Raw genomic sequence first — 69,094 nt, 5'->3', positions numbered from 1 at the left:
AAAAAGCGAAAGAAGAGACTAGTTGCGTCACGTATTTGTTTTATTTATTTATTTATACTTATTAAAAGACTTTTTTGTAAAACAAGTTTCCAAAATTTACAATTTTTGCCATTGCCTAACATCTGAATTCGTCATTCAACCAATTTAAAATCTACCCCTACTGATGATTTCATTTACAGAATTGCCACTACTTTATATCAATTATTCCATTGTCTTATTTATGATTATGCCATTTTGAATTTAATTTATTGTTTCTTTGTGATTTTAATCAAATTTGGGATGCGATTTAAAACTATTTGTCACCATTCTCGAGCTCAAATTTTCACAATTAATTCTTCTATTTATTTGTATCAATTGTGTCCTTTCTAATTTCGTAAAGTCCATATTTGATGTTAGAGCATCTGCATCAGTTTCTCTTAACAGATTCCCTAAAATACAGACAAAATGTCACTTTCCCCTATTTTACAGATTCCCTATCCAATCAACACTGCATCAGATTACCTATCATATTCTCTATTGCATTAAAATAATATTTATTTCTCTTTCCTTTATTTATTCTATTCATATAAACTACTTCTATTTAAAATAATAAATTAATTACATTTAAAACAATATATTAATTAAAATAATAAATTAATGTTATTAAAAATTAGAAAAAAAAATTGAGGAGAGAGAAAGAAGAGAGAGAAAACGTGAGAAGAGAGAAAGAAAGGAGTGAGGAGAGAGAGAGGAGAGAGTGAGGAGAGAGAAAGAAGAGAGAGAGAAAAAGTGAGGAGAGAGAAAGGAGTCAAAATGTGAGGAGAGGAGAGAGAAAGAGATGAGAGAGAAAGAAGAGAGAAAGAAAGGAGTGAGGAGAGAGAGGAGGGAAAAAATGAGGAGAGAGGAGAAAATAAAGTAGTAAAAAATATTATTTTATGTTTAGGGAAGTGAATAGTTGTTCTCTAGATGTAGGGAACTACTGTTCATATTCTGTAAAATAGGGAACCTCTAGGTAATCTGATGCAGAGCTCTATTTTGACAAAATCTCTAAATTTTACAGACAGACTCATGTTTAGGTAATCTGATGTGGATGCTCTTATCAATTCATGTCTTATGGACCCTACAAAATCACGAATTTTACAATGAGAACTCTAACAAACCATCTATTGTAAGATTCATGTTAGACGGAATAACCTCCTAATTTGATGATCGAGAGACAGCTTTCCTTGTTTGGATATCGTGGGTTTGATTACTACTGAGTTTTAATATGGAATTTAAAGTACTTGTCTGACCCACATGATGTGCATGCCCCATTGATGCAGATAATTTGCTCTCTTATGCAGAGGCGAACTTGCCCTCAGTGACTTGCAAAAAATTCCATTAAGTATACATGTAAAATCTTAACTTCTAGAAGGACATAACTGAAAGAACAATTAAGTCAAGTGGTGGAAACTAATAAGCTAAAGAACTAGAGGGTTAAAACAAAATTTCTTAGAAATACCCAAAATATCCTAATACAAGTATTTATACCCCTTCCTCCTAAATCATCTCACAACCATTTTTGCAACCCTAACAGTCATTCATCCTTGTTGAAGGATCGACAAATCCTAGACGCGGTAAAAACCAGAAGAGGTCACGCAACGCCGGCCACACCGCCAACCATAGAGGAGAAGGATAGGTAACCCTTCTCACCTCTTTTCTCTTTTTGCACCCTACGATTTGGGGCGGACTTATCATGGTACACTACTGTTCTGGTAGCGACTGAGAGAACGGGATGTCTAGCTAACAGATCCGCATCGCTGGAAAGAAAAGCATGTAGGTTATTTCTCTACTCTCTCTAGAACTAACGGCCAAGAATGGCAGTTAAATACTTAAATGTATTTTCAGGGTTGCCAAAAACCCAACCTTGCTTGCCATTGCTGGAAATGGGGCAAACGACGGCTGGAAAGGCGTCAGAGTCGCACGGTTACAATGTGTTAGTTACTTACTTAATTTTTGTTGAACTCGAAAATATTTTTATGTGTTGGACCCGTGTAGTGGTCTGCATGTCCAATTAGCCATTAATAATGGGAGGTGGCTGACACCAAAATATGCATGTGTACTTACCCTATTGTAGGGTAGTCGACAAGTAATAAAATCCTAGAATCCGGAGTTAAATCAAGAAGAAAGCAAAATGCAATTTCGAGGTGGATAAATACAAACAACTAACTCAAGAGCTATACGCAAAGAACAATAAATAAAATGCAAGAAAAGTAAAAGGAGTACGAATGACTCGACTAGTGATATGGATTTAATTGCAAGCGCACAAATCGCACAAGTAATAAAGAGATGAGTAAATTATCGTTTCCACTAGGGATGTGTTGGCAATAGAAATCAACGTCAAACTAGTAATAACTATGCAAATTGGGGAAAGGTTTTGCGGTTTGTTTTGATTTTTAACTAAACTAATTAAAAAGAACAAAGACAAATCAAACACAAGTGTGAAATCAAGGATGGAAAGCACTAGGGTACTTAAAGTCACCTCATCTATCCAATTCAATTCCCTTAGTCCCTTAATCCCTAATTCATCTCTCCATAATGACAATCGATTTCCCAACCTATTCAATGTTCTATTCCTAGATACATCAAAAGTATTTTCAACATAAATCCCCGTTATTCCTAACAATCGGATTAATATATCAAAAACCCATTAAGAACTATGGAAATCATTTAGCGATTGCATAAGCCACAAACCTATATTCCTATGGTTCATGCACCCTATGTCATCTATGGCTTGAGGCAAACCCTAGATATCTCCTTCCGGTCTCAATCTAGGCAGCAAATCAATTGAATGATGGCCAAACATTCAAAAACATTAATCACACCCATAGACAATCAATAGAGAGAGATAAATCAAGAAATAAGGAAACCAAGTTTATTGAATCTTCAAGATTTGGTTACATTAAGACCCTAGTAAGAAATCTAGCCACTCATGGAAGCAAAATACATCATTAAACAAAGGAAATCAACCATAGAAACTAGGATAGAAAAGGAGAGAGAAAACCCCCTTGTAGACCCTCTTCTTCTCCAAGCTTCAATGGTGGCTCCAAGCTCTCCAATGGTGGTAGAATGAAAAACCCTCCAAGAACCCCCCAAAACCCTATTTTTTTGCCTTTTTATACTTCCCCAAACTCTTATGTCGTTTTCAAAACAAGTTGGGGTCGTTTTGGCTTAAAAACAAGTGAATTCGGAACTTTTTCGCGAAACTGCGCGTGCTGTGAATAGTACCTCCGATCGATCGGACACTGTTCCGATCGATCTGAAATACAATCTGTCTCCATGAATTCAAGGCTGTTTTGGCAGGTCCGATCGATCGGGAATGTCTCCAATCGATCGGAAATCGGTTCTGGAGTAAAAATCTTCATTTTGCACTCTTTTCCTTCCTTTCTTGCCTTGACACCTACAATATGCAAATATAACTTTCTTAGGCAATATCAACTCTTAATCAACTCAAAATGGGATGAACTTATGTGTAAAGGATGTGCAAATGTATGTATATATTTGGCACATCAACTAGCATGTGAACATCTGCATCAAAACTAAGAACTAATTTGAGAAAACAATTAATTAAAAGCTCTAGCCTCTAATCCTTCCTGGTGGATGCACATTTCTCATGCTCAAGGTATAATTACAAACACGCACAACCATACACAATGCATTGTTCGATACTATTAACTATGCATATGCAAAGGAAATTGGGCATGAAAATTTCGATTCCTACATGGAGGCCATTGGGTCTCTTGGTTTACGATGAACGCAAAGCAATAGGCGCCTACTCTTATGGATTAATGTTTCCCCTTGGGACTTGGCTTTGCTAGCACCCTAGTTTCACACTCAGAGACCAATTAACCATAACTCTCCCATGCTTATTCCATAAATTCCACAAAATCCCATCATCAATACACACAATCATTAGCTATGTAATGAAAACTCAAATAATTGGGGAAATCATGCATTGGGCATTAACAATTTCTAATCAAGCATATTAAATTGAATCCCTAGATTATACAATCCCAAAACAGAATAAACATGCTATTCTCATGTACCCAAATAAACAATGATAACAAAATCGACAAAGAGAGATCGAAACTATGACTTTTTAGACATACATTGAGTGATCAAAGCTTGCATCCACCCTTCGCGATTAGAAACTATAAAAGTGAACTTTCCAATCATGATTTTGGTGATAAACAATAAATTTATTGTCATCTAAATAAGTGTTTATACAGAATCAAGAGAAAACATCAAAAGACCAAGAGAAATCTAGAGTGAGAAGACAAATCTACACTACACCTACTCCTAAGAGAATCAAGAATGGAAGGAGAGGCAACCTTAAATTAGGGGTTTTAATCCCTTTCTTGTATCTAAAAATACCTATCTTCCCTTATAAAATCGTCCCCCATTGGTTACAATTTATATTTGCCCCAAAAAGACCTCAAAAAATCTGTCTTGAAAGTGCAAGTTGCGACAAGGTGTCTGGACAACTGATCTTTATCAAGTTCTCATTGAAGGCTCTGTTTCAATTTCTAAAGGCAGTATCCGGACACTTTGGGAGGTGTCCTGACACCTCACTGCAAAAATGCTCAAAAAGTGCTCCAACTTGTCCGAATTAGGTTCGATTCCTATAAAATCAAAAGGAAACACTTGTAAGTGTAAAAGTAAGCTAAAACACAATAAAATATATTAGCTAAGTGATAGAACAATCTAATTATAGGACATTGGAACCTCGAGGGTTATATTTGTGTTATAAAATTCGTTGAGTTTCATTTGTTCTTACGACTTAGCTTTTTTTTCCCTCCCAATTCGTGATCAATTTATATTTGTATTTAACAACTATTACTCAACTTTCAAACATTGCACTGAGAATAGGTCGATCGCGCTATGTTTTTCGGATTGGTATAATAGGGATGGCTGAAGCCTGTATAAACTAATTGATTTTCTTTTTCTCCTCATTTTTTCTTCATTAGTTTTATCAATATCAATAAGTTATTATTTTTGCTTTGCTTGTAAGTTTTTGAATAAGGGTTTATCAAATTTTAACTTGGCATTATACTTGGGTTCTTAACAAAACGTTAGGAAATACACATTCTATAAATCCGAATTCATTTTATATACTGCATATTTATCCGAATGTACTGCATATGATAAAGCCAAGAAATTGATATGTTGATTGATTTAGATTCTTTTGTTCTATCCCTAAAAAAGTTAAATTATACGATATTTTGCATAAAATAAAGTAAGAGTAACTGCATGGAGTATTATGTTGATTTAAGCATGTTTGACTTCTTATACAGATTTTTTGTTTTACTTCTAAGTCTTTGTTAAAATTATTTATTTTTAGCTATAGGGAATATTCTTTTACTATAAACTTCAATGTGGCATTTCAAAAATATATTATTTGAACTTGATTTACCCAATTTATGTCTCTTCCTTTCCAGCACCTACCCCTAAAAGTTTATATGTTTATTAATATTTATTAACAACTCTATATGTATATGTTTTTGTTTCTTTTCCATGAAATGTTATGATATGTGTTTAAGAAAACTATATACTCATAACTCAATCTGTATTTAGCAATATCTTTCTAAATTAATATTTTATAGTAAACATAATTATGCATATAATTTTCTAAAACCTACTTTGTGTTGGTTTTTCTGTGATCAATTGTGAAAAAAAAAAATTATTATTCATGCATCGCATGGTTCGAAACACTAATTTAGTTTTTTATAATCGTTGAGCTCTAGCCTCGTTTAACACATAAATATATCATTTTAACTTGAAAAACATAAAAAATCTAAAATAGACCAAATTCAAACTTTAATTGGAATCATTTTTAAGTTTCAATTCGATTCGTAAAAGTCGTGAAAAAATCGAACTTGAACCGAGTCTAATCATGCACAAGCTCAAATTAGTGGGAAAATGGTTGACTCCATAAGCAGCCCGTTAGGCAACGGATTACGCGTTTAACAAGATTTGTTAAGATGCCATCCGCACTTTGGTAGCCAAATAGGTTGGACTTGGTCGGAACTCGCAACTTAAATGCAACATTTAAATCCAGTATAGTACTTCGCAGGGAAGCCCAGCCTGCTCCACGAACAGCTTCTTGCCACGTCAAACACAAACCCAAGAAATTTTGTGCGTCACGCGTCTTGCACGTGACACGTCAAGGCAATATTGGCGTCCGTTTCACTCGCTACTTTTTCAAAGGCAAAGCGTGTCTCTGAGTAGACACCAAGTCCGAGTGCAAGAGAGCGAAGTGAATTTTGGTTTGGGATTCCAAATCGCTTAATTATATAAATGAAGCAGTACTGTAGGCCTCCATACGCCTGTCACGCGTTTACGCGGCATTCACGATGTAAATATAAACCCCACACGTCGGCACTACTCCAAATCACGTACCTGTTTCTCCTTCTACTTTCTTCTGACTGGGCTTCTAAGTTGTCGCGACCTGGAAGCCATAGCTGGACAAATGGCTTTACAAACGAAATTACCTCGACAGAACACCACAAATTCTAGAAGGACTCGATCAATTGCAACTGGCACCTCCCCGCGTTGGGTTCCAAAACGAGGTCGTGTGCTCAAGAGAATTCTGAAAATGGTGTTCTGCTGCTCCGCAAAACAGAGCACCAATTCAAGAAGCTCTTCTGTGGTTTCCCCTTCTCACGTTTTGTCTGGGAAGGAAGGTAGTTAACTGATCATAGACCCGGTTCGTTTGTCATAGTTACAGAGTTTCTAAGTTTTTACTGAGGGTCTCATTTCTCGCTAGTTCAAGGTTTTGGGCAGTTTCATACGTTTTAATCTCAAATTGGCATCTCTGCTTTGGTTACTCTGTTACTCTCTGTTTGATCAAAATTGACACAGACACAGTATAGGGGAGCTTTCATTCGAAAATGTCTTTATAGTACAAATTTTAGCTTCTAGGCTATTTCAGATTTATCATTGTCGCAAATTCTCAGTACGCGTGGTATTCGTACGGAAAATTGAAGACAATGTCGTGACTGATGAGGAATGAGGATATATTATTTATGGTTATGGAACCCCACAGGCGGATATGAGATAACAACAAAATTAAAATAAAATAAAAAAGTAAGTATGGTGGGTGCCACATCATGTGACTATGATTGGTAATTTGGGATTGGACAATGCTAGAGACCCTAAAATATGATTTCAAAAATTCTTCAAATCTATGTGATATTAAAACAACCATTAATTAAAAAGAGACATATAAGACTCACTTCACATCAAACATTTCATATTAAATGAGGATATTTTGGAATCACTTTTTGAGTAATAAAACATTATTCTTTGGGATTATTCCGTGATTTGTTGATAAAAAAATACTACACAAAATCAAATCGTTGACTCAAGACCAAGTATTATATACTATACAACATATATAGAAGCTTTCTTTAAACGGTCAACAAAAGCTGGCTCGATTAATTTGACTGAGCAACCAACCATTAGGGCAAATGCAATGGTGAAGTGGTATTGGGCCAACAAAGATGTTGTCTTTTGCTGATGTGGCTGTATTGTAAAATGTGTTTTGCTTATGTGGCTGTATTGGGATAAGTGTTTTGCTGATGTGGATGTATTGATATTTAATGTTTTGGTGTAGTTTTGTTGTGGATAATATGGAGGAATGGAATGTTGTTGGGTTGGGTGGAAAGAGAAAGTGTGTGGGAAGAAAAAGTGTATAGAAATTTGTGTTTTGCTGATGTGGCTGTATTAGAATACGTGTTTGACTTGACTTTTTGTGTAATAGAGGTGGGACCGGGCCAACAAAAATGTTGGTCCAGTAAATTGTTTCTTATTGCATTTGCCCTTACCATGGTGCACATTTCAATTTTTAGAAGTGTTTTGATCAAAATCTGAACTTTTTACGACTTCTACATTTAAAAAAAAAAAAAAAAAAACCTTTTTGTGTTTGCCAAATTAAGGGCAAATGCAATGGTAAAATGTCATTGGGCCAACAAAGATGTTGTCTTTTGTTGATGTAACTGTATTGTAAAATGTGTTTTGCTTATGTGGCTGTATTGGGATAAGTGTTTTGCTGCTGATGTTGATGTATTGATATTTGATGTTTTGGTGTAGTTTTGCATGTTGGGTGGGAAGAGAAATTGTATAGAAATTTGTGTTTTGTCGATGTGGTTGTATTGGAAGATATGTATTGCTGATGTGACTGTATTAAAATACGTGTTTGACTTGATTTTTTGTGTAATAGAGGTGGGACTGCGTCAACATTTTTATTGGCCCAGCAAATAACAAACCATTGCATTTGCCCTAATCACTAGTCAGTTTAATATTCCATATTCATCTGGTGCTTTTACCATTACAGACCTCGTCGTCTAGCTAGTCCCAACTCGCTTAAGCGAGTGAAACGCGAATGGGCATGAAAATAGAAAGTCAAGTGGAAAATGTGTTTACATGGAGCTGCACTCGTTACACCAAAATATTTGTGTTCTTTTGTTTTACTTTGATGTATGTCTCTGTTATATACTCGCTACCAAAACACACACAAGGTGACTGGGAATCTGGATATCAAGAAAAGACTATCAGAAGACCACCTTGTATTTAAATTAATTACTTATTGCCACGTTGCACTCCCCCAATTTTTTTACGTTGACCTTTTCTTTTTAAATGGACTTAGTAAGCAACCCAGTTCGAGATAAAAAAGAACGTGGGCTTAACTCAAGAATGGGCTACTGAAGCGGTGCTAAGGCCCAAAGCTCCCTACGTGGTGTCATACTGTCATTAGATCATCCACATCAAATTACCTAAATATATATCTGTCTGTAAAATATGGAACAAATATAGAGAACTAGACAAAAAAACACCTCTACATCACATTACCTAAACTTCCCCTATTTTAAAAACTTATTGTAGCATTACTTAAGAATATAATAATAATATTTATCACATATTCTCTCTCCGGTGGCCCACAAAATAGCTTTCGTCTCTCTCCTTTTATCCTCTCTATTCTCTCTCATCCACTGCGAAGACAGGTGCCACTGAGCAAGGAAGCTTGGAAGCAACTCGGCGAGAGTAGAAAGAAGACAGGCGATTCCACTTCACTTTCTCGTACCCACTAACTGTGCGACTGAGAGATCTCGGAATGGAGCTTAGCCGTTGTCAATTTTTTTGGGGAAGAGGAAGAGGATGAGGGATCTGGTGTTGTAGGTACATCCTCTGACTGTGAGACTGAGATTTTGTCAAACAGAGATGTCGATTCCGTGAAAATTTTATCCAACTTGAATTTGGATTGGAGTGAAATGGAATCAAATAGAATTAAGGATTTAGAGGATAATGATAGAAGAGGTAAACGACGCAACTGTTGTGGGTAGGAGAAACTTGCAGTGGCATCCATGCCTACCGAGAGAGAGAAAGTTGAGAGTGAGAGTTTTATTTTATATGAATAAAATAATCAAAGAGAGAGAATTAATTATTATTTTAATAAAATAGAGAATATGATAGGTAATCTGATGTCATGTTGTTTTGATAGAGAATCTGTAAAATAGGGAATAAGGGCATTTTATCTGTATTTTAGGGAATCTGTTAAGGGAAACTGCTGCTGATGCTCTTAGGGGTCACCATTTGACCCGTGTGCCTGGACAATCAGGCTCGATATCATGGGCGGACATGAGCTCCATTTCTGGGGTCGGGTCTGACCCGAAACCTCAGGCCAATTTTGGCCCGACCCTAGCCCGACTAAGCAACAAACATTATATATATATATATATATATATATAATATTTATATATCTACATATATTATATATATACATATACAAACTGTGTGACCATGACTTATAAAAATGCGCAGATTTTGTAGGTCTCCCGTGAATGAAGTGAAAGAGAAGTCGCCTCTCCCGCAGTAGTTAGCTCTTTTCCCTGAGCGGAGGGTATGAGAGAGAACTTGGAGTTGCCGCTCTTGGTGCTTTGGCATTTGCAATAGGAAGTTGAGTAGGGGCATGCCTTAAGGAAAGGACTCAGTCTCTCGGGTATCTATCAACATATAGAGATCTTGCCTCTGTCGCTGAATAGAGTTATCTTCCTATTCAATCACCTTTCAATCTCCAAGTTTTAAGGGTAGAAGGAAGGTCAAGGCTTTCCTCTCACTACTCTTTCCACGGCAAAGTCAGCATCTTAGCCCGAAAACCAAGGATTTCTTCCTCTGTCTGCACATATAAATGTATGTATATGATATATATATATATACATATATATACACACACATATACATATACATATACATATACATATACATATATATTATATTTGCAATGTTTGTGTATTTTAATACATATACATATATATAATACATATATATTACACATGTATATCACATATATATAATACATATATATTACACATGTATATTGCATATATATAATATATTTCCCTAAAAAAGATACATATATAAATATTATATAGTCAAAAGTCAGACCAGACCCTACCCAAAGGCCCGAGCCTTAGGGGCCCGGGCTGGGCCTAGGCCTCATTTTGAGTGCCAAGCCCAGCCCGAAGCCCGATTCTCAAGATCGGCCGGGCCCAAAAAAAGAGGGTCGGGCCCAAAAAAAGAGGGTCGGGCCAGGTGCTGACCCCTAACTGTCATGTGTCGATTTATACATGTGGTTTTTTTTGTCGTATTTACTGACTTGCTAGCATACATCTTTTCAATTGCAAAATTATCTTTGGGAAAATTGGAGCAAAAGACAGACATTAGTGCTACACACTCATAGAACAAACATCCATAAGCCTTCATAACCTATATGGCAGTCCACATAAACAATTGACATGGCAATTTCAAAACCATTTGAAATAAAAAATTACTTTTGGTATTTTTTCTTTATTATCTATCCAATATCTCTCTCCTCTCCACCCATCCCCTCATACTGTCTCTATCCTCTCCACCTCTCCCGCTTGTACTCTCTCTCTATCGTCTTAGTAACGTTGGATCTAGGGGTCACCATTTGGCCCGCGGGCCTAGGCCCGACCGCAGCCCAAACCGGACCCATGGGCCAAAGTCGGACCCAAAATTAGATCGGGCCTAGGCAGCTCGGCTCGACACCTTGGGCAGGCCTGGGCTCTATTTATGGGGTCAGGTCTGGCCCGAAGCTGACACCTCGGGCCAATTTTGAGCGAGCTTGAGCCCAACTAGGCAACATACAGTATTTATATATATATATATATAATATGTATCTATTTACATATAATATATATATACATATTTATATACATGTATATATAAATATATAAATAAATATATATATATATATATATATATTATTGCAATGTATGTGTAGATATATATACATAATACATATACATATATATAATACATATACATTACACATATGCATATATATAATACATTTTACCCAAAAAAAAAAAAAAAAAAAAAAATATATATATATATATATATATATATATATTATATAGTCAAAAAGTCGGGTCCGGTCTGGCCTAACTCAAAGGCCCGAAGCTCGAGGTCCGGCCCAAAGGCCGGTCTGGGCCTCATTTTGAGAGTCAAGCCTGGCTCGACCCGAACCTCGATTCTCAAAATCAAGCCTGAGCCCGAAGAAACTAGGCCGGCTAACCTTGTCCGGCCTGAAGCCGACCCCTAGCTGTCATGTGTCGATTTATAAATGTGGTTTTTTTTTGTCGTATTGACTGACCTGCTTGCTTACTTCTTTTCAATTGTAAAATTATCTTTGGTAAAATTGGAGCAAAAGACAGACGTTAGTGCTACATACTCATAGTACAAACATCCATAAGCCTTCATAACCTATGTGATAGTCCACATATACAATTGACATGGCAATTTCAAAATGATTTGAAAATCAAAAATTACTTTTGGTATCTCTTTCTTTATTATCTATCCAGTATATCTCTCCTCTCCACCCATCCCCTCATATTGTCTCTATCCTCTCCACCACTCCTGCTTGTACTCTCTCTCTATCGTCTTAGTAGCGTTGGACCTAGGAGTTACCATTTGGCCTGCGAGCTTGGGCTCCATTTCTAGAGCCGAGCCCGAGCCCGAGCCAAGCTCGACTAGGCAACATACATTATATATATATAATATGTATATATTTATATATATTTTATATATACATACACAGACATTGCAGTGTGCACTGTCTGTCTGTGTATATATATATATACACATATACTGTGTGCATATATATATATATATATATATATATATATATATATGTAAATGTAGTCATGGTCATCAAACCCAATGACAAGTGACGCATGTGTGTGGACTTACGGGATCTTAATAAATCTTGTCTAAAAGATAGTTACCCTCTACCAAAAATTGATCAACTCATAAACGCTACCTCGGGTAAAGGTCTCTTTAGCTTCTTAGATGCATATTTTGGATATCACTAGATTAGAATGTATCCCATTTGTTGAAGATTTTATTTACCATCCACATGTTGAAGAACATACCTCATTTATAACATCACAAGGCACTGACTGTTATCAAGTAATGCCTTTCGGATTAAAAAATACTGGAGCAACTTATCAGAGGATGATAAATAAAATATTTTCTCATTTTCTTGGAAAAATGGTGGAGGCATATGTTGATGACATAGCCGTAAAGAGTAAGAATGCTGAAGAACATTCATTTGACGTACAAGCACTATATATTCAAAGTCCTTAACAAATACAATATGAAACTGAAACCCAACAAGTGCGCTTTCACAGTTTCCTTGGGAAAATTCCTCGGTTTTCTTATTTCAAAAAGGGGAATCGAAGTCAACCCCAAAAAGTGGAAGCTATTGTAAGCAGCAAGCTCCATGAAACAAAAAAGAAGCACAACAGCTCACTGGCCCAGCAGCACCTTTGAGCAAATTTTAGCCAGGTCAGGTGACAGATGCAAACTATTATTCAATGCACTAAAAAATATGGAAGGATTTTAGTGGATGAAGAATGTCAAAACAAAAACTATAAGAATACCTCGAAAAGCCACCACTCCTCACTGTACTCAAGGAAGGAGAAACTCTGTAAATATATCTGGCAATTTCCAAACATGCGATCAGTGTAATCCTCATTCAAGAGGAAGACACGATTCAAAAACCATTCTATCATGTAAGTATAGTCTTGGTAGGAGCTGAAACACGATATAGCCGGGCTGAGAAATTAGCATTTACACTTTCTTACCTCAAATGTCTTGCTTACCAGGAAGTAGACTCAGACTTGGGCTTACTTAGCCCAATAATTTCTTATATTTTTGCACTTTGTTTACAAGCCCATAAAGAGAGGCCCAAATGCATTGAATATGGATTGTTCAAGCCCGAATTGCAGCCCATGACTGGTTACATTTTTACCTGGTCAACAGAGCAGTTGCAACAGCCCAAGATATGGGCTGGTGGTTACAACTTTGCTTGGTCAAAGTGCCAACCCAAAAATCAGTGATTACTCACTGATTTTTCTGGGTTTTTGTTGTTGAGCCTCCTATATAAGGAGAGCCTTGGCAGCAGCTTCAGAAGAGAAAGATACTTCTTCTTCTTCTGTCATTCTGCTGCCATTCTGAGTCTCTGCTTCTTTGTCATCATCTGTCCGAGAGTGCAATTCTAAATTGGTTTGTCTAAGTCCATTAGTATTGAGGTGCTACTTACTAGTGGTTTCCGGAGCGTTGTATCTTGGGAAGAGTCTGTCCGGAGAGCTTGGCACCAGTGGCTGGGACATTTCTCTTTAAGGAGATTCGCGAAAGGCGTACCTCGCTCCCACAATTCCTATAAGCTGTTTACGGTTTTTGGTATTTTAATTTAAGCATCAATTATTGAATTCATATATGCTAATGTTACTGTTTCTGATTAATGTTACTGTTTTATTTCTGTAGCTTGTTCACTGTTCGTGCAATATAAATATTATCTGGTTTATTGCATGTTATATTCCAACAATCTTGAAGAGAAATTTTGTTCTGTTGAAACTATCATTGTATTCATTTGATAAAAATTTCATTTTTGTGCTTAATCAGTGATCTGTACATGCATATTGTTACTTGCATATTGAGTGAACTGCTACAAATCTTGTTGACCTGTACGTGCATATTGACTGCATTCTCATTACTTGGACGTGCATATCTGCCTGTTATATCAATTGCTAACTGCTATATCATTTATCTGTATAAATCACTATTGTTCTTCTGGTGCATTAATTGGAACAAAGCATGATGTATGCTTAAATGCTTTTGATTCTCTGTCTACTGTTTATTTAGTTGTTTTGGCACAAATTTGGTCCAATAAAGGTACTTGCATGTGAATTGAGTGAGCCAATTAAAAATCAATTGATAATTAAAATTTTGCCGTGTATGTCTTGTGCATGAAAATATATGTGATACGCTATTGAAACTAATTTTTGTTTTGCTTTAATAATTAAGTGAGATATTGAATAGTTATTTGTTATATATTCAAATATTTTGATAATCTTTTTTAGTGATTAACAATAAAGTGGCAATATCTAGAAAGTTCTGTCTAGGAAAGGGGTTATTTAATTGAGCGTCGTATTATACGGAAGACCCCCTCTTACCTGGGAATGATCTGGTTGCTATAATTGTTAGTTCCTAACAAAGAAAGCCGACAAAAGTTTGTGTATTTTTAAAACAAAAATTTTGTGCTTAATTGACCTGAATATTGTTGAGTTTTATATCATTAAATTATTTGATATTTTTGTGTTACTAATTCTACACTTTGACTTGTGTAGAAAAATAATGGCTCAAAATACTGAGGGATCCACCATCCATCCTAGAGGTGATGACTTGACCCCTGGTGGTTTGAATAACCCAGGTGGTGAAACGGTGACTGCTCCTATTGGAGGTATGGCTTCTCCAAACGGAGGCGAGCCTAAGACTGCTCCTGTTGAGTCTGCTGCTCCAGCTTATGCTGATGGGAGGACTGCGGCTCCTCTGGCTGGCCGTGTAATGGTTCCAGCTGATCTTGCAAGTTTCTTGACTTCATGATGCTGGATGGCAAGTCTGTTGTCAATCAACTTGAAGAGTTCCAGCTCATCTTGCATGAAGTACATGCTGAGGGATTGGTAATAAATGAACCATTCCAAGTGGCGATAGTCATCGAGAAGCTACCTCCTAGCTGGACTGATTTCAAGAATTACTTGAAACACAAACGCAAGGCGATGAACATGGAAGAATTGATGGTCCGTCTAAGGATTGAGGAGGACAATCGGAAGAAGTTTGCACTTCCAAAAGCCTCTAAGGCCCACCTGGTGGAAACTTCCAAGCCTAAACACGGGAACAGAAAGAGGGAGCCCCAAACCAAAGGGAAGCCGAAAGAGAAAACCAACAAGTTCCAGGGTACTTGCGGTCTACGACAAACCTGGACACCGGGCCAAAGATTGCAGGAAGCGTCTTAACAAGGACAAGACCAATAACAAGGGAAAGAAGCAAGCCCACCTAGTTGAGGAGGAGGAAGATCAAGAGATGTTTTGTGGTGTCATCTCTCAGGTGAACATAGTCACAAACACCAAAGATTGGTGGATGGACACAGGTGCAACAAAACACATCTGCGTCGATAAGGAGCTCTTCTCAACATATGAGAAGAAAGATGATGGTGAGAAGGTTTATATGGCTAACTCTGCTCCAACCACCATTGAAGGAATCGGAAAGGTGATCCTGAAGTTCACTTCCGGCAAGAAGCTTGAGCTGCTAAATGTGATGCATGTCCCAGATATCAAGAAGAATCTGGTATCAGTGCCCACTCTGATCGAGAAAGGATTCAAATTAGTGTTTGAATCAAACAAATTTGTATTTTCCAAGGGTGAGATTTATTTGGGAAATGGGTATATCAATGATGGGCTTTTTAAAGCCAATTGTGCTGTAATAGACGAAAAGTCTAAATTCTTGTACCCAAAGACTGTTATTAATAAAGAAAAGTCTTCAGCTTACATGGTTGTGTCTCCTTTTCTATGGCATGGTAGATTAGGACATGTAAACTATGGTACAATGAAAAAATTGGCAAACTTAGGTTTAATTCCCAAATTCAATTTGGATGTCAACCACAAATGTGAAACATGTGTTGAAGCAAAGTTTTCCAAGAAACCCTTTCCCAATATTGAAAGAAGTACCGAGCCTCTGGCATTAATCCATACAGATTTATGCGATTTGAAGTTTGTTCAAAGTAGAGGTGGAAAGAAGTACGTTATTACTTTCATTGATGATTGTACCCGTTATTGCTATGTTTATTTATTAACTAGCAAAAACGAAGCAATGGACATGTTTGTAAAGTACAAGAATGAGGTTGAAACTCAACTTGGTACGAAAATTAAAGCACTAAGGTCCGCTAGAGGAGGAGAATATGATTCTGCTCTCTTTGATGAGTTATGTGCTGAGTTTGGAATAATCCACCAAACTACAACACCATATACACCTCAACAAAATGGAATTGCTGAGAGAAAAAACCGAACTTTAAAAGAGATGGTTAATTCCATGCTCATAAGTTCAGGTCTACCACAGAACTTGTGGGGGGAAGCAGTTTTGACTGCTAATTACATTCTTAATCGAATGCCCCATAAGAAAACAGGTAGCATTCCATATGAGATGTGGAATAAGAGACCTCCATCTTTCAAATATTTGAAAGTGTGGGGGTGTCTTGCTAAGATGGCTGTACCTCCACCAAAGCAAGTAAAACTCAGACCTAAAACGGTGGATTGCATATTCATCGGATATGCTCAAAATAGCAGCGCATTCAGATTTCTGGTACATAAATCTGAAATTGATGACATCAATATCAATACGATAATGGAAACAAGAGACGCAGAATTCTTTGAGAATATTTTCCCTTGTAAACAAGGCGAAACCTCTCAGAAACGGAATAGAGATTCAAATTCTGAGAATGAAGAAATAGGTGAACGAGAGACCGATGAAATAGAACCAAGAAGGAGTAAGAGATCGAAAATCTCTAAGTCTTTTGGTTCAGATTATCTAACATACATGTTAGAAAGTGATCCTCAGACTTATAATGAAGGAATGTCATCTCCAGAATCTTCATTCTGGAAAGAAGCTATTGACAGCGAACTGGAATCCATCCTAAGTAACCATACTTGGGAATTGGTTAATCTCCCACCCGGGAATAAACCAATTGGATGTAAATGGATCTTTAGGAAGAAGCTAAAAGCTGACGGATCCATTGATAAGTACAAAGCAAGGCTTGTAGCCAAAGGATATAGACAAAAGGAGGGTCTAGACTACTTTGATACTTATGCACCAGTTACGAGGATTACATCTATTCGGTTGTTAATCTCGATAGCTTCATTATATGGATTGGCGATACATCAAATGGATGTAAAAACCGCTTTCTTAAACGGTGAACTCAATGAGGAGAATTATATGGAACAACCTGAGGGTTTCAAGGTCAAAGGACAAGAACACAAAGTGTGTAGACTTGTCAAGTCATTGTATGGGCTTAAATAAGCTCCAAAGCAATGGCATGAAAAATTTGACCAAGTAATGATTCAATACGGATTTCGAATCAACGAGTGTGACAAATGTGTTTACACAAAAATTATGAACAATGAATGTGTAATCGTTTGTCTATATGTCGATGATATGCTAATTCTTGGTCGTAATGTTGAGATTATCAACAAAACCAAGAAAATGCTATCAAAGAACTTTGACATGAAAGACATGGGTGAAGCGGATGTGATACTAGGCATTAAGATCCTCAAATCTTCGGAAGGCCTAGCTTTATCTCAATCACACTATCTTGAGAAAGTGATTGAACGGTTCAAAGGACATGAATTGGATCAGTGCTATGTGAGATCTATTGACTAAGCTTACACAAACAACTGCAGTTCAAGGCGTTAGTCCACTGACTAGTTAAGTAAGTTAGATGGATTTTCACTAGAGAAGGTTCAAAGCCAAAAACTACCTATCTCGATGCAGTATTGATTCTATTGCACTCTCAAACGTTTTCCCGTGTCAGTATAGTCGTCTGTTCACATTCAATGTGGGATTGTTGAAAAATGAGGGTCAACTATAGTTTGACCATTATTAATGGAAAACTCAATAATAATTATTGAATGAAAGTTATGGGCAATTGATCCTTGTTATAAGGACAATAAATTGGAGCAATTAGTGGGACCAAATCATTTCTTGGTTGAATGTAAAAAGACTCCAAGGTGACCATGATGAGCATGGTGGACATAGTGCAATAAGTGTGTGTATGGGAATCCCACATTGGAAAAATACAATGTGGATGTGTTGTTTATAAGCCCAAGTGTTGTAGTAAGACTTTGGGCCCAAGGGCACCCAAGCTTTTGTAGGAGTGAGAGGCTCCACATTATGAACTTGGACTAAAACACACACACGCACGCGCGCCCACTGGTCGAGCGTGGCGAGGCTAGGCGAGGCGAGCGTGTGGGTCAGGCCCTTCACAGACTTAGACTTGGGCTTACTTAGCCCAATAATTTCTTATATTTTTACACTTTGTTTACAAGCCCATAAAGAGAGACCCAAATGCATTGAATATGGACTGTTCAAGCCCGAATTGCAACCCATGACTGGTTGCATTTTTACCTGGTCAACAGAGCAGTTGCAACAGCCCAAGATATGGGCTGGTGGTTACAACTTTGCTTGGTCAAATTGCCAACCCAAAAATCAGTGATTACTCACCGATTTTTCTGGGTTTTTATTGCTGAGCCTCCTATATAAGGAGAGCCTTGACAGTAGCTTCAAAAGAGAAAGATACTTCTTCTTCTGTCATTCTGCTGCCATTCTGAGTCTCTGCTTCTTTGTCATCATCTGTCCGAGAGTGCAATTCTAAATTGGTTCGTCTAAGTCCATTAGTATTGAGGTGCTGCTTACTAGTGATTTCCGGAGCATTGTATCTTGGGAAGAGTCTGTCCGGAGAGCTTGGAACCAGTGGCTGGGACATTTCTCTTTAAGGAGATTCGTGAAAGGCGTACCTCGCTCCCACAATTCCTATCAGTTGTTTACGATTTTTGGTATTTTAATTTAAGCATCAATTATTGAGTTCATATATGCTAATGTTACTGTTTCTGGTTAATGTTACTGTTTTATTTCTGTAGCTTGTTCACTGTTCGTGCACTATAAATATTATCTGGTTTATTGCATGTTATATTCCAACAGACAGATGTCGAGCGACTAGTACGAAATTCAACAAATGTCAAAGACACTTCAATATCCCACATCTTTCTCTAACGGAGATGGCCATCAACCATAATCCATGCTCTTTCACACAATGGGACTCGATCTACACAAAAATTTTGCCCAGGAAATAACTCAACAAATATTCCTCATCATTGTTGTTGACTAGTTTACTAAATGAGTGGAAGTTGAGCCCTTGCTGCCATCACAAATCATAAAGTCAAAGAATTCGTTTGAAAAACTCTTATTTGTAGGTAAGGGATTTTTTGGATCTTCATCATTGATAACGGAAGACAATTCGGAAGTAACACCATCAAAAAATTCTGTGAAAAACTAGGCATCAACCTCCGAGTTACCTCCGTAACTCATCGTCAAGTAAATGGACAGGTCGAAGTAACAAATAGAATTATCCTACAAGGATTAAAAGCTAGACTTGAAAAAGTTAAAGGACTTTGGGTTGGACAACTACCAAGTGTCCTATGGTCTTACAAAACAACTCCTCAGACTTAAACAGGAGAGAAACCGTTCTCTCTCATATTCAAATCTGAAGTCATAGTTTCAATCGAGATTGGGGATCGTACACCGAGCAAGAGAATAATGAGTTGCTACTCAACAATTTAGATTAGTTAGAAGAAGCATGAGAAGGGGCCAGAATCCGAGCCGCTGCTTACAAACAAAAACTGATTGATTCTATAACAAAAAAGTTTAGGAAAGAAGATTCACTCTTGGTGATTGGGTATTTCAAAAAACTGATGCAATTGAAAAACACTCAGATAAACTTGAAAAACTTGTGAAAGTCTCTTCCGAGAAGTACAAGTTTTGCTTGATGGGACTTCCGAGATAGAAGATCCCGAGAAACTGGAAGAGATGAGACCATGAAACGTAGGAAACATCCATAGATACTCCATTTAGATTTTTTTTTTATAGAAACTACGTTTAGATTTCTTCTTTCTACAAAGTAAATAGTTCATGTTCAACTTTCAAACATCAATAATGAGTTTAGTTTCTTCTCCAAACACATTGATGACGAGCATAATCAGATGACTGGTCGATAGTCTCTAGGGTCTGCGTGCATCTCAATTAGTCAAACAAGGAATTTGGCAAGCTTTTCTTCTCTACACAGGAAAATAACAGGAGCTAGGGGGTTCCTAAGGTGTTCTTGAGGGGGGACACTCCGTCACTCAAGTCAGCTCGATAATGAGATAATGCTAGGAAGACGGCTTGGTATTGAGAGCTTTCTCTTTAGCTAGAAGTAGCAAGTAAAAAAGTAAAAAAGTTTTACCCGAGTGGAGGTCACCTTTTTATATGCCTCTTGTGTAATCGTTGTTTTATGATTGTAACCGCTCTTTTACGGTTGCAACCACTATCTAACTATCGTGGGAGAAAAGGATGCATATAACATTTATGATTAGACGATTTACTCATCTATTTATGAAGGTCTCCTCATTGACTGAAGAGATGTTGGCCGAGGTGACACCAAGTTTTGACCTTGGTGATCCTCAATGTTGCAGTTTGTTGACCAGACACATATTCGTATTTCATTGGAAAGGTGTTTTGGTATTGTCACATGCCCCCACTTTTTTTCCATAGGAAGTTGAATTCACTAAGGTGAAAGAGTATTATTCGTTATCATTATTATTGACGGCTCTTTATCAAAAATTAGATCTAGGGCCTAGATTGATTGATTTGAAAGGTCTCACTTCTTTGGCCATGGATTTAATCTCCTCTTTTGTATAAATAGTGAAGTAAAATTTTCATTTCCTACTTCTTACTGTCAGAGTAAATTTTCATAGCAATTTATCTTTTCTTAACCTATCAAGATTTTTCTCCAATTCTCGAGTAAGTTTTAAAATGTCTTCCTCATCAATTGACTCCATTGCTTCCTCATTGGGTGTTGACGATTTTGTTGCTACGTCTTTAGATATCGAGATTACTCACCCTCCACGGCATGATGGATTCTTTGTTAACACGAAACCGGTACAGGTAGAGTTCCCAATGGAACTCACTCCTCGGGATCTCCCTCCCCCCGATGCTCGTGCTGGGGATATTCATCCCGAGGTGTCGAAATCGAGCAATCTTTCGTGCACCCATTCTCAAGAGCAAGTTGTTCGTTGCTAAAACTAATATAGACACGCAACGGAAGCTATCTAGGATCATCTTAGCATAGGTACAATCAAAAATTTAACAAACAATGCCCTGCAACGCCTACGTATCCGACGACCCAAATATGTTTGTTGAGCATGCTTCTAAGAATTTATTTGGTTACAAATAATATTATAACATGGCATACAAACGTAGTAGATCTATTTTTAATCTTAGTAAATAATCCTAGCATGCTTCTAGGTTTATATCCATACAAAATTAATTCTAGAACTAATCACATAATAATCATGGCATCAAGGGGGCTTTAGAAAATAACCAACCTCTTCAATATCGGGGTCATTAACTTTCTTCTTTTCTTTAACGCACGAACCACCATCTTGATCTCTACCAACTTACGCCTACGTTGTTTCCTTGATCTTCCCCTTAATCTCCTTGCGAATGAGCAAAGCAAAGAATCACCAATTAATGGTGAACCAAAAATCACACGGATTATCTTGAGACAATAACACCCCGTGTCTTTTGTCCAAACACCACACTTGCTTCAAAAGGGCACCTTTTATGATGTTTTAATTTTTGCGGACTTTGCTCTCTTATGTTCTATTGTGTTTGACAGCATGTCTTGTATTTATATATAAACAAATAATAGTCTCTTTTTAGGTTTAATTCTCCTAATCCAATAGGAAATAGAAACCAAAATTAGGCGCCTCCTTCATTGTTTCATTTAGTGGGCCGCAGGCGCTTTGCAATGCAAAGCATGTATTGGGCCTAGCTTGACCCAATGCTTCAAGAATGCAAGGCTCAGTTATTACATTGGTCTTTGATGTTGGTCTATTCTTGACTTTACGATTATGTAAAAATATTTATTTTACAATCTAAAGCGAAATTGCGAGACTTAGTTTTTAATCATAAATACACTGACAAGAATTTTGTATATCTTAACAAAAATAATTTTATCTTAGGGTTATCTTAGGAAAATCTAAAATCAAATAAAATTATATCTATTTGTTATACAAATTATATTCTTGTAATATGCTAATAACCGTTGTGATAGATCAAGGTTATTGAGGAGTAGTTCATTGTTCCCTCCATGGTGAAGTTAAGCACAAGATGTGTTGGAGATCCTATCTCCACGGGGGCTAGGGCTTCTATCCCAAAAGATAATGAGAATGGTGACTCTCCTATTGAAGTTCGAGGAGTTGTTCGGTATGACTAGAGAACATGATGAAGCTACTTGACCCAAAGTCCCTAAGCTTTATCCAACTTGGAGTTGAAACCTTATAGAATAGTGCGATTTGTCATCTCGGCTTGCCCATTTACTTGTGGATGAGCGACTGAGGTGATTCTAAGGTCAATATCCAGCTCTTAGCAAAATTGCCTTATTAGCCCTCGCATACGAACTGTCTTCCATTATCCACTACCAAAACCCATGGGAGTTCAAACCGACAAATGATGTTTTTCAAATGAAATATTTTATCTTGCATTTAGTAATGTGGACCAAAGGTTCTGCTTCTACCCATTTGGTGAAATCAATAGCAACAACTATAATTTTCACAATCCGGTTACTTGAGGGAAAGGGTCGAGCATATCCAAATCCCATAGTGCAAAGGGACACGAGTTCTGGATTGGTGTCATCCCAGTAGGTGGAAAGGTGAGAAGCATTAGAATGCCTTTGACACTTATCACATTTCTGTACAATCTCTCAAGCTTTAATCGTCATCGTGGGCCAGTAGTAACCGTACCCATGTACCTTGTGAGCCAACATCCTTCCTCCCACGTGACTATCGCATATCCCTTCATGAACTTCTTTTAGTACATAGTTAGCTTCTCGGGGTGGCAAACATTCAGTGTGAATGACCTTCTGTATAATATTCATCAATCACAGAACATCTGGCCACTTGTATCTTTATGCTTTTAGCCACATTGCGATCTTTTGAAAGTGCACCAACTGCCAAGTAACTCATGATTGGGTCAATCCATGATGCTTACAAATTAATATCCATAATAGGTTGTGCATCGCTAATGCTCGATTGAGTCAATATCTCAATATGGATCAAAGCTGCTTCCTTAGCCAAGCAGGCAAAAGAACGTCTGGCAAGCACATCTGCCTTTGAATTCTCCTCCCATGATATCCTATTTATCACTACCTTCGAGATGTAATGCATCAAGTTTTTGACCTTCACTAAGTATTTCACCATACTCGGGCCTCGAGCTTCATACTCTCCTTTTATTTGCTCGGTAATAAGCTGAGAGTCACTATAAATTTGGAGATCTTTTCCTCCCAATTCCCTTGTCAACTGTAATCTTGCCAGCGTGGCCTCATACTCTACCTTATTGTTGGATGCATTAAAATAAAATCGAAGAGTATGTTATATCAATATGTCCTTCGGGCAGAGAAGGAGTATGCTTGCTCCACTGCCATCATGATTAGATGACCCATCCACATATCTTGGTTAACCTTATAACTTAGAAAATATTCTATGTTACATGGGTCGAGCTAAATCACATTCATCGGTTTAGCCTTACAACTTATAAATTATTTGAAGTTGCAAGACCAAGTTGGCAATATCAGGAGAAAAACATCAGAGGTAAGAAGTCATCTGATCAAAAAGAGAGAAAAATTAGTAAGACAATCTCTTATAAAAAGACAAATCCTTAAAAAAAATCGAAGAAAAAGTCCATACCTCCATAAACCTCACCCTGATGTGAGAAATCTTTACCTCAACAAGGAACTAGGCAGCTCGGCGGGAATCAGTAGGAGTAGAAATGTTTTTGAGTATCTCAACTGCCACCCAAGGATTTGAGGAGCTATCCGAGACTAGAACTGTCCCACTTGGGAATGTGTACATCGAAGATACAAAGTGGGGAAGTCCGCTGAGGAAGAGGAGCACGAGGGATGACTACAATCTACACCTTGCAAGTATTTGGCAAAGAAGATTCAGGGACGAAAGAAATCGTCTTGGCTCGCGTTGGAGCACTGTTCTTTTTACCACCACAAAGCCTCTTTGCTCATCTCTGCACCATCCATATATTCATCTGCATTGGCCATATCTATAAAAGCCAATTAAAAACCAAAATCAGAAACTCCCGAGAAAAAAGATAAAAAAGATCACATACTGAAAATAAATTCATTCCACTCCTCGAGTGGCCTTCTTAGACTGAGAAGCCCTAGTGAAAGCTTCTGGTGAACAGATTGGAGGAATAGCAGAGGAAGTGAAAGTCTATTAGAATCAGAATAGACATCCATATCATAAACAGTCATCTTGGGTAACTGAGAAAACTTGTAGAATTTGGGAAAACTCTAGTTAGTATGAAAAGGAAGGTGATCATCCTCAACAATAGGGACCTAATAAAAATTGTAACTCATCTTCCAATCATGAATACTTTGGGACACATGCCTCTTTCTAAACTTTGAATAAGACAAACTAGAAAATCCTGGAAGGAGACAGAGTAAGAAGATGTGTAAGAACAGTAGAAGCGAAATTGATGTTGTTGGAAAAAATATACACTTGTATCATTATGCAATGGAATACCTGTTGTAGCGCAGATTCACGGATTGAGCTGCTTAGTTCCACGTCGCTTACTGTTGGCACCTCGGTGACTAACACGGATCTACGAACAAGTCTGGACTCGGAGATCGCTACTAGAGTCCTCCCACTATTCACACCCTAACTAGCCTTGATCACGTAGGCGGAAGATCGGAGTTTGAGAGAGAGAGCGTTTACGTGTATTATTTAGTGTGTCAAATACAAAGGACTGACCCTCTATTTATAGGCTCATAAGGGATAAGAATAGATGTCTTCTAATTTGATTAGAAGTCTATAAAATCTTTCAAGATAATACCATTCAAAATCAAATACTTAATTTGATTAATATCCAACTAGATATTATCCTTAATTATTAATTAAACAAATTAATTGATAATGTGGACGTTTATCCACATCTCCCACTCGTCCACGTAGGACTCTTTCTCAAACGTTGTACAGGCAGTAGGGCGTGTGACCAGACGAAGAAGATTCAACACTCGGTTGAACAGTTACACTAAGTTACCACCTAACTAGTGTAACATATCATATAGATATAGTTCGTCTATGCTCTAGACAGTTTGACCACACCAAACCAAACACTCTCAACACCTTTTGAGAATAATCTCTGAACAGTGCTTGATTTCCACACAGGAACAAATACTCATCCATGATCACTTTGTTGCTAAAACAATTTGTGATCGCCCGGGCTATGGATTTGTACTATTAAGGCATGTTATCAAACAATCTTCCTTAATGACTCATATCAATTCGTCTTTGTTTTAATATTTTCTAGTTGTGCCTCATTCGACTGTAACAATATTCATGGCCGTGTATGACACAACTAAGAAAACACTTCAAACTCTAACTACATGATATAGTCTTAAGTCATAAGAGTATAAATAATTTTCAAGGCTCATACAGTGACAGATAAGGTGTTTTTCATGTCACTCCTGAAGTGGTCGACTTAGCACATATAAAAACATATTACATGCTATGATGAAGCTCCCACTTGATGGGATGTCGCTAGCTTAAACATCATACGGATTTTTCATAGATGCTACACAATCATCCAACTTAAAATGTCAACTCATACATTTTGTCCGGCTTTCGTAAGGCTTATATGTGATGATTAATCACACATTCGACTATAGAAATAGTCTCATCTCAGACTTACTGAGGCGACGTATAAATTAAGCAACTTATGCAAAAATAAACCACTCATGTCACTACTTAAGTGACAACTAGGTTTCTTGTCTCTTTCTGCGAACCACGCAGGTGATAGAATTATTCCCCGTGTGAGTAAGGAGATCGTAGCCTTGTGACATTAAATTGCGCCTAAATTTATGGTGTAATAAACATAAACATATTATGAATAATACTTCATTTTATTTCATAAAAAAAAAAAGAGAATCCAATAAATACACTTTACATAACTAGAGTCTACGTAGACCCATTGTCCTAACATGAAATGAAAACAAATCTCTAGGTATTGCTTTTGTTAATGGGTCAGCTACCATCTCTTTGGTGGGAATGTGTTTAAGGGTAACTTCTTTCTGGTTGACCATAAGTTGGATATTATGATAACGAATATCAATATGCTTTGTCTTCCCATGATACTTGGGATTCTTTGCATACTCCAAGGCGGCCATGCTATCGGAGAAAATCTCGACAGGCTTTTCAATCTGAGCGGTAGCCTCTAGAGGTGTGAATAGTGGGAGGACTCTTGTAGCGATCTCAGAGTCCAGACATGTTCGTAGATCCGTGTTAGTCACCGACGTGCCAACAGTAAGCGACGTGGAACTAAGCAGCTCGATCCGTGAATCTGCGCTACAACAGGTATTCCGCTGCGTAATGATACAAGTGTATATTTTTTCCAACATTGGTATCGGAGCTTGAGAGAGAGAGCTATTACGTATATTATTTGGTGTGTCAAATACAAAGGACTGACCCTCTATTTATAGGCTTATAAGGGATAAGAATTAATGTCTTCTAATTTGATTAGAAGACTATCAAATCTTTCAGGATAATACCATTCAAAATCAAATACTTAATTTGATTAATATCCAACTAGATATTATCCTTAATTATTAATTAAACAAATTAATTGATAATGTGGACGTTTATCCACAGATGTCATCTAGGTCACAAATATACAAGATTGTACAGAGAAAAATCAAAAAATTGGGAGCCAAGCAAGCAGAATTAATGTCATATTGGCAAAAAAGCTACTTATAGCACCTATAAAAAGAATCTGGGCACCGTATTGAAAGGTTAGGACCAAAAAAGAAAACTCCCAATGACAAGAATAAAAATCAGACTCCCTAGCAGGAACATACCTATAGAGAGAAGGGATCCTATATTGCCTCCTAATCCCTTCTACTTCCTCAGCGAAAAACCTATATCCTAGACTTTTGAGGTTCTGAGATACCCTTCTTTCTATTCCCGCTTTGAACATTAGGAGGAGGAAAAAGAGGATCAACCACTTCAGCGTACATATACCTATTCTCTTTTGAGGAAGAGGTTTCCCCATTAGACGAGGAAGCCCCCAGATATTCATCCTAGGCAAAATCCTCCTGTCATCTAAAATACTATAGTAGATATCGAATGAAGAAGATTTTTTTTAGATGTACCTTAAGGTAGAAGGGTTTGCTCCAAAATAAGGAAGTTGCTCGGAAACAAAAGTATTTGCTCGAGAATTTAGGATTGCATGGTCTCTTGGAATCATAGCAAGTAAAAAATTGAAAATGAGAGCCTTCATTATTTATAGTCAAGACACAGATCGCTCAATGGGCGAGATTTAAAAACCCTTCTCATCCTCTGATTTGGACCAATCATCTTAGAATTTGAAAAGCTTCTCATAAAATGTAAGAGTAATTAATGAAGATCTTTGAACCGGCCAACTAGGTTCGGCTTGGCACATATCTAGGAGGCATATGATAAACCAATCTTGCCCTCCACTTAAAAACGAGCACGTGATATCCCATCCAGGACTTAAGCCCTATCTCGGTCTGCACATCATTTGTTTATCTCGAGTAAACTCAAAATATGAACATTACAAGGCATACATCCCTAGACCTCCAAAATCTCATATATTTTATCTTGATATTCCAATGGCCGTTATCTTGGATTGGGACTAGATAGTGTTCAGACTCCAAAACAAGGTTGGACTTCCCCAAGAGGAGTCCTACTCCAATTCAAAGAACAAAAGGAGGAATCTCCTAATAAAACTAGAAATTCTTTAAAACGAGGATCACACTCCATAACGGAGTAGGACTTGTTCAATAACTATAAAAAAAGCACCCCCAATCAAGTAAAAGAGTCATTCACAGCTTTCAACACTTTTCTTCCTAAGAGCTCTGACACGAAGTTGTTAACCTTTTGCTTCCTCATGTTCTCACTTGAGCATCGGAATGTCTTTTTGAGAAATACAGCTCGGAGGACCTCTTAGCTTACGTAGAGAATGTATCCTCCATCTAAGTATCACATAAGAAGCTTAGTTCGAACCTACCTGATATGTTTGCAAGTCAAGCTAGATTTGCATGTCATCACTCTTTTCATGTTCGTGATAAGTCGAATATAGCTTATGTATATATGAGTTATTATATATGATATTATATGTTTATTTGTATATTTTGCCTTTAATTATCTTCGTTCGTGTATTTGTAGGTATTTTAGAGAATAAGGGTGCGTTTGGTAAGAGGGTAAGAATTTGGGGGTATAATTTATTACCCATGTAAATATTACAGGGGTAATAATAATTATGGAGAATAAGTGTTACCCTTGTTTGGTAAAGAAGGGTAAAATTTACCAAAGTATTCATTACTCTTGTGTGTTATGACTATACATTACTGGTGTAATACCATTACCCTTGTTTGTTATTATTGTAATGAACCAAACTAGAAAAAAGTGAGATTATGTTTTCTATTGTTACGACTATCATGTACCAAAATTTTAAAAATATAGATACATATGCATATATATACACACACGGCCAGACATATATATATATATATAATAACAATTGTTAACAATTTCAACAAAATAATCTGATAACATTCAAATCCATGACAAAGACGTAACACAAGAATAGGGTTATCATTTGGCCCACGGGCCTAGGTTGGAGCTCGGCCCTGCCCGACCCCTTGGGCGGGCATGAACTCCATTTTTTGGGTCAGCCCAACCCGAAGCCAGACACCTCAGGCCAATTTTGGCTCAGCCCGAGCCCGACCCAAGCCCGACATTATTTATTTTTATATATATTTATATTTATATTTATATTTATAATATATATGTATATATATAATACACACACATACACAGACAACACTGTCTGTGTATATGTATATATGTATGTGTATTATATATATATATATATATATATATATATATACACATACAGTGCATATGTATATATTTATATGTGTGTGTATATGTATATGTGTGTATATATATATACACATACATATATATATGTATATATATATACACAGATAGTGCATATGTATATATATATATATATATATATATATATATATATATATATGTATGTATGTGTGTGTATGTATATATGTGTATATATATATGTATATATATTCACAGACAGTGCATGTGTGTGTGTATATATGTGTGTGCGTGTCTGTGTGTATATATATATATGTATATATATACATATATAATATATAATATATATGTGTATATATAACTTATGTGCTTTTAGAATTTTTTATTTAAAGGAGTAATAGGTTGGAGTAAAACTTCTCATTACTTTTTATTACCCAGGTCCCCCTACTAGTAAACTTTATGTGTAAAAAATAAGCTCAATTACTAAAATTTATTACACGAGTAAAAGTTATACTGACATAACAAACACAAGTAAACTTAAAATTTAATTACCCTTGTAACTATTACACCCCATTACCCTTGTACCAAACGTACCATAAGAGTGAACAGACCTTAAATAGGCTATTTGACAAATAGTTATTCGGATGACTAGAAGTAGAACTTCGGCTACCGAACTCTGATTTCAGTGGCTATGGAAACTAGACGTCTTAAGCTTCGCCTGGATGCTAAGTTTACTCGATTTGGTTCAGAAATGAAAAAGCTACGAAGCATGTGAAGTTGAGTCACGAAACTGGAAATTCCAGCTCAATGCATTTGGACCAAGTTCAGAGCCCATTTGAAGCCCATTTTGCCAAGCCGATTTCGGGGGCATTCTTGTCATTCTCCACACATATTTTGCTTAACCTAAAGAAGACCATTCAAGAGCAAGAGTGTCGGCAATAACACAAACCCAGCAGCTTGGAATAGGAAGTGAAGAAAACCAAAGAAGAAAAGAAAGCATCCGTGGAGGAGATTTGGAGAAGAAGTGAAGAAATTTACTTGTTTCCTCCTCAACTCCTACAAAGGGTGTAACTATGTCATATTCCTTGAAATTGCTGTATTTATTTATTATGTCTAGTTAGGTTCTATAACCAAGGCTAAGAGGATGCTTTAATCTTTTTTGCCATGTATGGATGATGATTTATATGTGCTAACTTTGATTACAAATTCAGGATTTCCATGTTTGTTTGAATTATAGTGTAAAACCTTGTGATTGACAACCATGAGAATTACATGTGAATTATATGATGAAATCATATAGACAATAAGATGTATGGTTTAATGCTTCATGAAATCTTGAATTGCAAATTTATACGATTCTTTGATTAGGTCAAGTGTTTGTATGATTGCTATTTCCACGAAACTTACTGAAGTCCAAGTGTTGAATTTACAACAATGAGATGAGTAAATTACATATAGGAATATCTAACCTGCACCACTAAGATGGGTAGTCATCGATTTTAGGGAAATTTGGCTTTTTGCGCTAAAACCGACTTAGGTACGGAACCATTGTAATTGACTTGAGACGTAGTTGTTTCATTCCATTAGCATGGTTAAATGGATTAATAGTTGAATACAATGCCTTTGTCTTTTCCATAATCATTTCGTAAACCAAAATTCTCAAAAACATCTTTTAATTGTTTTCATTCACTTTCTGTTTTTGATCACTCAAACATCCAACCAAATTGTGCGGAACATTGTCTATTTCATTTTCAGTCATTATAAGTGTGTTTGCATATTTTGTGTGAGCTTAATTGGTGTTTTAATTACAATCCCTTGGGACCAAACCTGTACTTGCATTTCCTACATTACAACGGACCTGACCTGTGCGTTTGCTAGATAAATTTGTGCAAGTTTAACTTATTTTTTATAGGTTGAACTTGTGAGCAACAAGTTTTTGACGCCGTTGCTAAAAATTTGTTAAATTTAAATTCTAATTAAATTGTTTGTTTGTTTATGTTTGTTTTATTTATTTGTTGTGTGTACTGATTCACTTTCCTCTCTGCTCTTGGTAATGCTAGGACGTCCTCGTCGTAATCGGAGTGGATCATAGGAAACTCAATCTCCTGAATGATCTAGATCGCCTGTCGACCAAGTTGAAATTGAAGAAGAGGAGGGCGAAAAAGTTAGAACTATCATGGAGTGAAGTTGGTGGTCGAAACAACAATGCTACAAGAACAATAAAGGATTTTTCTATGCCTCAATTTTCTTCTAGACAATTTGCATAGTTTATCCTGATATTACTACAAATTCTTCCTACGAAATCAAGGGGTATATTATTAATATGCTTCCTACTTTTTCAGGTGCAAAAAATCAGGATGCTAGTGAGCATATTGATAATTTTTTGGAGATTTGTGGGACTCAGAAAATCCAAGGAGTCTCGAAGGAATTTATCTGTCTCAAGCTACTCCCTTTTTCTCTAAAGGGTGATGCAAAGATATGGTTCAAAACTCTAACCACAAGATCTATTACTTCATGGAATCAACTATCTGCAAAGTTTATTCAGGAGTTCTATATATACTTAGTCAAAGACACAGAAGTTGAGGGATAATATTTTTCATTTCCAGCAGCACTGAGGTGAACCATTGCATCAGATATGGGAGAGATACAAAGCTTTAACAATGAGCTGTCCACATCATCAATTTTTATCTTGGCAGCTGATTCTTTATTTCTATCAGCACTCGGCACTAACTAGATGCAGCTACTAATGGACCAGAAGAAGCAACTACTATCATTGAGAATGTGGTGACAAATTCTTCTCAATAGGATAATAGAGAGTCGACCATGTCAAGAAATACGGCTTTTGAAGCTAGTTCTTCCAATACTGAGATAGCAGCTATGGCAAGAAAGTTAGATGTTGTGGTTACTTTACTTTCAAAGAATATGGAGCCATGTGGTTTACGTGGGGATAACACTCATCCAACGTATTTATGACCTAAGAGTGTAACATTTCATGAAGTCGAAGCAGGGCCGTCTCTAGCATTTTGGAGGCCCTAGACAAGTTAAGAAAATGAGACCCTCATCCCCCAAAATATTTTTTTTTTTTTAAATCTGAAATCCAACATATCTAATAAATCCAAAATACAATATAATTAGTTCCTGAATACACATAAATTATCACCAATATCCAATAAATTAAGCAACTCAAACTTACAAATTTATTACATCAAATGAAACCAAATAACGCTAAACTAAATCTAAGAAGAAAGGATTGATACTCTTCTAGCCTTTTGGTGTGCAAAATTGTCAATTAAATCGTTGTGATCAAGTTTAGCTGTCGTTTCTTTCTCGATAGACAATATGACCAAACCGTTCAATCTATCTTGTGACATAGTGGATTGGAGATAGTTTTTTATTAACTTCAGCTTGGAGAAACTTCTTTCTGCAGTAGCTACTATAACTGGTATAGTCAATATTATCCTATAAGCTACCCAAGCATTAGGAAAAACAAGATGCAAATTTTTGATATACTCCAACACTTCAATGGGTTTTGTTAACCTCTCCCGATTCTAATTTTCTTTTACCTATTATGATTTCCCAATCACACGCAAACCTAACAGGAAAAAAAGAAAAAAGAAAAAGGAAATTAGGGTTTAGAGAAACAAAGAACAATTTACAATTTCTAATTAAGTGTGCCAAAAAAGGACAAAGCAATAGAAATATATGATAGGTGATTTACCGGTGGCTTCCCTTCTCTTTCAATCTCTGACTCTCCCTCAAAACTCTCCAAACCTTTTTTCAATAAGACGAGTAGACCGTAGACGACAAACAACAGAAGTGTAGAGCAGGTTCTCTTAGTCTTTGGTCTTTACTAGTGTTCTTTCAATTCTTTAATTCTTATTTTATAATTATGACCCTCACTTGTCATTTTGTGTTTGGGCTAATGGGCTTGTTTTCTTAATTTGCTAAAGATTAGGATTTTTTTCCTTATATCAATTCATTCAATTGATAAGTACACTGTACTGTCTCTACACACCTAAAAAACTATACAACTTAATAGAAAGTGAGGCCCCTCCCATGAGAGGCCCTAGGCAACTGCCTGTCTGGCCTCCCCTTGGAGCCTGCTCTGAATAGATATCACACTCGGCAGATAGGGAAAAAAAACTAAAGAAAGAGAAAATCAAAGTTAGCCGAGTGATCAATTCCCAAAGTTAGCCGTGTGTGATTTTTGGTTCACCACCAATCAGCGATTTTTTGCTTTGCACGTTTGCAAGGAGATTAAGGAGAATACCAAGGAATCGACGTAGGCGTTCCAAGTTACTAGAGATCAAGACGGTGATTCGTGCGTTCAAGAAAAGAAGAAAGCATAGGACCTCGGTATTGAAAAGGTTGGTAGTTTTCTAAACCTTCTTGATATCATGTTTGTGTAATTAGATCTAGAATTAATTTTGTATGGATATAAACCAAGAAGCATGTAAGGATTATTTACTAAGATTAAAACTAGATCTAATATGTTTGTATGACATGTTAAAAATATTATTTGTAACCAAATAAATTTTTAGAAGCATGCTAGGCAAACATACTTGGAAAGTGGGGTACATAGGCGTTGCAGGGCATCATTCGTTAAAATTTTGATTTGTACCTATGCTAAGACGATCCTAGAAAGCTTCCTTTGCGTGTCTAAATTAGTTTTAGCAACCAACAACAACCCCCTAGGAGATTTTCCCCTAATGTTGTCCCTGAAATAAAGAAAGAAATTGAGCAATTATTAAAGGCTAAATTCATCATAACTGCCAAATACGTAGAATGGTTGTCAAATATAGTTCTCGTTATGAAGAAAAATGGAAAATTGAGAGTATGCATAGATTTCATAAATCTAAATTTGGCTACACCTAAAGATGAGTACCTGATGCCTACGGCAGATTCTTTAATAGATGCAACTGCTGCATAAGAAATTTATTCTGTTATGGATGGGTATTCTGGGTATAATTAGATTTTTATTGATGAAAATGATGTGCATAAAACTGCTTTTAGATGTCCAGGATCGTTAGAATGTTTTGAATGGATAGTTATGCCATTTGGTTTGAAAAATGTCGAAGCCACGTATCAAAAGGACATGAATCTAATTTTTCATGATACGATTGGCCAGCATATAGAAGTTTATGTTAATGATATAATGGCTAAATCGATCAAAGTGAATGACCATTTCGGCCAATTGCGGAAATTATTTGAAGGAATGAGAATTTACAAGCTAAAACTGAATCCGCTTAAGTGTGCCTTTGGTGTGAGTGCTGAGAATTTTCTAGGATTCCTTGTGCATCAAAGAGGAATCGAAATAGACCAAAATAAGTATAAGGCCATACTATAGGCCAAACCACCAAGCACTAAAAAAGAACTACAACGATTTCTAAGACAAGTGAATTTCTTAAGACGTTTTATCTCTAATTGTGCAGAACGAACAAAAGTGTTCTCAGCATTACTAAAGTTGAAAAGTGAGGACGAATTTGTCTGGAAGGAAAAACATTAAATGGCTTTTGAAAGCCTACTTATCAAGACCACCAGTGATGGTATCACATGCGCGAGGAAAATCACTAAAGCTGTACATATTGGCTGAAGATCAATCCATAGCAAGGATGCTCGCGCAAGACAATCCCCAAGGCGAGGAAAGAGCCATTTATTAGTTGATTAGATAGTTACTCAAATATGAATGTAATTATTCTCCGTTAGAGAAATTATGTTTGGCTTTACCTTTTACATGTACTAAACTAAGGGCCTACATAAGGCTTGTAGCAGTGTATTAATTTCAAAAATAAATATAATAAAATACATGTTTTCTCACCCAATTTTGCATCAAAGAGTAGGGTATTGGGCCTTAGCCTTGTCCGAATTCAATATATAATACATACCTCAAAAGGCAGTAAAAAATCAGTCCTTGGCCGATCACCCATGTCTAAGTACTACCAAAGAACTAGAGCAAGATTTATGTACACTAGACGTCAACCCATGGATTATGCATTTCGATGGATCAAAAACATCCAAAGTGGCAGAAGTGGGAGTTGTTTTTATAACACCACTAAATCAAACATATCAATTCTATTTTACATTAGAAGAGGTATGTACAAATAACCAAGCCGAATATGAAGCATTAATCATCGACTTGGAAATCTTGATTGAAATGGGTGTTAGAAATGTGAGAATTAAAGCAGATTCTCAACTCGTAATTTACCAAATGTTGGGAACATTCAAATGCCAGAGCCATTCATTGTTCATGTTGCATGAAATTGTGCAAAATTTATTGGATGAATTCGACCAAACCGAAATACAATTCATTCCAAGAATGTATAATGACATGGCCAATGAGCTAGCACAAGTGGCATCGGGATTCAAAGAAATAGGTACGTTAACGCACGATGTTACCAAGTATGGGCAGATTAAATAAGCCCTCAAAAGAGGTAGTGCAGAAGTCTTGAATATAGAGCATCAAGACAAATTGGATTGGAGAAAGGAGATGGTCATGTTTTTAAATAATCCAAGTATAATGGTGACTAAGAAAACAAAGTTAAAGGCATTGAATTTTCTATTAGTAGATGACAAACTTTACAAGAAGCGCCCATATGGAGTCCTACTAAAATGTGTAAGCTTGCAAGTGGCCAAAACTATAATGGCTGAAGTGCATGAGGGAATATGTGGGGCTCACCAAGCTAGTGTGAAGATGAGATGATTAATCATAAGGCATGGTTATTTTTGGCTGAAAATGGGAGAAATGTGCGCTCAATATGCCAAGGGTTGCCAAGCCTGTCAAAAACATAGACCCATTCAAAGAGCACATGTTAAAGAAATGGTACCCATCATCAAGCCACGACCATTTAGGGGTTGGGCTATAGACTTGACAGGAAAAATCCACCCACCATCAATGGCAAAAAAGGCTAAATAGTTGACACGGTTTTAGATTGAAAATGACAAAGTGATCTCAGAATTGTTAAGATCAACAAGATCTTCCCATTTTCAAATCGAAAACCGTGTGAACGAGTTAGCATAAACAAACGGAACCTCAAGAAGATCATCAATAATAATAATGGCTTGATAGTTGACATGGTTGTAACTGCAAATGCCAAGGTAATCTCATAATTGTTGGATCAAGAATACCTTGACATTTGCAAGTTACATACGATGCGAACAAATTAGCCTCTTCAAATAAATCCCAAAAGGGTCTAACGAAAGAAAAAGAAGGATAAGAATGAGGTGATGAAATATCCCTTTATATAGGGCTATGAGGAGAAGGTTGGTTCAAAGAGTTAAAAGTTGCATTTATAAAAGTCTTTGAATGCATGGCATAGTAGCTATTAGAAGTTGAAATGCCAAAGGATGATATCATTATGATCTTGAACCAAATACGTTGGAGAATGCTAAAGAAATAAATAAGTCGTGTTGGAAAATGGCTCTGATTATAAATGCAGCTTACTTAGAAAAGAAAGACTTATCTCATTAAAAGAAAGGACGAAAATGTCCATCTCACATTTAAAAAAAGAAAAAAAAATTATTATTGAATTAATGGCCTAGAAACTGTTGGAGGGCCAAAATGTCAGCACGAAGTTTATCCCAATCAAGAAAGATTGCGTCATTTTCAATAACTTACTCAAATGAAGTGTTGGCCACGTTCAAAGCATTAAACCCCTCTGAGCTCTGAAGCCACCTCTAGTTTCTCAGCCAAGATCTGTTGCAAATCCTCTTTCTCTTGCTGGACTCTTTCAATTTCATGTTGAACGTTATTTTGTTGAACTCTAAGAAGCTCTAAAATTGAATCTTTTACAACAAGAGAGTCTAGCAATTTCAGGATAGTTTCCTGCTTGGCATTGATTGCATTGGATGAGTACGACCTCTGGGTAGCAAGTGTTATAGCAAACTGAGATTGGCGATATCTCTCAACGAGAGTATGGATTTCATGCACGCCATTAGATATCAAAAGTCGTGTACTCAAGGGAAAAGCATTAAGAACAGCAACAGAAGGCATGGAAGACTCTATGAAGCCAAGTCGCATAAGATACTCAATTAAAGTAGCCTAGCCAAGACAAGATATGCAATGTACATGACCACTATGTCACAGGCTTCTTCCAGATTAACAGCTCCACTAGGTGTTGAGCAAGTATTAGAGGACGTGAGTTGCAGTTGATTCGAGGATGAAATCCAGCCCAAAGCACAATGCCTTAAAGATAATTCGTCCTGCCAAACGAAAAATGTTAGATTCATTTATGGAAAGTAAATTCATACATATATAATCTTACCTGTGAATCAGAAGAGGAGACAGTAGGGTGAATCCGCAATCTCTGTAAAGTGTGAAAGATGGCTACTAGCTTCTAGATATTGGATACAAATCATGTAAAAAGTTAAGAGAAATACCTTGCGGTGGGAAATGCTTGTTGAATCATCTATAGGTCATCTTCTGCGTCTTGAAGGCCTGATCAGATCAGCCAATGGATGAACGGGAGACAAAAGCCTACAGAGGCAAAACTTATAAGCCAAGCAGGGATGGCCAATTACAGAAGGAAACAAAAATTTCCTAACTTCAAGCCAAAAAGTCCCGTAAATAAAATGACAAAATGAAGAACCAAGTACAAGAGGCAAAGAAGGGAAAGAAGAAAGAAGAATTTTAAACTCAAAAGAAATAATAGTGACGTCATTAAGACCCAAGAGAGGGAATCGTTCAGATGAATGTAAGTTACGACCATAAAATAATGGGATGGGCCCGCAACGAAATTGGGAGATTAACACCCCTTCTTCCCTCTAGAAAATCATAAAATAATTCTCGTAAACCAAAAATTGGTGCCAAATTAGAACAATTAATTCATGATCTCCCGAAGAAGGATCAGAAGGGGGGAAAACAAAGGAAAGATAGTCATCGCCAGTAAAAGGAAAAGGCGGTAAAGACTGGAGAGTAAATAAATGAATAAAAACATACTGTAATGGAAGAGTGACAAGAGGTAAACGGCCAAAAATACTGCCAAGAAGCTCAATATTCCTAGACACGATGCCGAAGAAGGGAAAATAGGCTCTCAACCAAAGTTGAACGAGCCAAAGAGGGTCTGGCCTGATTAAGTCCCGTCCATAAAGCAACTGATTGAGCAAGACGACTAATCCTCTGTATAAGGCTGCCGGAATGAATGAGGACAAATCAAAGCCGTGACCATTGCTAATATCACCCGCCTAACAGAGCCAGTAGTAGATAAAGCGAGTTTATTCAGATTTAGATGGTTTGACTGGCATATGAGAGTACCAATGCATAAGAGCCCGATAAGAAGAAAAACTAAAAACTCTGCGGCTCCATCTTTTAGACTCGAATTGTGTATAGGCCAAAATAGAATTACCCAATAGAGAAAGATGGATAAGAGCACCAAGATCGTGCAACGTGAAGGTCATAGGGCTAGCGGAGAAGATGAAGACGTTGTAATCGGAAGACCAGAAAGATAGAGCCGTTGGAAATAATACGAGATTGTACATTGGAGTATGCAGAGAAATCTCCAAAAGATCCAAGATACCAACCGCTCTGAAATGTTGTTATGTTTCCTCGTCGACGATCAAACGTTGATACCATGAACATAATAGGTTGTTTTCAATAGGCCATGTGCCAATGGCAATGGCGATAGAAAGTCTAGCAAAAGAGAGTGGCTTAGCAAAAGGTAATGGCTATGAATAGGGCTTGGCATCGGGCCAGGCCAGCCCGGCCCGGCCTGACTTTTTTGGGCCCAGGCCCAAGCCTGGTTTAGTTCTTCAGGCCTCGGGCCGGGCCAAACTGAGAATATGAGGCCCAAGCCCGACCCGGACCCATAAAGCTCGGGCTTCGGGCTCGGGCTTCGAGCTCGGGCCTCAGGTCAGGCTCCCACTGCCCGTCACTATTCATCCTCTTTGGAAATTATAAAATTAAATTGTTCATCATAGGATTTGAACTTGGGACTTTTAGATAAGAGAGTAATGAACTAACCAACAAGCCAATGCTACTTTGATGTTATACTTGTCAACTAATTAAATTATTATCTTTACATACCACCTCTTATATTTTTAATACAATTAAATAATTTTAGTTTTACCTAATGAGTATTGATTTTAAATTTTATATTATACACATCTATAGTTTTAAATAGTTTAATTTTATACTTATTTTATAAAATCTTAGGGCTTAAGATTTTATCAACATTTATAAGTAGATGGTCATATTATGGCTTTAGGGTTAGTGCTTAGATTTAGGGTTTAGGATTTAAGATCTTTAGGGTTTAGGGCATTTAGGGTTTAGAGTCTTTAGGGTTAAGGGTGTAGGGCTTTTAAGGTTTAGGGGTTTTGGGGTTTAGAGTTTAGGGTCTTTAGGGTTTTGGAGATTAAATCCGTGTGGGGCTGGTCGGGTCGGATCGGGGCGGGGATAAATTGTCATCCCCTGCTTACAATTGATTAATGTCATAATTGTACTTTAATGTTTATACAATTGAACAATATTTTATAGAGTGTGAAATATATACGTATTATGTGTATATATATATACACATACATTGCAAAAAAAAAAATAAAATATATATATATATATATATATATATATATATACACATATATATTATATATTATATATACATATATATATATGTGTGTGTATGTATATATATATATATATTACATATATATATGTATGTATATATATGCAGACAGTGCATGTATATATATACACAAATACACAAACAGTGTGCACTGTCTGTGTGTGTGTGTATATATATGTATGTGTGTGTGTCTATATATATATATATATATATATATACATATTATGTACATATAAAAATAAATAATGTCGGGCTTGGGTTGGGCTCGGGCTCGGGCCGGGCCAAAATTGGCCCGAGGTGTAGGGCTTCTGGCCGGGCCCGGCCCAAAAAATGGAGCCCAGGCCCGGTTTACTTTCGGGCCGAGCCTAGGCCCTCAGGCCAAATGGTGAGCCCTAGCTGTGAAGAAGGAAATAGTAGGGTCGACTCTAGAGAATCTAGGGCACGGAAAGGGTGAAAGCATGACCTAAGAACCTATTGGTCCCTGTAAAAAAGACAATATCTGCAGTAACGAAAGGGTATTGTAATAATTTAAGAAACCTTTCAGAGGTTAGGAAAGAAGATGAAGAGGAAGAAGCCATGGTAGTAAACTTAAGCAAGAAAGAAAATAAGAGAAAGTAGTGAGTAAGGGGTAAAAGTCTGATCTTGGAGAATAAATAAGTTACCCACATAGCATAAACCGCCTAGTTAATGGTAGACGTGGCAGCAAAGAATATAAGGGGAATGAAATGATTGTGCCCTACGTCTCACACCACGATTTTCTATAACGGCACAAACCCATCACGAAGTGGTTACATAAGCTGACAGGGTATTAAATGGAAAGCAGTCAAGAAGAAAAATTGTCCAATTGGACGAACATTACAAATGCTATAAATAATAGAACAAGTATGTTTGAGTACAAAAGAAAAGAAGAAAAAATCAGGATGAGGATTCGTCTTCAACCGCTTTTATTTGCTCTACATGGGTCTTCAAATCTTTCCATGAATCAAGAATGTCCTTTTCTTCTTCGTTCAGATCAGCCCTCAAATCGATTCGACCAAGGCCCTCCAGCTCAAGGATGACCCTTTCAATGGCCTTCTTTTCCTTTCTCAAGCTCTAAATATGGACAACTTTCATCTGTTTATAGCCATCCAACCTCTGCTGAAGTTCTTGTATTTGTCTCTCACATTCCAAAATATGGGAATTGTCCGCATGAACTTTTTCAGTGATCTTTTTAAGGCTATTTTCATGATTGTGGAGAACAAGAATTAAGTCCTTCTGAGCAGACGCAACCACTTTGGTTGATTGAAAAGCAGCTTGTTGTTTATTGTATCGTTCAATAAGAGTGTGCAACTCACGACCTATGCCCCAAAGGATAGCTTTATCGCCCAAAGAAGACTTCTGGACGTTAGATTAAGCTTGAGTAAGCACGGCCGAAGCTGCATCCAATTTAGCCAAATTCTCTGGTAAGCCAACCTCGAACAAAGGTAGATCCATGAAAGCCAACAAAGAATTCAAGGCTTGGACTAGGTCATCTCAGCGTACAACACTAGCCAAACGAGTTTTAAAGGATAAAGGCTGAGGAGATTTGACCTTCTCTATTTTTGATAGGTCAGTAAGAGAGTCCAAAATAGTATAATCGTTTTGAAAAGAGAGAATGAATCAAACACAAGGAAAGGATGGCTAGAACAAATACGAACCAATATAAATACCTCAGAATCTGGGACAATTGATGGAATGGTTGAAGAAGATGGTAGGCTGATGTTGGCCTGGATTTGCTCGAGAACATCCTGAATAATGAGCTATGACAATATGATTATAGTCCATCGATAAGTGAAAAAATACAAATTATAATATCACAAGTACCTCAGAATCTTGTGTCATAGTGGTAATATCCGGAGAAAGCATTGAAGAGGGGTCAAAAAAAATAGGAGCATCCTCCAGAACATTATCAAGATTCTTCGGTTAAACGTCAGAATGAGGCAGCTCTAGTACAGTCTCCGCATCTTGAGTGTCCACACCCTAATATAATTATGAGACAATAGGAGTAGTTAGAGAGATCTTCTGGAATGACTGGCTGAGCAATCTGAATGGGGATAGAGGGAAGAATGGCTGACAAAGATACGTCATCATCGCCTTCAACATCAATATCAAAGCTAGAAACAATGGCCTTCCCCTTCAGAGCTCGAACTTTCTAATACACCAGTATCAACGAAACTAATCAAAAAATGAATCATCACATACCAATGGGTAAAATGTTATGAAAGTAACTTTAATTACCTTTGGAGTATGGGACGCCTCTACCACTAGAGCTGATCGCTTCCTGCTAGCCAAAGTTAATTCCTTTATAATGTCTTCAGTGGAAGAAGCCATGGAAGGAGAAGAAGCTCGAGGAATACTTTGAGTGCCAATATATTGAGCCATCAGGATCGATTGAAAACTCTCTATAGGAAGGGCAGCACAATCTCGACCTGAGAAGAAGCATTGCTGCCGGTGTTCTTCTTTGAAAGTTTGGAAGGTCTGAAAGGGGAAGAAAGATTGAGCATGGAAAATAAAGAATTGGCTTAAATATGAAACAGTTCCATGGAACGAATACACTTATAACATACTTCGAAAATGGCATGAGTATCAGCATAACTAAAGAATTGAGAAAGCAAGAATTTGGATAAAAGATAAGTATTCTCAGCCAGAGCTTGTTTTATCTCTCCCGAAGAGGCCACCATGCGATCTTGATTGCTGACACATAAGTAGGGGAGAGGCCAAACCTGAATTAGGCCAAATTGATGGGCAGCAAAGTTAGGACTACACACTTCAAAACCTACTTTCCCGTTTGTGCCAATCAATACATCATGAATCAATTCTCGACCACCCAAAAACTTGGCCCATATTGAAGAAGTAGGTTCAAGAATGGAGTTATCAGGAAGAAAAGCAAAATCAGGAATGTCAGTTGAATTAAAAGGAAAGAAGGAAGGAATAGAAAGCATGGATGAAAATAACCAAAAATCTCTCGGTGTGACATAGTAACCAGATCGAGTTTGTTCAGAATGAGTCCAGCACACTTCACTGGAGTAGGAACTACTTGACCGAAACCAAAGAAAGGGAAATAATACCTAAGCCAAAGTTGGACGATCCAAAGTGGGCTAGAGGCATTAGGTGCTTGGCGACGAGATACTTGATCCAAAAGAAGAAACATGCCACGATAAATGTCAGCCAAGAAAAATGAAGCAATATCCAAAGGAAGGTCGCCGTTAGCTATCTCATAAGCAATTTGAAGATAGCCTATGATAGGTATAGAACTTGGAACACAAATGATGTATTTACAAAGCCAGTAAAGGACAAAAGCAGTACGTTCTCAATCAGAAGGATCATTAGAGCGATCAGAAAAAACACTTGCAAGAGCGGAATAAGAAGAAAATGCAGACCAATCTAAAGAATGAGAAGTAGTTGAATAAGCAAAATTGGCCAAAATTGTTTCACCCAAAGGAGACAAACCAGTCAAAGCACTCAGGTCATGAAGACTGACAGTCATGGTCCCCAAAGGGAAGACAGAAGTGTTAAACTCAGAGGACCAAAAGCAAAGGGCCATAGGGAAAAGGTGTAAATCATAAGCAGGAATAGAAGTACAAAGCTAGAGTAAGTCTAGAATACCAGCTCGAGCAAATATGGTGCGCGAAGGAACATGATTAACCATGCGTTGGTACCAGGCCTGATAAGTACTATCGTGTTTAGGCCAAGTGCGAATCGCGTTGGGTAAACACAATGGGCCGAATTCGATAGGCTCTGTGAAGGGCAAGGAGCCTGTGAGTGGAAAAAGTTGACCCAAAGGAGATGTAGAGATCGTTTCCCCATCGACGAGGGCGGGACCAGGGCATAAATTGCTAGATTCCAGCTCAGGAGGAAAGAGATAATCGAACTCAACAGTAGCCGTATTCAAAGCGGAGCGATAACCCTAGTAGGAGGAGGTCCTTTTGGCCTTGGCAGAAGAAGTTTTCAACATGATTGAAGGATTGAAGAACACGGAAACGACGAAGGTTGCAGAAGTAAAACGGTGAAGAGGAGAAAGTGAAAGTCAAAAAAAGGGAAAACAAGTAAGGGCAACAACGTCTAGAAAACGTGGCACAAATAAGCGCATAGAATGAAGTGATGGTTAATGATACGATTAACCGGACAGAGTGACGTACGATGGGGAAATTTGAATTTGCCAATGTGCAAAAGTAGGGCCATGAAACTCTAGTTCACGAAAGAGGGTGGCGTTGTCCAAGATCAACACCGTATATGATGTCAGAGGTTTGAAAATAAAGACAAGCCAGGCATTTAATGTTGAGTCGTGATGAAATAAGGCCCAATGGGACAAAGTCAGAGAATGTCCAAAATGGAATACGACCTAATCAAATGAATTTAATCAGGCCGTATTGGGGGGTAATTGTTACATTTAAAAATACACCAATGCCACGTGGCACAACAATGCCATTTAATTTGCTTAACGAAGGTTGATGAAAACGGCCAGGTTTGAAGAATGATTGAACGAGCTGGGAGCTTGAGCGAGGAAGGTCGGTCAAACAATTGGTAAACAACCAAAACAAGGGGCAGTAGCAGCAACACATGTATCTCGACATGTAAGGAGAGTGGCCGATGTGGGATGCATGGTTCAACAGAAGCATAGCAATACTAGGACGTGGAGGACACGTGTCGGGCAGAAAGGAAACAGTTATTCTACACTACCAAGCAGTTGAGAAAACGTGGGACACTTGGCAGTAAATCAACGGATCCAATTGTAAATATCAGTATCAAAAGTTTTATAGAGGACATGTATATAAGCCTAGATTTTAGATTTTTCAAGGTCTGATCAATCAAAGACTCAAACAGAGCATGTAATTTCATTTATTAGCTTTTAATCTAATTAGCCCTCTTTTCCATTTTCTTCTTCGTGTGCTTGCGCCCCTTGGAGGCAACCCTATGTCTTGCGTTTGCGCCCCTTTTTTGGACTTTGTTTCAAGAGGTCTGTTCCTACACACATCTTCTGATCTTATTTGTTCACAACACTCGAATTCCGTCACAAACAATTCTACTCAATGACCTAACAAACATGACCCCAGAATATTAGGTGACCAAAACTCCTTGAGATATTGGGGTACCGAGGAGCATTCATCACCAAATAGGAAGAAAATCTCCAAGATATCTTTGGAGGATCCCTTGAAATCTCACCTGCAATCAAAGCTAATCATTTTTTCAAACTTCATATAAAAGGGGATCTCCACTCATGTAAATCTTTCTCACATTTTCACTATTCAATCCTAACTGAAGAGAGAGAGAGATTTAAACACCGAGCAATCTCAATAATCTTATTTTCTTCCGATCTAACTTGAGTGTCAAAGCGTCCTCTTAGGTACATATTGAGGATCCCAAAACTCACATTCTTTATATGTGCAGAGACAGAACAACAACCTCCTGATTTCTGACCTGATCAATTGAGACACTTTGCTAAATTGAGCACTCGGTTAGGATTCGGACCGATTTTGCATGTCATCAAAATATATAACATTGGACAAAGAAAATGTATATGTAATCATCATGTGCTTACCTAGCCTATGAGGTTTACGAGCTATTGCTCTGCCATATGGATTTACCCAATGCACAAAAAAAGCTACTCCATTAATTACAACTTGGTAATCATTTAAGGGTGAACTGAGTTAACTAGCAATAATCATTTGAACTATCGATTAATTTTAATTCCTTGGATTGACAGTCTTTGACTCATTAACTAGTTTTAAAAAAAAATTAGAGTGTGTTTGGATTGAGGGATTTGGATAGAATGGAAGAAAAGGGAAAGAAGAGGGAGAGGAGAGAAGAGAAAGGAAAGAATAATATTTTTATCTCTCCTGTGTTTGGATAGATAAAAAAGAAAGGAAGGAAAATTTGTTTAATTTATTAATTTATCATTTTCTTATGTTAAAATGTTATATGCAATTGTACAATAGGTTTTTAACTTATAAATAACTTAATTAGCCATCTCTTCTCTCGAAATGACTCCATTTTAGAGAGGAAGTATTTTGATAAAAATATAATGGAATCTTTCCCTCAATTCTCTCAAATCCCTCTCCTTAATTTTTTTAAACTAATCTAAACAAGGGGTTTGGAAGAACATTTTATTTCCCTTTCCTTTCCTCCCCTCTAAGTGTTGGAAACATGCAACTCCCGGAAGCGTATAAGGACCTCATAGACATAAACCATAGCTAGACAACTTTCAAAAATTTCTTATCAAATACTAATCACCATAACACAAACCATATATCAATTAATTGCAAAAAGATTATATACCTTGAGATCTCTCTGATTTGATCTCTAATGATCAGGAACGAAGGATGGAGTCAGCGAGTTTGATACTAAGCTCAAACTTGCGGATCTTCCACCGTATGCACCAATTCCCAAACTTGGATTGAGATCCAAGAACCTGAAGAACACAAACCAAAACTAGTCGAAACGATTAGAGAGTAGAGAGGTCAACTGGTGTCTCAAAACTTGTGTTAACAAAACACACACTATGTGTGTATTTATAGGGTTCAGCCACACCTAGGGTTTTCTCCTTAGGTGAGCCGGCCCCTAAGCCTCTCCCTCTCCTAATTCCAGTCCATTTTGGTTTTCTTGTATCTTCTAGTATTGGGCTTCTGGGCTACAGTGGGGACCAACTAGGAAAAATAAAACGTGGGCTTCTTATAAATTTAATTATCAGCCCAAACCCATGAACATAATTATAATTCATAAATTATAATATATTCCACTAACATATTATAATTGCAGTCCCCGTTTTATCTCAAATTGAATCTAAGCCTTTCGTTATACTTGTTCATAAATTCCTCATATTAAGTTACAGATACCCGTCAATTAAATATGACACTGACATATAATATTTAATTGACATCTTTAAATATTTCCTTGATCTTACCGCTTAACTTATTTGAATGTGTCGGATTAATTAAAATCCACCTGTAGGGTTTTGACACAATCCCAAATCCTATGAGCATTCTCAAGAGGGTATCATCAATCCATAATTGGACATGAATGTTATTAGCAGATTATTTTCCATCGTACCATTAATGCAGTGACCCAACTCACTTGGTGTTTGTTGGCTTGTACAAAAAGACCTCACCCTCTAGTAAATCAAAGTCTCATACATTAAATGCACATGTACCAATAATCTTTAATAAATTAAGAATTTGAACAATTCTATAACGTCTGTGTGAGTGTACAATTTTTCATATAGTCAGACTGGGAAAATTGACTCATACGTAGTCCTGATCAATACACTCCAAGTGTACTGGTATAGTAAGTTCAAGCTTTGCCGCTCTCTGTAACCAAGATAGGTATACTGAAATACTATACCACAGCCAAGCCAACGGTTTGTCCAATTCCGTCTTAGCTGTGATCACATACTTATATTCGATATGAACTTATGAATTGATCTTCTGTGTGCAAGCTCAGACTCTACACACCAATTCATATACCATATAGAATAAAAGACACTGATGCCAATATGTCTTTTCTCATTTTAAATGATAAATATATTTTATTCAAATAAATAAATCGAGTTTGAATATTACATCAAATAAATCGAGTTTGAATATTACATAAATGTTGTGGTGTCCTTGGCGCAGTCCGCTGGGATGAAATCCCCTCTGCATTTAAGTATTCCATAAACTCTCTAGAGAGGTATTCGCCACCACGATCAAATCGTAGTATTTTGATACTCTTTCCTAAACGCTTGTCCATAACTGCCTTATATCTTTTGAACATCTCAACAGTTTCAGACTTACGGTGCATTAGAAAAATGTATCCATACCTTGAGTAATCGTCTATGAAAGTGACGAAGTACTCATAACCTCCTCTTGCTTGGATAGTCATTGGACCACACACATCAGAATGTACCAACTCCAAACATTCTTTGGCTCTATACCCCTTGGCCAAAAATGGCCTCTTAGTCATCTTACCTTCCAAACATGATTCACAGACTAGAAGTTCCTCAAATTCTTATGAACTCAAAGGTCCATCTCGTACCAGTCTAGTAATCCTGTTTAGATTTATAGGACCTAAGCGTAGATGCCAAAGATTGGTTTCGAAGGTTCCTTTCTCTTAGATGGCAAAATTGTTGAGTTATTCAATTCATTACACATAGCAGAATTTGGACTTATAATGTAAAGATTATCTGTCAAAGTACCAGAACAGATAAATCGTGTATTGTACTTGATAATAATAGAGTTATCAAACTCAAAACAATATCCATTCAAAGCTAAAGATGGAACTGAAAGTAAATTTCGTATCATAGCTGGTACATAAAGACAATCGTTCAAAATTAAAGTCCTATCACTACTAAAACTCAAATGAAAAATGCCTACTGCTCTACTCTTAGTCTTGTTACATCTCCCAAAAGCACATAACTCTCTTTTTTATTTGGTCGTCTGGTTTCCTGGAAACCCCTGTAATGAATTGCAAACATGATTAGTGGCTCTAGTGTCTACACACCAAGATCTAGTAGACATAACCGCTAATTGTGTTTCGACAACAAATAAAAGAAAGTTACCTTGAGTATTCTTGGTTAGCCATGTCTGATATTGCTTTTTCCAATGTTCCTCCTAGCCACAGTGAAAACACTTACCTTTCGGATTTTTCACTCTACCTTGAATACCTTTGGAGTCGACTGATTTATTCTTCTTTTGAGTCTTTTTCTTCTTCTTACCTTTTGGTTTAGCAGAAGATCTTTTCTCATTCAGATTGACCTTAGCTTACTTAGGTTGAAGTTTCTCTGCTCCTTTAAGCTCATTGAGAAGTTCCGGCAAGGTATAAAGCCTTTTGTTCATGTTATAATTCAGGCAAAAATTCTCATAGCTATCAGGAAGAGATTGACGTACGATATCGATCTAGGTTTCACCATCAATATCAGCACCAAGTACTTCGAGCTCATTCAAAAGACTCATCATCTTAAGAGTGTGCTCACTTACATTGGCTCCTTCCTACATCTGGGTGTTTAGGAGTGTTTTCATGGTAGTCTGCCTTGCGGCTCTGCCTTGATCACCAAACATCTCCTTTAGGCTATAAATGATGTCATAGGCACTTGTCATATTCTGGTGGTGTGTTTGCAACACGTCTGACATTGATGCTAACATGTAGCATCTAGCCATTTCATCAGCCTTCTTCCACTTCTTGTGAGCACTGATTTGCTCATCAGTGGCACCCTCCTCAGGCAATTCAGGGCATACTTCAGTCAACACAAATTTGTACTCTTCAGAGGTGAGCACAATATCCAAATTTCTTTTCCAGTTGACATAGTTTGTTCCATCCAACTTATGGTGTTTCAGTATAACAGATAATGGGTTGAATGAAACTGAAAAAACTGAAAAAATGACATATTCAGAAATTAATTTATGGCATAAATGATTCGAATTATCTAAGATTGCACCCATAATCAATCATATAATTCGTTAACAATCAAAACACTTTAGCAATTTAGTTCACATTAATTTTCATTGTGTAGACAACACGCCATGTCAAATGTAAATTTAATTAGTTAACTTGCTTTGGTCCTATAAATAATGGTATTGATTTCGATGGGAAATATTTCCATAATTTATAGTTAAGTGTATAACCATCACTTGATCATAATCTCACCATCTTCATAAAATTTATTCCGATGGGGAAATAATTTTATAATAAATGACTACTCATTATGACTATCAAGAAAACTAATAATCTGAGATATCTGTAATCGAAAATTTCTGATAGGGAGGAAGGTCTAAGCCAACACATATTTTCAATTACATCTCTATTATATTTTCTTACCAATTAATCCAAACTTAAAAAAATATTTCCGTAATTCAAAAACTCCTGGAATTGAGATATCTTAAAAAATGCATTGACCGGAATTTAAGCATTTTGGTATCACCGCCCAAAACTAAGATTCGTTACGGATTTTCTCCATCAAGTGAAACCGTTATCGCAGCACCATAGGATTTCAATTTAACGATTAACAAATCTAGCAACCAGGTCGTTCCCATGAAAGAGGGGGCTTTCCGAAAAATGGCACGCAATTAAGTAACCTCAATCCTTGACAAAACTTTCTAGACATTGCATTGTTAATCATAAATTAGAATACTTAAATGTATGGGTCGGAATTGCACACTTTGGTTCCGAAAAGAATCTTAAGTTAAAAACGGATTTCCCTAAAATAATACCGTAGTCACATTTAATATCTCAACTTTCCGAATTTTATTATTACATATTTTTCTTTGAACCAATGATGGAGATCGTAGGGTGATGTGCAACCCTTCTCCCACTTAATATTTTATTTTTGGGTGATTAGTATTTTATTTTCCATGTTTAGATAACATCCATAAATAAATAGGAATCCTAATCTAGCATGGCATTTAATTACAATCATACATGCAATTAAAATAAGAGACACAGTTAAAATAGGAAACCAAATCAATCAAGAGTCCTAACTATCACGGTCTTCAATCAAGCCCGAATCTCAACTTGATTAGGAATCCCTGTTTGGAAACTGCTCGAAATACTGCTGCCCGGACTGCCCAAACTGCCCCTCACCCGCTACCCGATCTGCCCTCTTCCGCCCACATCTGTCCGGCAGCTTCCGGCGGTGACCGCTGACTGTTGGATGCGTTATAGCAGCTGCTGGCTGTGGCAGCAGCTGCCTGTGATGGCAGCAGCTGCCTGTGCTGGCAGCAGTAGCAGGCAGCGGCAGCAAGGCTGCCGGTGTCATTCGTCTCTTCTTTTCTTCATCTGTTTTTACAAAAAAAATCCTAGCCTCCTTCAAACCGGAGTTCACAATCAAAAAATTCGATTTATAAAAATTCCTACTCCTTTATTCGGAGGGAACAATTCTAAAATCAGAATTAAAAAAAACTAGACCATGATAACCAGAATTTCAGCCTGCAAAAACAAGTTAGCAATAACACCAAAAAATATAGATTATGCTAACAAATTAAATTTGATAAAGTTTTGATTTTGTTTAGCATCGATTACGTATCTATGACCGCCTCCGATACCAATTGTTGGAAACATGCAACTCGCGGAAGCGTATAAGGATCTCATAGACATAAACGATAGCTAGGGAAGTTTCAAAAATTTCTTATCAAATACTAATCACCATAGCACAAACCATATATCAATTAATTGCAAGAAGATTATATACCTTGAGATCTCTTTGATTTGATCTCTAATAATCAGGAACGAAGGATGGAGTCAGCGAGTTTGATACTAAGCTCAAACCTGCAAATCTTCCACCGTATGCACCAATTCCCAAACTTGGATTGAGAGGGTGGTCTCTTTTCTCCAAGAACCTGAAGAACACAAACCAAAACTAATGGAAACGATTAGAGAGTAGAGAGGCCAACTGGTGTCTCAAAACTTGTGTTAACAAAACACACACTATGTGTGTATTTATAGGGTTCGGCCACATCTAGGGTTTTCTCCCTAGGTGGGCCGGCCCCTAAGCCTCTCCTTCTCCTAATTCCAGTCCGTTTTGGTTTTCCTGTATCTTCTAGTATTGGGCGTCTAGGCTACAGTGGGGACCAACTAGGAAAAATAAAACATGAGTTTCCTATGAATTTATTTATCAGCCCAAACCCATGAACATAATTATAATTCATAAATTATAATATACTCTACTAAAATGGTATAATTGCACTCCCCGCTTTATCACAAATCAAATCTGAGCCTCACGTTAAGTTACAGATACCTGTCAATTAAATATGCCACTGACATATAATATTTAATTGACATCTTTAAATATTTCCTTGATCTTACCGCTTAACTTATTTGAATGTGTCGGATTAATTAAAATCCACCTGTAGGGTTTTGACATAATCTCAAATCCTATAAGCATTCTCAAGAGGGTATCATCAATCCATAATTGGACGTGAATTTTATTAACAGATTATTTTTCATCGTACCATTAATGCGGTGACCCAACTCACTTGGTGTTTGTTGGCCTGTACAAAAAGACCTCACCCTTTAGTAAATCAAACTCCCGTACATTATAGGCACATGTACCAATAATCTTTAATAAATTAAGAATATGAATAATTCTATAACGTCTGTGTGAGTGTACAATTTTCCATATAGTCAGACTGAGAAAATTGACTCATATGTAGTCCTGATCAATACACTCCAAGTGTACTGGTATAGTAAGTTCAAGCTTTGCCGCTCTCCGTAACCAAGATAGGTATACTGAAATACTATACCACAGTCAAGCTGACGGTTTGTCCAATTCTGTCTTAGCTGTGATCGCTTACTTATGTTCGATAAGTACTTATGAATTGATCTTCTGTGTGCAAGCTCAGACTCTACACACCAATTCATATATCATATAAAATAAAAAACACTGATGTCAATATGTCTTTTCTCATTTTAAATGTTAAATATATTTTATTCAAATAAATAAATCGAGTTTGAATATTACATAAAATATTGATTTTTAGCTTACTATTCCTTTCACTAAATTCCTCAATCTAAACATATTCTTAATAAAGCGTGAAAACATAATAATAATGCAAACAATAGTTTATTTTGTTTTCTTTGTTGAGTGTTTTATTATGTACGTACTATTCGTTTTCAGACAGACAAACATTACGGAAAGGCATATATTTGACTACTCATTTGTGGTGTATGCCTTGACATTAAGCCATTTCTACTTTACTGCATGCTGTCTCTCTTTTTGTTATCCACAATACTCTATTACATGTGTCGCACGTCAGCACTCATATATGAAGCCCTCTCCTACAGTCCTACAGATGTCGGTAAACAAAATTTTTATGGACTACTGTTTGAACGAACAGATACGGCATATCTGACTTTACATAGTGGCCCCCATTGATGTAGTGGTTTGTTGTAATCACACGATTCTTTCTGTTATGAGATCTTAAAATGGGTATTAATTTTTAGGGTTTAACACATTTTTAAAATTTTAAAAAATTATATTTTTATTTTGATCGGTCTTACAAATCGAACGATATAGTTTTTGTTGGAAGTAAAAATCAAATTCAACATGAAAAGTATATGATAATTTCAAATAATCGGATATAAAATAAAAGACATTTCATATACAATTCAGGTTGTATTTGATTTTTGTTTTAAATAAAAAATATATCGTTCGGTTCATAAGATCAATTAAAATACAGATATGTTTTCTAATTTTTTTTAAAAAAATTTGAACCCTAAAAGTTAGACCCTAATTTTAAGACCTCATAGGAGAATTCTTAGATCTCATAAGAGAATTCTTCTATATATATGAAAAACAAATAATTACAATTTTAGGACTTATATTTTAAAATTTTAGAGCAGTAATAAAATATCCTTGTGGGGCGTGCCTGATCCGATTCTGTAATGAAAACGGAACATTGCATTGGCAATGTAAGGTCACAAGCTTCCTCACCATAACAAAACAAATAATCATTTTCCTAAAAAAAAAAAAAAAAAACCCTAATCTACATCACTCCCCACCCTTTGTTTTTTTCAACCCATGTAGGTGCATATGCTTCAACCATATTGGTTACAAAAAAGCAGTTGTTGCCTTGTTTCTTCTCAAGGAGTAGGTCGCTCTCCTTCAAATCAACACCATTCGATGGACATACAAATATTTGATAAATATATACAGGGTCGTCTTTATATATATTATTGGGTCCCACATGTTAGATATTGTGTTTTTGTGAGTGCGTGACTTTCGGACATGGTATTGGTGGGTATTGACCTATGAAGAAAACGACATAGGGCACATGAAGAAATTTGAAAAAAAAAAACAACGATAATAATATTTAACAAATCATTGAACAAGTCTATGATCTTATAAGGTATGGGTCTATCATAAAAATATTCTACCTAGTTTTAGCTCGGTATTGGAGATAATTTTGAGGTTTCAGTGATATTAAGTGGCTGTAATGGGTATATATAGGTCTATCATAAAAATATTCTAGCTAGTTTTTAGCTCGGAATTGGAGATAATTTTGAGGTTTCAGTGATATTAAGTGGTTGTAATAGGTGGTTTCTTTATGACGAAAGCAAATCTTTAAGCATCTCCATTTGCTTTAATAAAGAGAAGCTCCATCGTCCTTTTCACCACCTCAAATAAGTCTTCTTTTTGCTTCGGCTAAGAAAATAATATAGGATGGCCAAATTAGTTGGGATGAGATAAGTTTAACTTTTCATGTTAATGTTGTATCTTAAGACTTTTTGGGAGAGAGTGAAGGCGATCGCCTTAAACAATTATAAAATTTATGAGAAATTTATGGTTTGTCTGGTATGTTTGTAATGTATTTTTTTTTTGTTTCCATTTTTCAAAAAAAAAAAAAAGAAACTCTGAGAACACGTTCATTTGTCTATTTTAAAAAACACGAGAAACAAAAATCGTTGGAAAACAGTTTGAAAACAGTAAAATAAAAAATACATTCTCTAAAAAAAATATAAAAAAAATACGGGAATTAGAGAAAACAAAAAAAAATCAAACGGATCCTAAAATTCACAATTGCTTCGGCAACAAAATATCTAAAATTACATCGTTTTGTCGCCATCTCTAATCGCTAGAACCCCTCAAGGAAGAATGAGTCATGCATAAAAGTTACACATTAAAAGATAAAAGGAATGATATATTCATATATATTCTTGTTTTGAACTGTAAATGCATAACAGTAGTACTGGATAAATGAGTAGACATATATCAGAGCTTGCTAGGTTGGGAAAGAATTCTGAAATGTACCAAACCAAAAGATTTGGTTACTCTTGTGAAAGCTCACCAAGACTTCAAGTTGGGTTTCACCATTTTCATTACAAGGATCACATTATATCAATAAGTCACCACACTAGCTCTAAACTGATAAAATACCTTAAGATTTTAGGTTGAAATGGTGCGTAAACAAGCTCAGATCTTCTCATATATATTCTTTCTTTTTTTTTGTCGTTGCCCAATTTGAAAATTAAACTAGTTACCCCACCACTCCATGAAGCTTAGACTATTGTACCAGTTTCCCTTGAAACCATGTCAAAGGCATTGGCATGGCTCGTTGTCATTGTCAAGACAGTTTTGAAAAAATTCAGTCTTGATATCCTTTATTTTCTTCTACTCTATTAACTTTTTTCTTCTTTCATCTTTTTTTTTTTCCTTTAACCTTTATTTTCTTTTTTCCCAAACACACTTCCATTTGAGTTTCTGATAACCACATAGAAATGACATTCTGGCTGGCAATAGTAATCGTTGAGCACTATATATTTAACAAAACAGTTTAAACATACACATCATCACTTTCTATATATACAATTCAAACACAACAATTCTGGCTTTTGTTCAATCTTTGGTTCTAATGATAGTGATTGTGCCTCTTCTCCCTTGTGTATGGATTCTTGTAAGGGCCACTACTGCTTTCCCTGAAAGACCAGGACCATCTGTGGATACACATGGTCGACAAGCAAAGTCGCCCACCGGATGCCTTACTGGTCTTGTTGGTGGCATCAGAATTCTCTCATTGATGTCATTTAGAGTCATGTCTCCTTCAATCCCTCCTGGCTTCACCAATGCGAATGGATATACAACTCTGTTTATCATTCTCTTCTTTCTCTTATCATCATCAATACCAGTACTCCCTATATCACATATTAAGATTTAAGAACAATTAACAATCAAGTAAAAATTAAGAAAAAAAACCCAATTCAGCAAGAGCAATTCCACATGCATGAGTAGTACCAAAATAGGTTTTGGGTTTATATGAAGAGGATGGAGATTCAAGAGTTTCAGGGGCGGATATGGCATCCTCTGCTGTTTTGGTCTCTGAGAAAATGTTTGCTTCTTCTTCAGTACTGGTGTTACTCATTGATGTGCTCATATGTTCATCTACCAGAAGATAAAAATTGAATTGAAATGGAGAATCAACCTGATAGTAAGGTCTATATAACGTAATTAAAAATCACCTGAAACTCCAAGAAGAGCAGTAATCTGGCTCATGCAACTGAAATTCTCAGAGATGTCCCACTTGCAGTTTGAATTATAGTTATAATAGCCCTGTAATACAGACAAAACCCAATTACAACAACACACAAACAAGAATTCAAAATTCAGTAGAACAAACAACTACCTCTGAAGGATCACTTGGTCCTCTGATTTGGTCATCTGTACTGTACAGAAGCAATCGTCTTCTTTTGAATCGTTCACCGAATTCAACCAAAGCATCTTCCAAATACCCAGTTGAGAAATCAGGCTCCAGAGATGAGAAAAACTGTGAATTGCCAGTCCCATCCATGACTCCCCCTAAAGCATGACACCACAAGTATGTATTATAAACCCAAGAACCATTTAGTATAGAAAAAAACAATAAAGAAAGAAAAGTATTGAGTACCCAAAGACATGTCTGCGTTGAGAACTCCAAGGTGTTGAAGATCCCAACCTAGCGAACTGTAAGCAATAGAGTGAAGCTCACCCATGCCTTCTAAGTGTTTGTCTTAACGCCCCAGTAAGTGAAAATGATGCAAAATTGGTCCTATTTATGTGTAAAAAAGTGAAGAATAGACAAATTTGGAAGAAGTAGCCAGTCAACGGCAGACACTGAGAAAAAAAAAAGTGGTGTTTCTTGGGATATGGAAAATGGGGGTCACTTTTTTTAAAATTTTGATTTTTGCAATAATTATTAGAGATATTATATATTTAGATATGTGTGGTGTGGGGGTGGGGGTGGGGGTGGGGGTGGGTCCTTGATAATGGTAGAGGTTATGATATGATGTTGCAGTTGCATGTGAAGTAGGAAAACATAGAGAGAAAGAGAGAGAGAATGCCTGGCTATACACAATTCAAATTTAAGCTTTTCCCTGTTTTTGCTTCTGCTTCTTCAAATTTATGGGTTACCAACCGTTTCTCCTTTTGGTTCTTTTTTTTTCTTTGCACATTCTTCATAATGGTAGGGTCAATTTCATAATTAAGAGTACTGGTATTGTATACTCCTGATTATAGTTAATATTTTATCATACACCTGATTAGCGAACATGACAAGTTTGTGTGAGTGAGTGGACATTACTTGTGTGTCCCCATTATGTAGTAGAGGGCCTACCTTCACTCCTGGTAAGCCACCGATGACCCGGCTTTAGCGAAGATTGCCAAGCATGAAGATGCTTGTATTCGAGACCTTAATGTCTTTGCCTCCTTTGAATGTGACACTTTCGGCATCCTCTTCACCAATGGAAAGGACCTTTTATTGCGTATCTAGTATGTTGTCAAGTCGTTCGCACCTCAAAAGTCTTCATTCCACTAGATTTTTGGACGAGTTGGGTTCGCTATTCAACGGGGATTGGCTGCCTCCCTTGTAGCATGCCTTAGGGCTGTTGTCTTGTTTTCTCCTTTGTTTATAAGAAACTAAATTTTCTAATGCGCTAATCTTCTTGGGACCACCGTCGGTATCTTCGACTTTGCTTGAATTGAAAATAAAGAATTAAATAGAGTTAACGGAGGGAGAGTTAAAAAGTAGAGAGTTAATGAGAGCTAAGCATAGTTTAAAAAAATGTGATTTACAAAAATACCTTTATCAAAATTGAAATGAGTGAAAAAAATTTATCGATAATTTAGGAAATGATATATAAACCTCACAAACTCCTCAAATTGAAGGATTATAAAATGTAGATTTAAAGAATTAAGTTAGGGCAACTTATCCCTTGTTCCACTCCACATAACTCTCTATGCTAAATCCAAATAAGGTGCATTTACTTCTCCCTTTTTAACCCTCCTCATTTAACTATCTAAAACATTAATTCAAACAAGGCTTTAGAGTGTAGTAAATTGCTTAGTACGTGTAAATTCGGAGAACACACATTTAATGAAATAGTCCGAGCAAAATATTGGACAACCTTATCACTCCATCAATATACGTATTTTAAAAAATTAGGGCTACAACCACATAAACACTAGCTTCAACTTTTAATTGTTATTCTTGGCTACAAATTTCCATTTATGAAGTCAGATAGTATTTAGAGACAAACATTGAAAATTCTAACTTAAAGTTGAGTTTGGCATCTACTTAGTTTTAAGATTTTTTATTTAATTTCATAGAATTCTTCTCAAAAAAAAAAAAGAAAAGAAAAGAAGACAAAGTTAGGGCAGGCCAAACCAAATCTAACTCAACCAAATGTGACATAATATTTTTAAAAAATTACAGTAAAAATTGGGAAAAGAAAATATTGACGAAGAGGAGGAAGAAATCAAAAGAAATGAAAGTAATATTAGTAAGTTTTAATTTATTAATTTATATTTTATAATTCAATATTCTTGTGGGCCCGTGTATTGGCATGCTTGTGGGCCCTAGTACTGGAATTTTGAAGACGAAGAAAGAATTCCTGGTGGAGGTGTGGGCCCAATACTTTCCGATACGGGTTTGAATGGTCCAAAGCTTGTCCTGATATGTTGTCACCCGCATTGTATTTCGCGTGCAATTTTGATTGATGCTCAATCTTACGGCAAAGCAAGACTGAGTGGTGTGTCTTATTTTTATGGTGTTTTGTGCCACAACAGAATCAGACCAGCCACTTTTCGCTCGACGATGGTGATGAAAGTGGTCCGGGCCTCACCTTCAATTTGTCCACACCCGAATTAAAGAGAGTCTAATCAAATTAAAATTATTATTGAAGTGAAGGCCATGGACAGCTGGATTACACACTCTGTTAGTAGTTGATGTGTCGTTGTTACTCTTAATGATTACCAAATGTTTAGGTTGGATTTGGTGTGTTTGTGCGAGGAAATGAGATGGAGGAAGAGACTTTGAATTTACATAAAGTAACTTTATTTTCCAAATTTTCAAATGAATCTCGAGCATAGATATAAATCTTCATTTGTGGAATATAATTCACGTCCATAACTTTTTATTAGGACAATTGCTCATAATTCGGATAGCTATTAGAGACTGACAAATATATGAGCGAACAACCAACTAAAAAACAGATATATCAAAAATGTGTATGTGGATGCAAAAATCTAGACGATCCACACGTCTGTTACTGAGAGGGTTGACGCAGCGGCAAGCCTCCATGAATCCTACAAGAACAAGGGAGAGGACGGCTCTTTGTGGCCCATGGACACTTTAACGCTCAAGTCAGTGTCAAACTCAGGGAGTTTTAATAATCTTAGAGTGAATACGAGTATTGTGTCTTATGTAGTTTTGAGTGCTGCATGGGCTTCTTGGGATGAGACTCCTACTCCCCTTTTTTTTGGGGTGAGACTCATGCTCACCTTCGTGGGGTAAGGCTCTTCTTGGCATCTTCCTTGGGGTGCTCGTATTTGCCTTCTTCATAAGGGAGAGGGCCGCCCTTCGTGTCCTGGATACACTCCGACGCTTAAGTTAGAGTCAAACTCAGGGAGTTTTAATAATCTTAGAGTGAATAAGAGTATTGTGTCTTATGTAGTTTTGAGTGCTGCATGGGCTTCTTGGGATGAGACTCCTACTCCCCTTTTTTTTGGGGTGAGACTCATGCTCACCTTCGTGGGGTAAGGCTCTTCTTGGCATCTTCCTTGGGGTGCTCGTATTCGCCTTCTTCATAAGGTGAGGTTGCTCACCTCATTCTTGGGGTGAGGCTCTTCCTTACCTCTTTCTTGGGTTGAGGCTCGTCCTCGCCTCCTTCTTAGTGTAAAGCTCATCCTTCTTCTCCAGAGGGCTTTTCCTGCCTCTCTTTGGTGTTCTTGTAGGATTCATGGAGGCTTGTCGATGCGTTAGCCCTCTCAGTAGTTGACGTGTGGATCGTCTAGATTTTTGCATCCATAGTGTAGAACAAGTCTATGAATACAAGGGATCAAACCAATGACAATAGTACACCCAAGCCACTAGTTGAGTGGTAAAGATGGTGTGTATCACCATGGGATCAGGGTTCAACTCCCCCTCTCCATTTTTTTTAAAAAACCAATGACAATAACGATAGAAGCAATTTTTTTGAGTTATTTGTATTTTCTTTTAGGTAACATAATTTTTTTCTTTGTAATTAATTTCACGTGTAATATCATTAATACCAAAAGAGCCAATTTTTTATGTACTCTTATATTCAATCGTCCGTTGCATGACACACTATGTGTATGTGGATAAAGAAAATGGCACATGTCAGGTCAGCATGACTCGTTATATTGGGAATAGAAAGCTACATACGTACTACTATAGCTCTAAGAAGCCGTGCTAGAATAAAAGCTAGAAGAGGATAACTCTCAGCTCCCATGGAATATCTCAAGCTAACGTCCAAAGAAGATGTCAGTAGTCAGGAGATCAAGATCAGGATAATTGATCCTACCATGACACTCCAGGACAATAATATCAACATCAACAGCCAAGAAAGGTTATATCTCATCACCTATATAAAGGATGTTGAGGTTGTGCCAAGGTACACTACACACATTCTCTAATTCACGCATAACAGTTTGCAAGCTTTCAAATTATTTAGAACTCCTTGAGTTTGACATTGACTTGAGCGTCGAAGTATCCCTGGGCCACGAAGGGCAGCCCTCTCCCTTTGTTCTTGTAGGATTCATGGAGGTTTGCCGTTACGTCAACCATCTCAACACCTGCTGTGTGGATCGTTCAAAAAATTGCTTCAATGACAGAAACACTAGAAGAAAGGGGCGAAGCCTGCTAGAGAAGGAAGAGGAGCCTTACCCCAAGAAGCGGGTGAGGACACTCCCCAAGACTAAGAGGAAGCGGAAGAGGGATGATGACATTCCTCATGACTAGGAGGGAGTGACTTTGCTCCACATCCTTGAGGAAGCGATACGGAAGGTCACGCCAAGGAAAGTTAGGGAGATGAACTAGGGGCAAGGTCATTTCCCTACTGTAATAAGAATGCGACGCCGCCCGCATCTCTAAAACTAGAGAGACCACAATCAAAAGGTCAAGGAGTGCTCAAAAAACATAGAGCAAGACGAGATTCTAAAGAAAGATGATCTTCATCCAGCTTTATCATTTAAAGACGTTGAATAGCGAAAATAAATTGAAGCAGAGGTCCTACCTTGTGTGGTCTTGTTGATAATATCAATATCAATACTTACGAAAAATGCTCTATCTCATCACTTATCAACTCCGACCCCTAAATAAAAGGAGCTGAGGTTGAGCCAAGGTATGCTACACACATTCACTGATTCACGCATGACAATTTACAATCTCTAAGACTATTAGAACTCCTTGAGTTTGGCATTGACTTGAGCATCAAAGTGTGCCTAGGCCGCGAAGGGCCATCCTCTCCCTATTTCTTGCTGGATTCACGGAGGTTTGCTATTATGTCAGCCGTCTCGGCACTTAACATGTGGATCGTCCAGAAAATTACATCCACAATATATATATATATATGACCATAGACATAACCATGAAATTATGAAACATGTACTATACATTCATAGCTCATTAATCATATTTCTTGTACTCAAACCCCACACTACAAGAAAACACGCTTTTACCTACAAATCTATACATGTGGTTGTGGACAACCGCAAGTATATACAAAATCAATACATGTGGACACCTAATTCTTTCACTATCTCCCCCTGATGAGATACAAAACCAATAAATGCATCAATCCCTTCTCTATACTCAATACTGACTCTATTATCACTTTTTATCCAGTCCTTGTTCAACATTGTTCCTCTGTAGTTTCACAATATAAAAAACAAAACATTTATAATTAAATGACAAACTTGACGGAGTTACATAAACTTATATCGTAATATATTAAAATATTGATACAATACAGTATATCATGTCTAAAATGTTAAAAAAAATGAAGCAACATCAAATAATCAATCAAAAGATTCTCTGTCAACAAGACCATTATTATAGAAGAATGAGGAAGCTAGCCATATCTGAAGTGCGATTTCGTTATGAAAAATTAACATTGATAAGCTATAATTCCACTACCAGTTAACAAAATTCCATGAAACATGTAATCTATCTAACAATTTCCAGTCACCATTCTTCAGAAAAAATAAACCACCCAAATTCGCCTGTAACAGTAAGCTGAGTAACCTCATAACGTGAAGGCATGCAAGTAATCATGAGGCTGCCATCCTGGTAGCTTTCCTCTTCCGTAATTGGATCAATGACAAGATTCTTACCAACGCAAGACTGAATAACAGAAAGATTGTTAGGATCATGTAAATTTTACCAGAACAAAAGTTGAGTACAATTTTAGCACATATATATTCAATGTGGAACGAAAATTCCAATTGGCAGGCCTTCTTAGGCATATTTTTCATTTATAATATACCTAAATTACATAATCACTATTTTCTTTCAATTCCATTCAGTGGACCTGAGTTTTTCACCCGAAGCTAAAATCAATTCCAGGAGGTTTACAAATACCCTAGAAATTTAAGAATCTCCATGTCAGCGCACTGTATCTCTTCCATTAAAAAAGGAAAATCATGAACACAGAAGGTTATTCAAATAACACTTGTTCTCACTCAATTCTGTGTTGGATTCTTCTAAATAGACTTTTTCCCCTTCTGTCCTCCCCATGAAATATGATAAATAGACAAGCAATATTCACAAGGACTGATTGTCGATATATAAATGATGCTTGAATGCCACTTACAAAATACAAAAAGTAAATAGGAAAGCACAATTATGTACAAGATGCATACCATAGAAACTGCAGCAAGGCGTATTCCGTAATTTGATAAAAAATTTAGCAAAGATTCACAAATGGAGATGAAACAGAGTTCAATCAATAAGTCCTAATTTGTTTCCAGCATACATACTCGTAAGCCCTTCTGAAAGAAATACATAATAAAAATTAAAAACAAATCCCAGTATATTAAGCCCTAGCATTCAATCAAATGTAACTCAACTTTAATCATGTCAAAGCATAAGCAGAACATAGAGCAGCAAGAGAGAGAGGAGAAGGAACAAGAGGGGATTCCGCACCTTACGGAGAGGATTGCTCCACTTTGTTAGGCGGGAGAGGCGCTGAGATACGGCGACTTAATTGGATGGAGAACGGTTTCCACCCAATGCATTGAGTGATTTTGATAGAAGCGAGATTTCGTTATGGGAGATTTCGTTTCTTCAATGGCAATCGATGATAGTACAATATCAGGCATCCCTACAAGTATCTCAAAAGAAAGAAATTGATCTCATTCCATGAGTTTGTTTCAATGAAAGCCTGCAAGAAACTAACTTCAAAGCATCCAGCATTTTCAGGCAACTTCATGTTACTATCTCCAGTAAAAAGTTATGATACTTTTAAGTTCCTGTAACATTCTTAGTTACCCAATTCATCTCTCTATCAGTTAGCTAATATACCCAGACATGTAAGAAAGTTCCTTTCAAGCAATGATAAAAATAATATAATACACCCATTACAAGTTTACAACTCGAAAAAAAATCCAAAAAACATAAACATTAAAAATATCTTAGATGGGTTCCAGGAGGCCATATAGGTAATTCCTTCGTAATAATGTGGATGATAGGATATCATATCAGTAAAGTAGCCTATTCAAACTATTAGTCCATCATCTACAACATAACTACACAAACTATAACTGTACAAGCCATTGAAAGTAAAATTTCAATATTTCATTCCTACCACAAATAGGATACACTAATGATTGTTCCAGTATAGAGCAATAGATGACGAGGAAGCAAAAAATTGGTCTACACAGGAAAGCTATAAACTAATAATCACTGCAAATAGAAAATAAATCCACACAATTCCAACATTCGCAGGTGAAAGTAATATACCCAACCGAAAACATAAATACATACATCGATCGAACATCAGTCATTTGGTAAGCAACAAATCCTGGTATAAAACTAAATTAAAGAGCTCAGATAGAAACCATAAGTCATTCGTGTAGAAATCAATGAGCTTCACTAGGTAAACAAATAGTCAGAAATCAGATTCGAAGAAAAGAAAACTAAACGCCAACAACACAGCACGGAATACATGATTCCAGAAATTAATATGTGAGATTGGGAGTCTCAAGAGAAGGAAGAATTACCATGGTTGAGAGCTCTGTTGCGCCACGGACGAAGACCTAGAAGATGAACAATGGGCGTCTTTCAATGGTAAGCGCGCACAGCCAAACTTCGATGTTGGCTCCCTCACTCTATCTGACAAAGGAAGGTGTTTTTGAGGAGTCGGTCTCTCGATCAATTAGGTTAAACTCTTTTCTATTATTTTAATATAATTTTCTAAGTAATTAAATATTTTGTTATAAGAAATTTCATTTTATCCTTGTCACTAATACTTTAATGTGACGACAAAATTTTCATGGTAAGTAAAGGGGAATAAATTGGCGCTTTTATTTTGTGCTATAAACTTCAGCAAATTTTTTGCTAAGAACTTTAGTTACAATATTTTAAATTAGTCACAAAAAATATACCATTAGTGACAAGTTTTCTTGTTGTGACATAGAATTTGTCTTTGACTTTTGTCAAAAATTTATTTTTTATTTCGATTACAACATTTAGTGATGATTAAGAAAAATGGGGTTACTAAATGGTTTTCTCTAGTGACGACAGAATATTATCGTCACTAAATAAAATTATGAGCGACAACAAAAAAAATTTGTCACAAAAACTTCCCTTTTGGTGACAATTGTTTTGATTGTCACACAGAGCTTGTCACGGAAACCCAAATGTCTTATAGTGCTAGCACTTTCTATGTTGCATAAAAGAAAGGTTTGGTCTCTCTTGCCCCTCTCTGGTCGTAAATTGAAGAAGACGAAAAGAGCATTATACGAAGACGAAGACCCGTATAGGCGTATAGCTGATTTGGGGTTAAAAAGACTATTTTAATCTTAGCCGTTGGTGAGATCCAACGGCTGAGATAGAAGTGCGTATATAATGTGCATAAATTAAGTGTGCATAGGAGAATTCCTGTGTGTATGTATATATATATAGAAAGTCAAGTTCGCGTGTGATTTCTTAAATCCTTTCATTTCTCTATCACTTCATGATATAGAGGAACACGATCCATCTTCAAGAAATTTTCCAAGCCCTTCCACCTAATGTAACGACATGATAACTTAATTAACAACCATAATCATATATTCACTAGACATTTTAAATGTCAGAACTCTTACGTAAGTTTTTTACCCATGATTCTGCCCCTTTTGGTGAGCATATGATATCAAGCTGTCATAAATAATTCATATGTAATTTTGAGTTACCATTCATAAAATTATACTACGTAATTTATATATATTTGTCCATTGTATATAGTAATATTTATGTCTTTGGCTAAGAGCTTGTCAACAAAAAAAAACTTTAAAGGCTTAATTATTTACAATCTAATTGGGGAAAAATAAATTATCACACTATATTCATTAGTCATGTATATTTATTTATATATAAAGGAATTCTCACATAAATGTTTAAAGTAAGGGTTTATGTTTGCACCATTGATTTGAAATATGTGAGACCCAAAGTAGTAGGCCCCACTTGTCATCTCACTCATCCACACTAATAAAAAGTGACTGTTACTTTACACCCTTACTTTGGTAACTTATATATAAAGAGGAATTATCATATAAGGGTCTACTTGATCTTGTACTCCTGTTTGTAGCAAAAACAAATCCTACAAGTCAGCTGATATATGGCAAGCGGGACCCATAGTGCACAAAAGTGGCTAATCTCCTAGTGACACGTGGTGGAGGCAAGGAGAATTTTATACTAACCGGTGTTTAATTTGTAGGTTTCTAATTGGTTGTTGGCCTGAAATCTAGGAATTAGTTCCCATAAATTAGGACTGTCCAATATTTGCTATCCAAACTGCTACAATTCAGGGAGTCTTGGTCCTAATGGATAAATTTGTTTCAAAAATGGTTTGTTGGATAACTACTGAGATTTTAGCTGGACTACGTCAAATAGGGTCCTGGAGAATCAGAATTCTGTTAGCTGAACAACCCAGTTTTCTCTTAAACATGTTTCCAACTGAAGCACGACTTCACGAGGCTTAACCCCACGTTCGTTCTGCATAACTCATAAGTTCACAATATTACACGATCTTTCCTACAGAAGCAACAATAAAATGATTACCATGAGCCATGTTCTCATATTTTCGACCATGAAGCTTGAAGACTCGCGAAGCAGAAGTTACCACGACATCCAAGAGAGTCCATTTCGTCTATAAAGAAGAAGCATGACCTGAGAGATGGTGCCATCATTCCCATATTCAGGAGAAGGTTGTGGTTACAAAGCCCGCTAACCTAGTTGCTCCAAGAAACAGCAAGTGAGTGGTCTTACCACGATGCCCATGATGTCCCACGATATACACTTGAAGAACAACAGAACAAGTACTCATTTTTTAGCACTATAAAAGAAGAAGAAGAAGAAACAGCAAACTACCCGGCGTCAAACACGGACCCAACGTCTTCAATCTTTTATTTGCTTTCTTAGTAATGGTTCCGACCACTTTTTTTTTTTTTATTTAGCATGGCTCCACGCCAACTATTACATAGATTTACATTTCCAAAAGCCCCCACAGCTATGTTTTAGTTTAAGCTTGTAAAGCAGCCTATATCACAGGATGTATCCCTTTTCAATGAAGATCCTGATGCATTCCAGCAATGTGTTGTTTTTTTTATTTCATTCCAATATGAGTTCTTTTCATTCCGATGATCAATCTTTTTTTCTCGCTTATTTTAGATTGACACTCCAGGCATTTTAAGTAATTTTCCCGAAAGACAAACCTCGAGCCAGCAGTTTGTGTTCTCTAACTACGCACAGTTTGTTTGGTGCAAAGGTCAAATTTGGTGTAGAATCCTACAAACCATCCTATCAAATCCTTTGGGCTGACAGCAAGCATTGGCACACTTGCAAATCCAACATCCATATCCATAAAATTCCTATTCCTATTACCAAAATTGTGAGATCTCTTGTCCAAAGTAGAAGACGATAAATATATTTTTGGCACACTTGTTGGGACGTGAGTATCAAAAGCAACCAGTATTGTGATGTCTCTTATCCAGCGTAGAAGATGATAAAAATATTTTTCGCACACCATGAAGTGTTAGTAACTTGCAGTCATGACAAAAAGGACTGGAAAAGTATCAATAGGTTAACCAACTGAAGACCCGTCTCCGCTGTCTCCATCAAGGGAATCACACAACAACTTCTAGCCTACTCGTTAATGCGAAGACGAAGGAAAAGGAAAAGGTAATGTGAGCCTTGTACTCAGCAGACTCTTGAGCAGAGAATTCTCCTCGGCAAACCATAGTTTGATGCAGTCCGTGGAATAGATAGCCAAGAACATGTAGTAAGCTTGTCAGCAGACTTTCCTGAAGGAGGCTCTTCAATGGAATTCTCATGAGTTCTGACAAGTTCTTCAATCAATATAGCAAGGTTTAAACCAAGTTGCATTTTCAACACCTATTCCTCAACACTCGATACATACCATCCAACAACCAACTCTACCTCAATGGTCGCAACAATTCCTAACATTGCTGGCCACCATGCTAAAGGTCAACCAATCATCATCAAATTCCAATAGTAGCAGAAATGGCCACCTTGTTGTGACTAACCCAACTCCAGTTTTTGTAGCCATTCTTTCAGCTCCAATGCAGAACATTCAGAATCATGGAACGCAAGACAAGAGTTTTCAAGTGATGCCTTCAGGCTCTACTTCTTTAACTCTATTTACTGTCGTTCGTGTCATTGGCAGCATAACTATTCCCTTGGGAACAACTATGAATGAGCAGAGGGCTATGAACGGGACAAACCAAAGACTTTCTCATGTGACACCTCCTGTAGATCTTTGGAGATAGTAGTATTTTCAACCACAACAGCAGCAACACTAACCTTACCTCTAGGTAGAGCTCATGAGGCAGGGTCTATTTTGCTTTCAACAGCATTACCGCCAGTTGTAGATGATTCAGCAACAACCTCAGTAGGCAGTGAACAGGGATTAGGTCATGAACATAGTTTAGGGCATGCTAGGCCCTAGGCGCTTGTGGAGACCTATGTACCACATGCCTTTCATTGAGAGAGTATATCGTATTCCACTTCCTAGAGGATTTTGGCCTCCTGATTTCTTTTTGTTCTTTGGAAAAGACACCTAATCAACCGTGGAGCATATAGCTCGTTCTTTGGAAAAGATTTGGGAACTTTCTCACGAGTATAGCCTTCTCTTGGCATATCAAATTATCCGCTAACTCTATTGATACATAGACAGACATGGAGGAGGCTTTCCATAAGAAATTCTACAAAGAAGAACCAGAAGTCATGGTGGCGGATTTGTCTCTTACTAGATTCAATGAAGCCAAACTTCAATGTAACACTGAGATTCCAGAAGGTGAAGTGGTGACATTGGCGGTGAAAGGGATGCTTGTTCAATTCAGGAAGAAGTTTGAAGATTTAGACTTCCAAGACTTTTCTCACCTGACTACCAATTCTGTTCGCTATGAAAGAGTGTTCAAAAAAGAGCAAGACATGGCCAATTCGTCCAAAGGAACCTACTATAGGGATTCAAACTACATGGTGGCTAATGTCGATGATGATCTTAACCAGGAGGTGGTTGTAGTAGAAATTCTGAGCAAGAAGTCCCACATTTGCAAAGATATTTTCAACTTAGAACCTTCTAAGCAGCCAGTTGCAGGATTATCCAAGTCAGCCAGAGAAGATCTTTGACTACCTTGTGGTAGACAAAATGATCAAGCTACTTCCTGGGCATAGAATTCCTCTTCATGAAGAAATCCAGAAGAAAACTTATTATAAGTATCACAAATCTTAGAGCCACTTTACCAATGATTATGTAGCTTTCAGGAATGAAATTCAAGCAAGGATAGAGAGATGAGATTTTATTGTTCTTGAACCAACAATGGGAATGAATTCTAATCCATTTCCTCTGAAGATAGGAGCTGAAATGGTTTCAGCCAACATAGGCCATATGCCTAGATCAACTCCTAGGTAAAAGGTGAACCCGGAAGATGTTTAAAAGGCCGGACCTCATAGTAGACACCAAAGACCTCCTTTCTAGACACCAAATCCTAAGGAGTTCTAGTACAATAAGAAGTTTTCATAGAGGCAGTAACCAATGAGACCCTCTAGAAGGCTGACGTTTTGCTCAGAATGCGGACACAAGATATTCAATCAGAGACAACCTTTGCAAAAATAAAGAAGATTCATCCCAACTCTAGGGAAGGGACTAAAGGCTTCTTTCTAGAAGTCAGAAGCTTCAAGCTCGGGTCCTGGCTCAGGGGGTAAGTTCAATGTAGGGAAGGTAAATTCAAAATGTTCTAACAAATTTTAGTAGGGTAATAGTGGAAAAGGGATCAAGGGAGCAAGAAGGTTCGATACCAGGCCAATCCATCATCGTTCATCTTAACCCAGGTCTTGGATGGTCAAACCTTCAGCTTCTCTTATCAATGTTTGGGTAAAAGTCCAACATCCAAAATATAAACCCACACTCACCAAGACTCAGAAAAGAATGTTGCAAAAGAAATGAAGA

The 69,094-nt window shown here is 36.9% G+C and overlaps 1 protein-coding gene, 2 long non-coding RNA genes and 1 other non-coding gene across 5 annotated transcripts; 2 read left to right on the top strand and 2 right to left on the bottom strand.

Annotated features, from left to right (window-relative positions):
* Positions 1 to 29,585: 29,585 nt before the first annotated feature.
* LOC119988257 lies at positions 29,586 to 31,603 on the top strand. Its single transcript, XR_005465580.1, has 2 exons — positions 29,586 to 30,179; positions 31,175 to 31,603. It is a non-coding gene; the product is annotated as an uncharacterized LOC119988257 (long non-coding RNA).
* An 87-nt stretch (positions 31,604 to 31,690) lies between these two features.
* On the bottom strand, positions 31,691 to 31,797 carry LOC119995728. The gene has a single exon (XR_005467690.1). It is a non-coding gene; the product is annotated as a small nucleolar RNA R71 (small nucleolar RNA).
* Positions 31,798 to 33,229: 1,432 nt separating this feature from the next.
* Positions 33,230 to 34,931, top strand: LOC119995279. Its single transcript, XR_005467648.1, has 2 exons — positions 33,230 to 33,481; positions 34,547 to 34,931. It is a non-coding gene; the product is annotated as an uncharacterized LOC119995279 (long non-coding RNA).
* A 19,953-nt stretch (positions 34,932 to 54,884) lies between these two features.
* On the bottom strand, positions 54,885 to 56,187 carry LOC119995222 (protein XRI1-like). 2 transcript variants are annotated; one of them, XM_038841658.1, is made up of 5 exons: positions 56,035 to 56,187; positions 55,774 to 55,946; positions 55,610 to 55,700; positions 55,386 to 55,532; positions 54,885 to 55,285 (listed from the first exon to the last, which is right to left on the bottom strand). In XM_038841658.1, the coding sequence occupies exons 1-5, from the start codon at positions 56,117 to 56,119 to the stop codon at positions 54,990 to 54,992; spliced, it is 792 nt and encodes a 263-aa protein (XP_038697586.1). In that variant the 5' UTR covers positions 56,120 to 56,187; the 3' UTR covers positions 54,885 to 54,989. The 2 variants fall into 2 exon arrangements, with proteins under 2 accessions (XP_038697586.1, XP_038697587.1); XM_038841659.1 differs by lacking the exon at positions 55,386 to 55,532.
* Positions 56,188 to 69,094: the final 12,907 nt, after the last annotated feature.

Source organism: Tripterygium wilfordii, chromosome 3 (assembly GCF_013401445.1).
Source record: "Tripterygium wilfordii isolate XIE 37 chromosome 3, ASM1340144v1, whole genome shotgun sequence".
Classification (NCBI taxonomy): domain Eukaryota; kingdom Viridiplantae; phylum Streptophyta; class Magnoliopsida; order Celastrales; family Celastraceae; genus Tripterygium; species Tripterygium wilfordii.
Note: the sequence above shows the minus strand (reverse complement) of the source record. Positions and strands in the feature narration are given on the sequence as shown.

What these genes read in the sequence shown, in the direction of transcription:
- LOC119995222 (XM_038841658.1), bottom strand. Translation starts at nt 56,119, where the DNA reads ATGGGTGAGCTTCACTCTATTGCTTACAGTTCGCTAGGTTGGGATCTT. An exon ending in GACCAAGTGATCCTTCAGAG is followed by an intron (nt 55,701 to 55,773) that starts GTAGTTGTTTGT and finishes TCTGTATTACAG; the next exon opens with GGCTATTATAACTATAATTC. An exon ending in TGCTCTTCTTGGAGTTTCAG is followed by an intron (nt 55,533 to 55,609) that starts GTGATTTTTAAT and finishes ATCTTCTGGTAG; the next exon opens with ATGAACATATGAGCACATCA.